The sequence below is a fragment of the Carica papaya genome, chromosome 7, assembly GCF_054855325.1.
Source record: "Carica papaya isolate Zhongbai chromosome 7, ASM5485532v1, whole genome shotgun sequence".
NCBI classification, from domain to species: Eukaryota; Viridiplantae; Streptophyta; class Magnoliopsida; order Brassicales; family Caricaceae; genus Carica; species Carica papaya.
This window is the reverse complement of record NC_142315.1, coordinates 19017347-19068377: the sequence shown is the minus strand read 5'-3', so window position 1 is coordinate 19068377 and position 51031 is coordinate 19017347. Positions and strand designations below refer to the sequence as shown.

Here is a 51031-nt window from a genome sequence, read left to right as displayed (position 1 = left end):
AATTCAAGATAGACAACCATACCTACATTAATTAATATTAAATATTATTTTCTTAATTATATAATTTATTATTTCCTAAAAAAGTAATTGTAATTAATTAGGAGATTTCTTTTTCTTGTATTTCACATAGCCTCCAACAATAAATAGGCATAAAAAATTGTATTCAAAGTTTAAGTATCAAATTAATAAAATAGAAAACTTTTAGCTTGACGGTTTGAGGGCTTTCTTCAACCTTCTTGTTGAGTGGTGATTGGTGTCTACTTATCAATATAACTTGTGATGTTTTTATCAAATTTTTTTTCTTAAATTGATTTTAACTTATCAACATTTTTCTTATGACGTTATAATAAATTTATTTATCCTTTCTATTTTAGTTCTAATCACATATTGATTGTGAATTAAGTAAAGAGAGTTTACCATAATTTAAATTTTTTATGCTTTATGAGTATTGTGTGAGTTTCTGATCATATTGTTGATCTTGAATTCTGCATTACATAAGTTCTAGTTTAATTCAAGAGATGAGAGAGATAGAGAGAGAGACTCAATTTGTAAATTTAAAGATTTATAAATTGTCACTAATCTTGGTAAAACAACACTAAACCCACATATTTTATGAGATGGATAAAAATTATTATGTTGGAAGTAAATTTTAGCATTTATCTTTTGGTAGTTATTGTATGTGATTACCTTAAAGATGTGCATCTACTTTGTGTAGTGATATGCATATTCTTGGGGAGCTTTTAATGCTTGGGTTTGAGTCTTATGTGTTATGAGTTCATATGAATGGACAATAAAAAATTATTTATTTTAATTAAGATAATCATATTTTAAAAAATTTTATTAACTGATATTTTCATCATCAAAAATAATCTAAATTATAATTTTGTATCTTCATTAAATAATAATGTTTTAAAAAAAAAGAAGAGACATAAAAACTTTGATATTATTTTGTGTTCCCAGTTGTAAATTAGAAAAAATTACGATTTTTTTTTCATACATAAAATGTATGTTTGTTTGTAACAAAATTACTTGCAAATGTTTTTAGTGTAGTTAAAATTCTAAATTTAATGCTAATTATATAAATTCCTATTTATAATCATATGGATGTTTGAATCAATGTGGATGAAAATATGTTTTGTTTTTAATGAAAGGTGAAGGTTGCTGTTTGGTGAGGGAATGAGAAACAGCTGTCTATTTATCTTAATTTTCTTGTTTGATTGAATGCATTTTAGTATCTAAATATTTTCTCTTCTTTTTTAAATAAAGTATTATGTATTTTTGTTACTTTTTTTTAACATTTTTAATAAATATTATGTATATAAATCAACAGTTGAAAATAAAAATATAATAATAACATCAATGTCTTAAAAAATAAGATCAGAGCTCAAAAATAATAATTTATTTTAAATAATAATTTTGTATATTTTTTGAAAAAATATTTTTATTACTATTTAAAAGTATAAATGTGGCTATATTTGTCACAAACATATAAAAATTTTAAAACACCATACTTGCTTATATCACTATACAGGTAATTTCCAGAAATTTCTCCAATTTTCTTCTTCTTTTCAGCCCCCCCCCCCTCCTCTCTCTCTCTCAACTTTTTTATTTCTTTTCTTGTTCAACTTTGGTTTTTATTTATGCATGAATTAAATAAAATTTTGTTTCTAATTTCAGGTTTTGCATTTTTTTTCCCACTTTCTGTCAAATGTGCATGGATGAATAAATCTAGTATTATAATATATACGTATATAAACATATTTGGAAGGTACATTCCAAAATGGCCTATCATAATAACCCAATTGAAAAATTAATGTAATTTTTCTTGCAAATTGAACTAAATCTTATATAAGTCAAATATTAATAAAATTATATAATAATTTGAGATTGAATTTAATGATAGTCAAATTAATAAGATTACAATTATGCTATGTTGGAAAGACAATAAACCGCTAACTTTGGGTAATAAGAGGGAAGGAAATTTACCGTGTGTCACAGACATTAACTAACGGGTATACACGGCCTCTGCATGTACGCCACGTGTCCAATTCAACCACCGGATAAGACGATTCTTAGTTTTGGCTTGACTTGGTCCTACCGTAAGCTTCGGCGACGCGTATGTACCGGATGCCCCCACCTCCCTATTTTTAAGCATCAACAAACAAAAATAAATAAATATAAAAAAATAAATTCCGGAAAATAAGTGATAATAATTTCTTTTTTCTTTTTTGTTGAAAACATTTTCTGTGTTTTCATTTGTTTCCACTTCCGATGTTGCTTTGGTTTTTTCATCTTCCTTGCGCTGCCCAACAAACCAAACCAAACATGAAACAGAATCGCCTTCGCTTTCTTCTTCTTCTTCTTCTCCTTTTCTAAATTCAAACGCTTCTTTATCTCTCACATGGCATTTCATTTCTCTTCTCTTCTCCTCAGGTGCTTCCTCTCTCTCTCTCTCTCTCTCTCTTTCAATCACAATTTCTGATATTTCTTTCTTTCTCTCCTTTATTTGATGCTGTCATTCTCTATTGCGCTTCATATGTTTATTGCTTTTCAGTTTTTTCTATCCTCTACTTCTAATTTTAGATTTTCTTTCTTTTTTTATATTTAATATGTGATGCATGTTTGTATAATTGCAAGATCTGTGCCTTTTGTATCAAATTCATGTTGTTGATTTTGGTTATTCTTTGTTTACTTGCAGGTTAAACTTAATTATTTAGGAATTTCAATTGATCCGATCAATGTAAAGATCATTGGCGACCGAGGATTTATTGTTTTTTCTTTGTAGAGTCATTAGTAAACTGCCAACACTGTTGCTGTTTCTCTATTTTCCTATTTTCATCAACGAAACAAGAGGAAAAGCTATGGGCTACCTTAATTCAGTCTTGCCGCACGGTGAGGATGCGCCAGTTAGCGGCGGAGGTCTCAGGTTAATACCGTATTTAATGTTCATCAATTCGTTAGACAGATCTAGAAATGCATTATTTCTCGCTTTTTTTTTCTTTTACCTTTTTCTTTGGTTGCCTGCTATATTATTCTTCTACTTTTCTTTGTCTTTGCACCATTTATTTGGCAAGTATGTTATTATCTTTTGTGTACTGCATGGACTCTCTTTTGACTATATGTTCACGATAGTTGATGCTCGATAGATCTTCTTCTTGTAGAAATAATATAATCTATGGGCTATAGATTTATGTAGACAGTTTCTATAGATTGATTCTTACGATAGTTTATTAACGTGGTTTCTTTAGGACTTCTTTTATTCTTTTTTATTTTATCATAGATTTTCAATTTAATCTAAACTGAGGACAGGATCCTTTACTTGATGGGTTTTACTATCAGTAATACCCATGAGGAGAAATTTCTAAATGAGGAATTGACACTGTGGAAGGATAGAGAGGAATGTAAAGCAAAAGAACTGGATTGATGGAAATACATACGTATATGTGTATCAAATTAATGCAAATAAAGTCTCCTTGAATTATGGAATAATCCGACATAATATCCTCAATATTCTGTTTCTTGTCAATTTCTTAGCCCTTTTAGGTATTAAAATCCTTGAGGATGTTTATTCATAATGGTTGGTGACATAGAGATGAATGGAGTCAATGACTACTTTAAGATTTGTCATATGGACACGTAAAAGGATCTGTCGACTTGGAAAAACTAGACAGTTATCCTTGTTTCTTTGTTTGTCGGATCTTGCTAGTGTCATTTGTCGTTGACGCTAGGCATGAATGCCAAAACGAAAATTAACTAATTTTGTGCGTGCTTTCATTTGTCCGATCTAGCGTAGTTTATTTTGTTGTTCACGCTAGACACTGATGTCAAAGCAAAGATGAAGTATATTTTTAATGCATTATTTCTTTTGTTTGATCTAGCTTAGTTTCATTTTGATAAATTCATGCTAGACACTGACATCAAATAAACTAGATCACCTATTCCTGTTGCATTCACATATGAAGTTGAGTACATAGTTTTTTTTTCTTTTCCTTTTTTCTAATTGAGAACTAATTTTAATCTGCAAATTCTTAGATGACATGCATGGTTCTAGTGAGATTTTTTGGACATATGATCTCTGAGAAGCAGAAGCCTAATTGGATTTGTTGAAGGAATAGAACTGCATGTAGTTAATTGTTTCAACCTGTCACTAAACATGAAGCTGTGAGATGTAAATAGTTTGAATTTGTTGTTCTTATGAAGGAAATGTTTTAATGGTGATCTGCATCCGTGGTTGCACTGTTGGTCTCTCAAATTTCTTTTGCTTTGCATTGCATCAGTTGTTGATGCCTTTGAAATGATTATTTTGTTGAGGATCATCATTCAACTTTCAAGTCCTTTTAGCATGTTCCGCATTTGTTATTACTCTTTAAGTTGGATCATGTTAATTTGGTCAGCAATATAGTAGGTTTAGTGCTCCAGCCTCAGGTATCATTGACCCAACAATTCTTCAAGCACAAAACACAGGCCTCCAAAATCTCAATTTTAAGTTGTTGACTATCATTGGTCCCATATTTTCTTTATGAGGGATAGAAATATTACAATATGCTACATTTAAATCCTTGATATGCTCATCTCTGCTATACTCACAACAACAATCAAAGGGTTCATGAAAAGGTGGTTTGTCTCGGCTTTTTTCTGCTTTATACCTTTTAGCTCAAATGAACTTTTTAGGCTGCTTTAATCTGAAAAAATATTTATAAGGCTAATAAGCTCTGTGTTTGGCCAAATTATAATTTCAAGCTAAAAAATTAGTAAAAATTGAGAAAAGAATAAAAAAAACTAGTCTAACTATGTGATTTTATATAGATAGCTTCATATATTTTATTTTAATAAAGGGTACTTCTGTCAAAATTGATGTTAAGAAACAAAGAAAGCTTTTATTTCCACCTAGAGCTCTGAAAAAAGTTGGTCTTAGGAACCCTTTTTTGGACTAAGAGTCATAGAGCTTTTAGTACCTCTAAGGGGTATCCTATGGATTTTTTTACCAAGTATTCTTTAAATATTTTTTATCAAGAAAATAAGTCCATCAAAACAACCTGTCCAAGAACATACCAGTATAGAATAACCAGGCTAGTTCATGTTTTGATGACATTATAATACTGCAATTCTTGCATGCTAAAACACTGTTGAAAAATCTTAAACTCAAGTTTTTGATATTAGTTGACTTGAATCTTTGCATAAAGTTTGTTAATCACATGAAAATGGGGGTAGGGTATCATGGTAGTTGACTAGTTTGGCAAAAGCAACTTACTGAATCCATCTGTGCATAAGTTCCTGTTGGAAAGAAGTGTTCGCTAAAAAACTTGAAACTTGATGTGCACAAACAGTTCATTGCATTTATTCTAAATCATAATTGACAATTTGTACACATTTGATCTGTCTAATTTGAAGTTTTATGTATTATTTTTCAGTCAAAATGGAAAATTCAGCTATGGATATGCAAGCTCTCCTGGGAAAAGATCTTCAATGGAAGATTTCTATGAGACAAGAATTGATGGTGTTGATGGAGAGATAGTTGGCCTATTTGGAGTTTTTGATGGTATCTCTCTCACTTTTAATGTGAATGTTTCAGAACTAATCCATTAAATATAACCTTGTCATTTTCAGCCTCTATTTGTTAAATACATTATGGGTGGAATCTAGCTATGAATAGACCAGCATGTTCGCTACTATGGTATACGTTAATTTGTAATAGGAGGATGTGGCTGAAATGCTTTTCTCAAGATTTAGTTATCTGTTGCTTTTTTAAGTACAATATAATATACAAGGCTAGACAAAAGTTGACATTGACTCTCCAACATGAAATAAAGCAATGATAACTGTCGAGCCAAAGCTTGTTAGTTAGTTATCTTAGTTAAATCTATTGTTCAACTGATTTTCAGTTTTTGATAATGGATTTAAGCCAGTACGTTTGATTCTTTCTGAAGGTAGCTTCGTGTCTCTGTATGCTTGAAGAGGACTAAGCTTGCTTACCAGGCGTCATAAATTTTTGTTAAACGCAGTGGAAAGTAGGATTCAAACTCAATTTGCAAACTCTATAATGAAAGCTTAATGTCATATGAGCTAGATGTCCTTGGTTACTAGGATCATAAATTGACTGTGTTTCTGTCAGGTTGCTTTTCTATGTATTTATGTATGTATTTATATAGTTCCTCCGTTACGGTACCACATACCTCTGAAGTAAGTTCTTTGCAAATGGTTCTTTCAGGTCATGGAGGTGCACGAGCTGCTGAGTATGTGAAACAAAATCTTTTCAGTAATCTGATCAAGCATCCAAAGTTCATTTCTGATACCAAATCAGCTATTGGTTATTATTCTCTTGCTGATTGTACCTGCATAGTTCAGTTAATAATGCCATATTAACTGCTTGGCCATCCAACTGACTTTGTTTTAATTTTTTAAATAAATTGCTTTCATCCTCCAGCTGATGCATATAATCACACAGACTCTGAATTTCTAAAATTAGAAAATAATCAGAATAGGGATGCTGGTTCAACAGCTTCTACAGCTGTACTCGTTGGTGATCGTTTGCTTGTTGCAAATGTTGGAGACTCTAGAGCTGTAATCTGCAGAGATGGCAATGGTAAGTCTCAGAAGCTTTGTTTTCTATTTCATTTTCTATTTTTGCGTTTCATTTCCATGGTCTCCTTTGCCTTTTCTTTTTTTGTTTGGGGTTATGTGGGAAGGGATAAGGGATATGATTCTTTTTTCTGTTCTTAATGGAAATGCCAATGAAATAACTCAAGTGACTCGGTCATGGCATCTATTAGAGATTGCATCCATTTGGGAACTGATAGATATACGACACATGATTATGCTAGCTGTTAAAAAAATGTAAGCTTCTATTTCTTTTGCTAATGGCGTTCAATGTTGTCATCTTTTACAATTATTGATACCTCACTTGTGTTGTGATATTCCTTGTGTTGTTATCTGTTAAATAAACACAAGAAAAAGAAAGATGAAATTGATTCCTTTTTAACATATTTGTTGGGTATTGCTTAGTAAATAAGATGGTATTGATAAATGCATTTGGCTACTTTCTGAATATATTTTAAAGCAATTTAAAAAGATTTTTTTTTAGGAGGATTGCTTCCTTGCTATGTTAAACTCTTTTGACATGATTCTCTTGTGCAATCAACTTGTTTGCAGCTATTGCTGTATCCCGAGATCACAAGCCTGATCAGACTGACGAGCGTCAACGGATTGAGGATGCTGGAGGATTTGTGATGTGGGCTGGTAGGACTCTAAACGATGTTCTGCATTCCCCCCCTTTAATCCTAATTTTGCTGTCCTCTCTTCTGCTGTGGTAAATTGTTCCTCTTTCGCCCTCTTTTAATTACTGGAACTTTACCAATAGGTACTTGGAGAGTTGGAGGGGTTCTTGCTGTCTCACGTGCATTTGGTGATCGACTCCTTAAGCAATATGTTGTTGCGGATCCAGAAATTCAGGTATGATTATTGTTATTAAATTTTTATTCTTTAACATCTAGAGGGGATGAGGCTTTTTCTCTGGTAATTAACATGAAAAAGTTTGCTGGAAAACATCTATCATGACTAAATTTTTCTATAACTATCACTTCTGTGTATCCCAAATTCTTTCCTTTATTTAGAGTTCCTTTATTTTTCTAGAGAATGAGAGATTGAAAAAGACCTAGGCTATTTTTGAAGCAAATGAATTTCATTTGTGCAGTTCATTTAAAAATCGAGTCTGAAGATTATGCAAATTCCTCAGAAAATGATAAAAACAACTAACATATTGGATTATTCCAAACAGAATTTAGAATTTTTACTAAAATATTTTGTTTCTGTTCCACTTAAAAAATTGATGAGATCATTATGTTATCATTGAAGGGATTTTTGTACTCATAGTCAAAATAGATGTCAATTTAATCCAGAAATGAAGTTAATTTGTTCCAAACATATTGTAGTCACTCAAAACATTTTGTGGAATTCATTGCAAATCTATCCTTGGTAGTTCATTTGATGGAATTTCATGAGATCAAATTCTGATTTGTTACATACCTCCAGTTATTTGGAAGTACCAATATCTCATAAAATTTGCTATGTCGCATTGCCATTTGGCTATGTTTTATTACTATTTTAATTACTTATTGGCTATGAATTAGTCCCCTTGTCAATTGGCAATGGAGTTCGATGGTAAAAGATAATAAGTTAAAATGGTAACAAGTGATAATCCAATTAGTAAAAAAATATAATCAGGTCTTTTAAGTACTTGGTACTCCGCATAAGAAGGGATACTGTAGACTTGCCCTAATTTATCATTTTATGAAAGTTCTTCACAATTTTCTTGCTGAATTAAGTATGAATTTATAAATGGATTCCAAAAAAGTTCTGGATCTGTTCCAAACGTAATCCTAATGTTTCTTGCACTACTGAAAGACAGTATAGAGTCTAACAATAGTTGGTCACTGACACTCTCTGTGGTAACTTTAGGAGGAAAAGATTGACAGCTCTCTGGAGTTTCTCATCCTTGCAAGTGATGGACTTTGGGATGTTGTCACAAATGAGGTTGCAGATTTTTTTCTTTCCCATTTTTTGCTCTTTTGTCCTTAAAAATATATCGTGGAGGTTGTGCTTAATAGAAACTGGATAATATTGTTATCCAATACTGCTCAGTTGTTTTATGGTTACTTATTTGGTACTTTGATCTTCATCTGATCTTTACTTGTTCTCAGGAAGCTGTTGCTATGACAAAACCAATTGAGGATCCTGAGGAGGCTGCAAAGAGGCTGATGATGGAGGCCTATCGAAGAGGCAGTGCGGATAATATAACCTGTGTTTTTGTTCGTTTCTTGACCCATCAAGGTGGTTCAACTCCCAGTGGATCTGCCAGCCAAGGAGGTTCCTCTCTTAGCAACTCTGCTAACTAAGGGGGTTCCTCTTATGCTGGCTCTTTGTAAGCGTCCTTACAGCACAGCACTAATCCTGAAGCTCTTAGTTGATGGGAGTTGTAGGCAGCGTAATGTTCAGCAGGTTCATCATAGCTAGTTCAGACAAAATCAAAAGAAAAAGAAAAAGGAACAGTAGCATTGTACTTTTTGCTAGAAAATTTGGACAGACTTATCAGGCTGCTAAATTGTATTACTTATTTTATCAGCCTATAGAATAGAAGTGTACCTGAGTTTAGCTTCTGTACTTTGGTGTCTTCATGTTTGGTGTTTGGTAGAAAGGCTTGTCTGAATTTGTAGTCTGAAGGCTGAAGTAGCAGTTATGTCTGTGTTGTAAATCTTCCTGTTTTGTGGCTGTTGTCGGATTTGTGTTTGTTGTTTTACAATTCAAAACAAGGTCTGCCTGGTGTCACTTGAATGAAGTGTTTGTTTGCTTGGCCATCAGGATCTTGTTCAATGACAAGATTAGATGTTAAGCTTCCTCCTTTGAAATGGTTTTTAGTTTGTTAAAAGATTTATTTTGTATAGACTGAGTTTGGCTCCTTAACTAAGCAGTGTACAGCATCTTACAATAAAATTGTTGTTCTCTTATTTACTCAATGCTTATTAATTAAACGTTATGAATTCAACACTGACATTTAATTTATATATTTTTCATTTAACTTTATTCAATTTTAGGTTTTAATTCTCATATTAATCAAAATGGTGCTTTTGTTTCCCGCTCATTTGGTATTCTTTGTTTTTTTTTTTTAGTTTTTAATATTATCGTCATATTCGCCCAAACAATAACTGAACTTTTACGATTAAGGAATTTAATATATGGAAATAATATTCATATTAGAACCGATGGAAAGTCAAAACTAAAAATTAATGGTGCACGCAGCATTGAATTTTTGCAGAAATCAAATGTTTATTAGCTGATAATATTGTAGCTAAAGTATGGATGTTTAGCCTTGTCTTGGTACATTTTCCACCTCAAAGTTGTCGTCTAAAAAGATCAGTCACCGAGGGTAGGTATATGTCAGCTTGACCATATATTAAAATAAATTACTTGAATTAGTAATATTTTTAACTATATGAAATTTTTTTTCGAATATGTATTCATTTTATATACATTGAATATAATATATTTTTTTACGAAATATTTAATAATAATTAAAATAAATTATTTTAGTTAATAATATTTTAATTTATAAAACATTCTTTTTTATTTTTACCGGATATATTCAAATTTTTAATTTTTAATTAGTTGTATTATTTTTGTTTATAATAAATTATAAAATAATTATAGTATGACTAATATAGATCACTGACTTATATTATTTATATTAACAATATATAATTTTTGTTATTTTCTACTAATTTTTATATAATTTATTTTTAAAAAATCTAACAAAGAGAAAAACATAATTAAATTAATTATATATTTTAATAAGTAAAAAAAAACATGTGAGTAGCATGCATTAAGAAACTAATAAATATATGTATTTTTAAAACTAAAAAGTTATTAGTATAATTTATCCCTTTAAAAAAGTACATATTAGTGCCTAATATATTGTAAAAGTCCAACCTTTATGGAAATGAGCATATATATTAAAATAGCGGAAACAAATAATAATTAGAGTTTACATTACTTACACAGTAATTTATAATGCCCAATAGAAATACGAGAATATCCAGTTTTGATAAGAGTTAAAATAACATAACAGAAATAAAGCTAAAATTTTATGGGGTTAACTTTCGCTGGCAACTTTGATGGGATCCGGGTAATAACCGTTACTCGCAACCCTTTTGCTATTAAGGATCTGGATCTTAATCTTCTTGATCTTAAATAGTTAAATAGGGGGATGAACTACACTAGTTCAGTAAGAATATTATACTAATCACTGATACGGAAAACCGAAAATTGATAAAAATTATAAAATAACTAATTGAGCCATTTATTTTCTTAAATAAATTCATTTAACATAAAACCGTTTATCTTATACTTACTGTTACAAGTTTTCAAAATTGACCTATAAGGACAATAACTTAAATAACGGTATGATTTCATATACAAGTGAGTAAGAACAACAATTTTTCTTTTTACATGTTTACTGGTACCTCTGGGGGTGCATAAGGATGTCCCCTTATGCATGAACCTAATATCCAAATTTGTCAATTAACCGGCTATCTCCATACCCCGTCCAGTAATGAGTGTCAAACATACCATCTTCTTGATACCTTATCCGGTATGAGGGTGAACTATGTCTTCTAAACCTTTCTGGTATGAGACTTCTTAGTCCCGTCTGACTGAGATAATATTACAGTAGGATTCTCTATGTACCGGGTCTGTCCATTCTTTTTCAAGGTACACAGTAAGCATTTTATACATAGATTCACATAATTAACCAATTACCAGTTACATACCAATATATCATATTTACATATAAACGGTGAATCATACAAATCGGCGATACATACAATAAGAAACATGATTGAGATATTTATTGCAAAACGAATCAATAAATGAAGGTCATATAATTAAGTAAACTAAATAACCGAGGAAGCAATTAAAACTAGCAATTTAATGCACACAGTGTAATAATAAGAACTTTGAGTAGTACAGGAGAAGATAAACAGTAAACTAGAAAAATATGTACTAGCCGGTTCCGGCTTCATTAGTGATATGTAATTATTTTTAGGGTTTTCTAATTTTAAGAAAACACAATATTATCGATTATTACAGTACTAGTCTGTAGGTGGACGTATCGATCTTGTTCAAGATTTCAAATGGTCTAATGAACCGGGAATTTAATTTTCCCCTCTTACCAAAGCTGTTGATTCCCTTGAAAGGGGTGACTTTAAGAAAGACTAGATCGCATTTCTCAAATTCTAAATCTCTCCTTCGGGTGTTTGCATAACTCTTTTACCTACTCTGAGCTGTCTGGATGTTTTTCTTGATTTTAATTATCTTCGTTGTGGTCTCCTCTACAAGATTTGGGTCGAACAATTTTTTATCACCCACCTCTTCCCAACAGATTGGCGACCTACAAGGTCAGTCATACAATGCCTCATACGGGGTCATGTTGATATTTGCTTGGTAACTGTTATTATAGGTGAACTCTATCAATGATAAGTGATTATCTCAATGGCCCCCGAAGTATATAACTCAAGCTCAGAGCATATCATTTAGTGTGCGAATTGTCTGTTCTGATTGTCCAACGGTTTGAGGGTGGAATGCGATGTTGATGGATAGTTTCATTCCCATCACTTGCTGTAAACTAGACCAAAAACGAGAAGTAAACCTGGGGTCTCTGTCGAATACCACTGTCATCGAAACTCCATGTAGCCTAACTATATCCCATATATAAATTCTTGTTAGCTTGTCTAAGGGGTCAATCATTTTGATAGCCAAGAAGTGAGAAGACTTGGTGAGTCGGTCGATAATTACATAGATAACATCATGTCTCGAGCGTGTCTTAGACACTCATATCATAAAATTCATGGTGATATGTTCCCATTTTCACTTTGAGATCAGTAATGGCTGAAGTAGTCTACCTGGGCGTTGATATTCTGCCTTAACTTGTTAACATATAAGGCACTTGGAGGCGAAATCGACAATATCTCTTTTCATCCCGCTCCACCAAAAACGGGATCGCATACTTTGATACATCTTAGTACTTTTGGAATGCATGGTGAACTTTGAGTTATGGGTCTCTGTCATAATATCCCTTTTCAGTTCACTGCCTTCTAGAACACACACTCTGTCTTGGAACCTGAGTAACCCATCGGCAGAGACTTGAAACTTTGGATTTACTCCCTGTTCTGTATCCTTTTCGAGAGCTGCTAGGGTGGAATCAGTCAATTGGACTTCATTTATTCTTCGAATCAGTTCAAGTTGGACAGTCAGATGGGTCAAACATGTAACCATCTTCAAGTCCTAAAGCCATATTTGTTGTACAACCCCTATTACCCTGCATTTAAAAACTATTAGGTTAGCCAACATACCTGTACTTTTTATGCTGAGTGTGTCAACTACCACATTACCCTTGCCTTGGGGATACAAAATCTTATAATTATAGTCACTGGGGAGCTCTATCCAACACCTTTTATGCATGTTGAGATCTTTCTAAGTGAATATATACTTCAAACTCTTATAGTCCGTATAAATCTCAAAAATCTCCCCATACAAGTAGTTGCATAAGGTCTTCAAGACGTGGATAATAGTGGTAAATTTCAAATCGTGGGTAGGGTAATTCTTTTCATGACTCTTCAGCTGACTGGACCCATAGGTTATAACATTCTCATGCTGTATCAGAACACAACCTAATCCTAGATAGGAGGCATCACTACACACTGTTTATCTACCCGTTCCACTCGATAGAGCCAACACAGGTGCGGTAGTCAACCACTTCTTGAGTTCTGTAAAACTCCTTTTGCAATCCTCATTCTATTCAAACTTGACGTTCTTTTGTGTAAGTCAGGTCAATAGAGCGGCTAGGCTAGAAAACCATTCTACGAACCCGCGGTAACATCCTGTCATTCCTAGAAAGCTACGGATCTCCTTAACCGAAGTTAATTTTCTACAATTAAGTACTATCTCAACCTTTTCGGGGTTCACTGACACCATATCTTTTGATATTATGTGCTCCAGAAAGATAGTCTACTCAAGTCAGAACCTACACTTGCTCAATTTTGCATATAACTTATTTTTTCTGAGAAATTGTAAAACCTGAGTCACGCGACGAGCGTGTTCCTCTCTGCTCTTTTAACAGACTAAGATATCATCAATGAACAAAATGACGAACGGATCCAAAAATTTCATAAAAATCCTGTTCATCAAATGCATAAAAATTGTTGACGCATTAATTAGCCCAAATGGCATGACTAGGAACTCATAATTTTTGTACCTAGTTCTAAAAGCTGTCTTGGGAATGTCCTCTGCACTGATATTTACCTGATAGTAATCTGAACGCAAGTCTATCTTGAAGAAAACCTGAGCACCCTGTAACTGATGGAAAAAATCATTAATCCGCGAGAAGGGGTACTTATTCTTGATTGTGACTCTATTCAATCCCCTGTAGTAAATACATAACCTCATAGACCCATTCCCATTCCTTGCAAACGTGACTCCAGCATCCCAAGAAGATATATTGTGTCAGATGAATCCACTATCCTACAATTCTTCTATATGTTTCTTCAGCTCTTCCATCTCTATCCGACTCATGCGGTAAGGGACAACTGAGATACACTGGGTGCTAGGTTGAAGATCTATGATAAATTCGACTTCCCTATCCACTGGCAGTCCAGATAGTTCATCAGGAAATACATCTGAGAATTCTTGGACCACAAGGATCTCTTGTGTGCAAATTTCTTTCTTATCTTTGCCTAATATAGAAAAGACAATCGAGTTAAAGTATCATATAACGATGCAATTGCTATGAGGGAAAAAATATCTAACACTTTTATTAATTTGTGAATGACTCTTCATTAGAAAGATTGAATACAAGTTTCTTGTAAAAATAATCTACGGTGGCGTGATACGTCGTTAACCAATTCATTCCCAAAATTACATCAAAATTCCCTGTGTCTACTTCTATCAGGTCTACACTCAATTCTCTATCAGCTATCTCTACGATACAAGCTTTGTATATGACATCTCCTAGTAGTGTCTCATGCCTAAGAGTAGACACAAACAACATAGAATCAAGATTTTCAGGTTATATATTCAAATATTTTGTAAAAATATGTTATATAAAAGAATGTGAAGCACAAGTATCAATCAAAATATGTGCAAGGTAGTTACAAATAATGTACATACCCTGTATTACGTCTGAGTTGGCTTCAGCATCTTACTGGGTGAGGGTGTAAGCTCTACCCTATATGAGAGGCCTGACCTGATTTTGACTTCGTGGGCACTTTCTCGCGTAGTGTTGAGCACTTCCACATATACGACAAGTATTGTTGAGGCGAAAGCAGGTTCATTCCCCATGATTCTTGACATAGGACTGACAAGTCCTGCCGTGTCTTGTTGTCAAGGCCTGAAAAGGAGCTTGAGTCACAAGCCTATGTCTCTTATTCTGTTGAACTGATATAGTAGGTGATGTCTGCGGTGTGGGACCAGAGGTCTGAAATTGCCTACTGCTTAAGGAAAAGTACGAAAGTTCCTCTCTACTAGCTGTGTCTTGACCAGAATTACTGAGTAGGTGCTGAGCTCAAACACATACAACTGTTGTCTGATCTCAGAATGAAGGCTCCACTCAAACTTTCTTACCTTTCTGCCTTCATCTATCATACTCTAAGGGGAATACTAGTCCAACTCTAGGAACCTTCGGGCATACTCTGACACTATCATATCACCTTAGATTAGGTGTGCAAACTTTATTTCCTTTAAATGTCAAAAATGCTCTAGAAGGTACTCTAAATTGAAGGTTACGAGGAACTGTTACCAAGTGACTGGAATGGGTAGGGTCGCCTACGTCAACTGCCACCAGTGGCCTGCCTCACCCACAAGCATGTAGGTGGCAAATACAACCTTTTAGTCAGGGACCACTCCAAGTGTTGCGAAGGCCTTTTCTGTCTCTGCTAATTAATACTTGGCCTCTTCGAAGGAGGATGTCCTTGCAAAGTTATATGAGTTTAGTCTCTTGTACCTCTCAATATAGTCAGGGTCCATCATAGGTGGAGCTGAGTCTCGTGGAAGAGGGACTGGATTATGTTAGTGAGAGACTGAGTGACCCTATGGCGGTTTAATCGGCGATAGTTCCCCTTAGTCTAGCTAGTTTTAAACAGTTTTGGCCATTTTTTTTTGTCTTACTCGTAAACCTACGAAAAAATGAGTTAGGAGGCCTTGGTTGGCCGATTTTACCCGTAAATTGAAATTTATTGGTGGAGGGGTCTCTGGGTGCGGCGGCTCCACTGGTCCTCCTTAGTCTAGCTAGTTTTAAACAGTTTTGGCCATTTTTTTTGGTCTTACTCGTAAACCTACGAAAAAATGAGTTAGGAGGCCTTGGTTGGCCGATTTTACCCGTAAATTGAAACTTACTGGTGGAGGGGTCTCTGGGTGCGGCGGCTCCACTGGTCCTCCTTAGTCTAGCTAGTTTTAAACAGTTTTGGCCATTTTTTTTTTGGTCTTACTCGTAAACCTACGAAAAAATGAGTTAGGAGGCCTTGGTTGGCCGATTTTACCCATAAATTGAAACTTATTGGTGGAGGGGTCTCTGGGTGCGGCGGCTCCACTGGTCCTCCTTCGCGGGTGGGGTCCCTCTATGGCTAACCTACACTAGAAAGGGATGGTGAACACGGTGGTAAAATAATCATGCGAAACGAGAAACGAGAAGGGGGTCATCGGAGAGGATTTTTTATTTTGACCGCGGTGGCTCGGCCGAGCTTTCCCTGCAGTTTTTGGCTCACTTGTCGACCATTTGGCTCCGATATGGGCATGGGGAGACTTGGGATCGAATTCTGAGCGGGAACGAGGAAAAAGTTACCTTTTTCGGCATCAGCAGTGACTCCAATAAGGTAGCAACGACGGTCAATTTCTTTTCTGGCCGCCCTTCTTCTTCTTCTTCGGCGAGGACTGGTGCGGCTAGGATTAGGGTTCCTTGGAACACGATGTTTAAATAACCTCTTCGAGTCGATCTAGGTCGTCCGCGCAGAGACACGTGGCCATTTCCTAGCCGTTGGATCCTTCTTATTCGGGGAATGAATCTGAGCCGTACAATCGGATTGAATCTGACCATTCGATTGCGCCTGAAGGGGAAACATCTCTGAGCCATCCGTGTGCGCGAGATGTGATCTGGACCGTCAGATCGTCCAGACATGCGGATAGCCCGCGTGGAGCCGATGTCAGCATCTCCACCACACAGCGTGTTCTGGTTCATCATGGTTGCTGACATGGCCGTCCCACGTGGTTATATTTTCCCTTTTTGCGATTTCACCTCATCTTTTCAAATTTTCTTTTAAAAACATTCCCCTTATTCATAATTTCACCCATTTTTTTCAGAATTTTTTTCAATTTCATCTCTAATTCATTTTTTCTCAAAAAGTTAATAAAAATTAAATTAAAATAAAATTTAATTAAATTTATATATATTATATAAGTTGGAAAAATTTATCCCGGGCCAAATTCCAGGCCCGGGTGTTACATATATGAGCATAAAAATTTATTAGTTTAATTTTTTAAAGAAAAAAATGAATAGCTCACCTATGTTCTATACATGAGAAGTTATACATTTGAATTCATTTTAGTGGAAGGACAACATATTTTAATAGTATTCAAATGACTTTTTTAATAAATTAAAATTCAGGTTGGACATTAATTTTTTAATATATTAATAAAAATATATTAAAAAAAATTTAACTCGATCACTGTTATTTTATTAAAATATTAATAAATTAAAATTTGAAAATATTAAATAAAATATTATAATTCACTTTCAAAATAGTAAGTTGTATAAAAAATGTAAAAAGAAAATTACAATAAACTTATCACTCCACCAGAAAAATCATTTCTCAGAAATTATAATACAAGTTTTAGTGGGTAAGACAATTGCTTTTCTTTTCTTTGGAAAAAAAAAAAAAAAACTTAGTGTTAATTAATAGAAAAAACTAAATCATAATTAAAAACCAGAGCGTGCTTCTCTCTTGGGTCTTCAGGTAGTAGCTTTATCTGCCAACGGTAAACATATACACAAATTTTATGCTAATGTTATGTGTGCGTGTGTATATATTTATAAGTATATTAACTATCAGGAAAGAACTAGGTATAAAATTGGGGTTACACAATGTGTGTATATATACGTGCATTCACATAAACCAACTATTAACTAACGATATGGATATATAGAAAACCAACATTGACCCTGAATATTTCTCCTCTTATAACTTGCACTATGTTTAAGATAAGTATTATGTTAATTAGTTCGCTTTAGTTATTAATTTATTAAATTAGTTAGTGATTAGTTTGTTAATTAGTTATTAATTTGTTAATCAATTTTTTTGTGTACAAATACTTCCTATTCAGCTTAATAAAGTACGTAACTTTATTCTATACTTGTCTTTTTTATTTCATCCACATCTCTCATCTTTTATCGACTTCACATTTTGTTATGATATTCGAGCTTTAATCTCTCTTGTCGTGCGGCAGCAGCTTCTTCAATAGTCATAAAAATCATACGTAAAAGAGAATTTAGAGTTGGGAGATTGTTATTACGTTCTCCAAGTTTTCAACGAATGGTATGAAAGGCTAAGAGAAGAAAAAGAAGAAACAATCTGATTTCCTGTTTGATCTCTGCACTAATTTCTCATTATGAATATTATCTCAATTGTCATAGATTCTTCAAAAATTGAAGAGATTCTTAAGAATCCATTTTATCGACATCCTAATGAAAATCCATCAGTTCATCTAACTTGATTGTTTACTGAAAACAACTTTCACTTATGGTCCAGATCTATGAAAATGAAGGTTGATTTCAAAAGATAAGCTTAAAGTTTATAGACGGTTCTATCCAAGTTCTAAGCAAAGATGACCCAACGTTTGGAGTTTGGGAATGGTGAAACAAAATTGTTCTGTCTTGGATCAATTGGGGAAGGAGGCTTCGATGAACCCATTGTTGATGCAAAGTTGCTACAACTACAAGAAAATACAACAGACAACAAATGAAGGCTGCAGAAAAATAAAAAAGTAATTTAATCGCCAACATTTTAATAAACATGAGTTTTATGCGTGTAGTAGCTTATTTATTTGACAACTAAAAATGCATTTAAATAGGCTTTACAAAAGAAATAAGATAGCAGAATAATTTAACACTGAATCAAAGCGTTATCAAATAACAAAATTTAGAGGATAAAATATCTCAACAAATTAAGACTCAGTCAAAAATATCTAGTTTTCAATTTTGAATCAATCTTTAATACTCCCAATTGATTCAAAGTTGCAAATGCTTGATTTTTTTTATCAACAAGTGGGTTTAATATAAATTTTAGTGTGATTAGTTTATTGAATCTGTTTAAAAGTGACCAATTATAGTTAAACAATTATGAGACTTAATACATCGGGATTAAATATGAGCTTATAATATGAATAGATACTATATTTATAAATTTTTATTTTATGATAGACAAAATAAAAAATAACAAAAATCGAGAATATAAAAAGTAGTTTTGATCCTCAAATCACACGTGCGTTTTGTTTATTTCCTGTTATCCTTTTAGTAGTAAAAATCAGTAATTTACAGTTACATGTTGATTTGAAAGATCTACCGCAAAACGCTAATATCTCTTTCGTTATGAATTTAGGTATACTTTCGTGTTCATGTTTTTCGATTCAGTAGAGTTTGCTTATTATTTTTCAAATCTATTTTGATTTGATCTCTAACAAGTCACCTGGTATTGAATCTTTGAGATTGCAAAGGCTTTTTTTTTTTTTTTTCTGGATTCGGGTATATACGATTTTTAGTTTTGATTTTTGAATTTATTTTAAATCAAAATTATGAATTTTTTAGATCCGGTTTCAAATTTAAACAATTATTTTTTTGAATTTTGGTTTCAGCCACATAATCGCACGGCCTTTTGGGCGCATGATCACATGGCATCGCAATTGTAGGCCGTTTGGCCTCACAACCAATCGACTTCGATAGACTGATTGTTTTTCATATCTAGTTTGATTTGATTTCTAACAACAAATACCGAGTAGATTTCTGAATTTGACATGATTGTCAAGTGGGAGAGATTTTGTGAGAATGTCTGTCATATGTTCATTTGAAGTACAGTACTTCAATTTAACTAAACCATCACCACAAGATCATTAATAAAATGAACTCGAATATCTGCTGTTTTCTTCTTCTATGGTACATCGGATTTTATGTCATAGCAATTGTAGCCTGGTTATTGACAAAAGTTAAGTTAATATAAATTGTTCTTGACGAAAATCAACAATAATTCTTCTTAGTCACACTCCTTAACATGTTGATGATGTAGTAGGATTGAAAACATAACTTGATGTACTCTTCTGATCTTCTAAACATCCAACCCAATCACCATCAGTATAACTAGTCAATTTGAACTCTAAAACACGACCATAGCATAAGCCAAAATCAATTATTCCAGCAACATCTCGTAGTATTCATTTCGTAGATTCAAAGTGATGTTTTGATGGACAATGCATAAATATGTAAATAACTCCAACTAAGAAAGCAATATCATGTCATGTATGAGTTAAATAAATTACACTATCAACCAGAATTCTGAAATCTCTTGCATTTGCTTGCTCAGTACCATCATCAACTTGTAACTTCTCATTCAATTTCATTAGTGTAGCTACAGCTTTACAATTCAGCATGTTAAATTTTTTAAATAAATCAGCAGCATATTTTATGTGATATAAAGATGCCATCTTCAACTTGCTTCACTTCCAGCCCAAGAAAATAGTTTTGCTCTCCTAAGTCTGACATTTCAAAATTTTCTTTCATGTAAGCTTTAAATTCATTGATGAGAGAGGAAAAACTCTATAAATCATATCATCCACTGAAAAGCAAATAATTAAAATATCATTTTTCCTCACTTCTTCACATAAAGATTGAGTTTATTCTTACTTCTTTCAAAGCCATTATCAAGAAAGTAAGAGTATATTTTGTTGTACCACACCACAAAGCTTGCTTCAATCCATAAAGCACTTTTTGTAGTTTATACACTTTTTCTTCTTTACCTTCAGCTATGAATCCTTCGAGCTGGGTGACATACACCTCTTCATGCAGGTCACCATTTAAAAATGTAGATTTGACATCAAATTGGAATACTAATCATTATAATTATGTAGCAAATGCTAGGTTGGTTCCTACCGTCTAAAATCGTGCTACTGGAGAAAATGTGTCATTATAATCTACATCTTATTGTTATGAATAGCCTTTCACCACAAGTCGTGTTTTGTGTCTTTGTATACTGTCATCTGCTTGATATTTTATTCTAAAGACCCATTTAACTCCAATAGTTTCCTAGTCTTTAGAAAGATCCACTAATTCCCAAGTATCATTCTTCCATATTGCTGCAAGTTCTTCTTTCATTGTATTTCACTGTTCTTCCTTTGTCTACTACTTCTTCAAAGGTTATTGGATCAGCAACAAGTAAAGCTTGTATGGAATCATAAATTTCAGCTAATGACCTGAATTTTTATCTTCAGATGAGCTCTTATTTCTAAAATTTGACAAGGTGGAGCTTCGTGAAGTTGATGAAAATGAGCCAAGTGTATTTAGAGGAATTGGGTGCTGCCCAACAGTTGGTGGAGCTTCATTTTCTGTTGGTAATTTGAACTGAATGTCATCTAATTTCTCATGGCAACTACAACTTGCTTCTTCATCAAATACAACATTCCTGTTAATAATCATCTTGGCACTCATAGGATTGTAAAGCCTATATGCTTTAAATTGAGTATTGTAACCAAGGAAAATACATTTCATAGATTTTTCATCTGAGTTTGCTATGATTATATGAATCTACTAAAGAATAAGCAATGCAACCAAATATTTTCAAATGGCTCAGCCAAGGTCTTCTACCACTATAAGCTTTAAATGGTGTTTGGTTTTAAATTGCCTTTGTTGGAGATAAATTTAACAAATACGTAATAGTGATAAAACATTCAACCCAAAAATAATCTGGCAGTCTTTTTGGTTTCGACAAGCTTTTCACCATTTTGACTATGATGTGATTTTTTTGCTCAGCTACTCTATTTTGCTCTAGTGTATATGGTGTTGCTAATTATCTATACAAGCCTTGTCCTTCACAAAATTAATTAAATCATGAGACACAATCTCTCCTCCTCTATTAGTGCAAACTACCTTTATACTTTTTCTATATAGCTTCTCAAAGAGTGTCTTAAACTTAAACTTCTTAAAGGTTTTAAAAGTTTTTGAGTTGAATTGAAGAAAGTGTACCCAACTCATGCGAATATGATCATCTATAAACAATAAGAAATAATGATTCCCACCCAATGATTATGTTTTCATGGGATTGCATAAATCAACATGCATAAGCTTAAGACACTCATATGCCTTTTCTAGATTTTTCCACAGGAAATAATTTTTTACATATTTTCCATATATACACCCTTCACAGAAATCTAACAACTCAATTCTAGGCAGCTCAAATACCATTTTTTTTTTTACTTAACAATCTCAAACCTTTTACATGTCTATACCGTAAATGCTACATTTTAGACTCATTACTTTCACTAAAAATAAGGGTATGATTTTCAATTCAACTCAAAAGTTTATTCACTATCCATAAATTGCCTAACACTCGATAAGTTATGTGATAAATTATATAAAAAAAATATATATCGTAAAGGATTTTTACATTATCGATGCCTTTATTTATTGTCATTATGCCTTTACCTTCAATTTATACTTATTTGTCATCACTAAATCTTACTTTTATCTTGTGTGACTCATCAAACTCCTTAAATAAAGATTTTATTCAAATCATATGATTGAAATATCCATTGTTTAAAAACTATATATCACTTAAGCTGCAATGTTATCTTTATAGATTATGAATAACTTAATATCTTTATAATTTTTTACATAATTAATAACTATTTCTTTTCTTTAACATTCTGCCTTTACATATCCATACCTCTTGCAATTATAACATTGAATATTGTTGTTATGATTTTTTTACTTGCAAGTCGTTTGTCCTTATTCATCTCATCCACCATTTTTTCTTTTGCCTCTACCACCTCTATCACGACGTCCTCCTCTACCGCATCCTCTATTTGATGTCTTTCTCAAATCATCTAGCTGATTAAATGAATAATCCATCACATAAAAGGCCTTTTCGTCACTCTTTTCATTTCTATGTTCAATCTTGCCTCATGGATTTGCAATGATCCCATTAGTTCATCAAATGAGTAGATAGTCAAGTCTTTGAACTTCTCTATAGCTACAATTACATGTCAAATTTTAGAGTCAAACTTTATAATACCTTCGCAACAATTGTCCATCAGTTATAACTTCTGCAATAAAACCTCATCTAATTAATAATTGAAGTTATTCTAGATAAAAAAATCTTGCACTGATTCTCCACCTTTCATTTGCAAAATTTTGAAATCACGGTGAAGAGATTGAAGTTTCACTGGGATCACCTTCGAGGAGCTTTTATACGTTGTCTGCAAGGTCTTCCATACTTCTTTAGTCGTATTTATTGCTACAATTTTGAAAAAAAATTATGCATGCACTGCTTGCTGGATGAAAAATAGTATTTTGGGATCATTTTTTTATTTTCTTTTAATCATGATAGTCATTATCAACCGAGTCCCACAAATCTTAAAATTTGAATAAGGTCTTTATTTTAATGCTCCAAAATTTATAGCATTCACCTTTGAAAATTAGAATGGTTGGGTAATGTTCATTGCATTATTGTTGGTTGCCATGAGTTATATGTCCAATCACGAATGAACCTCGCTCTTATACAATTTTTTTTAGGGAAGGAGGCAGAGATGAGCTTGTTGTTATTGCAGAGTTGCTACAACTATAAGGAAAATACAACACAAGTGAAGACAACTAAAAAATAAAAAATTAATCTAAAATAATTTTGATTAAACATATATTGAACATAAAATGCAGCTACTGGAATTTTATGCATGCAGTGGCTAATTTATTCAGTAACTAAAAATGTTTTTAAATAAGTTTCACAAAACAACTGAGAAAATATCTCACCAAATTAAGACTCAGTAAAAAATAATCAGCTAAAGATTTTGAATCAATTTTTAATAGGATCATTTGTTCTCTATCACCAGTTATTACTTAAAGTGCGATATGGATTGATTATGTTAAAAATTCATGGAAAAAATCTCCATGATTGCTTTGCACACGGTGATGTGTTTAGAATATATAACCTGTAGGAAAAGATTTATTTTCTAAAATAAGGTATTCGATTTGTAATTGAATATTACACATAAATGAAAATACTATATGATGAACTGATGAATCTACAAGTTGTCTCTACTTGCACTTGTCAACCATAATGTACTTGTAATATTGTCACTGCTATATATTTGTAATATTTTTGCAATTTTCCTCTTGATATTTTAATGTACCATGTTACTTCAAAGTATGTATTTACTTTTGTAGGGGGGGCTGAATCATGGCAGTAAAAATATGTTGCTTTATTTATAACTGATGTAGAGTACATAGTTTTGATTGAAGTAGTAAATAAATGTTTTAGATGAAAAAATTTCTCAAAGAGTTAGGTTTAAAATAAGATAAGTATGTGATAACTTGTGATAGTCAAAATGCTCTACACTTGAATAAGAATGTCATATATTATTGTTGAACGAAACATATTGATCTTAGATATCATTAGATTCATGAAGTGGTGCATAATAAAGAAATGTTATTGAAAAAGATTCATACTGATAAAAATCTAGCTGACAAGTTGATCAAAATAATGACTCGTGACAAGCATCAGTTTTACACCATGAATGTGGGATTGATTGGAAATTGAGCAATGAATGGTGGACATATCTCCATAGGCCGGAGTGGGAGATTGTTGGTTTTTTTGTATACAGCTCACGTGGCAAATAAATTATAAAAAAAAAAAAAAGAAAAAAGAAAAAGAGTTACAGTAGTTTTAGGGAACCATCATAAAGGTTTGTTTCTAGTTTTTCTTTTACGCACAGAATTGGAAGAAGAAAAACACAACATCAATTTATTTGGCTCTCATGCACGCAGGCCGAGAAGGGGAGAAAGATCATAAAAGCAAGCAATTTTTTCAGAATTTATTATTCTTTTTACTTCACGTGAGAACCAAGGAATGAGAGAAATTAATTATTTTCTGTAGGTTCATATTTGTTTTTCCTTTGTGCATGGTTACCGAGGAAGGTAGAAAAGGAAGAGTTTCTTTTGCTTCATACACATAAACCGAGACAGGAAAAATTGTTGACAAAAATTGGTAAATTTCTTTAATATTTTTTAATAAATTTTTTTTTAGAGAATTATTATTTCTAATTATTCTAATATAATCATTCAAAAAAAAATTGAGTTTGGTTAGAAAAAAATTTATATACTTAAATTTTGTGATAGTAAATTTGATTCGTGATTTTTTTCTTTACACTGAATGGTTTTCTACGTAAATCATGTGCCTTTTTATCTGTGTAGTTATTTCTTTGTTTGCATTGAAATTGATTTACTAATTGATTGGCTTGGAAGTGTTAATTGGATAATCTGAATTAAGTTTGTTGTTGCCTTAATTTACACAAAAAATGTTAGACTTTTTTAAATACCCAACAAAACCGACTTGCACATTTTGTGGTTTTGTGGACCATACAGTTGATAGTTGTTATACAAAACATGGAAATCCACTTAGTTATAAGCCTAAGCCGAGAAATGTTCCAAACATCAATCAATCAAATGCTCATGCGGTTGAAACAAAGGTTGATAGAGATTGTGATGTTGTTGATTATCATTTGCGATTCAATAATAAATGTAATGTTTTAGAAGTGTCACCTCTCTCTTTTACTAGGATCAATATAACAAGCTCTTGGCCTTGATTTAACCATCAACAACTTTGGCCAACTCAACTAATATATAATATTGCTACATACCAAAGATTAACACTCTTTCAACAAACTTTTAACCATTAACTGAACCAGGTAACATTTTTTCTTCAATTTCTCATTTGACCATGACTAAAATAGATTATTAGTAGTTTATTCAGGGGCAATGAATCATATAGTGAGTTCACTTGAGTTGTTTTCTTTTTAGAGACCTATAAGTGGCATGTTCATTAAACTTGCTAATTTTAAAACGATATACCTAACACATATAGGTGATGTACATTTTTCACCCACTTTTATTCTTCATGATGCTTTATGTGCTTAATATTCAATGTTGATTGTTATTTTATCCAAAAGCTAGAAGCCGATTGGTTAGTTAAAGAAAAACATGGCTTATATCATCTTGTGAAACCAATAATTAATGTTGTTTTTACTGTTAATTATGTTATTAAATCAAAGTCTCATGTTTATTCCTATGATGTTAATAAGAAACCTTGTGACACTTTCGTCATGGGCATCCTTCTTTACTTAGACTGCAAGTGCTTCATCAATTAAATAATTATATTAGTCCTCATTCCTCTTTTTTATGTGATATATATCAATTTGCTAAGTAAAAATGTTTGTCTTTTCCTATAGGTAGCTTAATGAGTGAGCAATGTTTTGATCTTCTACATCTTGATATTTGGGTCCTGTGTCTATTGCTTCTTGGCGTGGTCACCACTATCTTTGGTCTATTATTGATGACGAGAGTAAGTACACATGGCTTTTTCCCATGAAAGTTAAAAGAAAAGTGTTCTAACTTATTATTAATTTTTTTTACATATGTTGAGACTTAATTCAATAAAAGAATAAAGTGTACTCATCTTGATAATAGTAAAACATATAGTATGCCAAAATTTTATGTTAAAAAATGAATCATACATCAAACTTATTGTCCATATACACCATAATAAAGTAGTTTGGTTAAACAAAAATATCAACATCTTATGAACGCAGCTCAATCTTTATAATTCCAAACTCATTTATCAATGAAGGTTTGGGTAGATTGTGTACTTAATGCCACTTTCTGATTAATATACTATCTCCTATCATCCACAATAAGACATCTTTAGAGATCTTGTTGGATACTCCTCTATGTGTTAATATATGTGTCCATCAATACTCTCATCATTCAAAGTTTGATTCTCGTGCTACAAAATATGTTTTTCTTGAATATCCGGCTTTTATCAAGGATTTCATGTATATGATCTTACATCTCATAAAGTTTTTGTTTTCAAAGTGTAAGAATATAAATATTTATTACTAAATCACACCGTATAAATATTTACAAACAAAATAATGTGAAATAAATACACTTTCCTTCTTTTTAACACTAATTTAGTTTTTCTGATTTTTAATTCAATCAAATATATGATATGAATCCATAGCGTATTCAACCCTATTATATATAGATATAAGAAACACAAGTTTGACTTGTTTTCACTCTCTCTTTAAATTTGAGAGATAAAGATTTACTCTTTCAAAAACTAAAATTAGTTTAAAATTGAATATATATGAAATGGAGGAAAGAAACCCCAAAACAAAAACTAAATATTTGCCGGCAGCATATATATATTATAAACACACACATATATGAACACAGAACAGATCTGTAACCTGCATATGAAAAATGAATAGATGGCGGATTTAGAGAGAGAGAGAGAGAGAGATCAGAAATTGGAGGACTCAGAATATCAAAAAGAAAAAGGTCGGCAAGGCAAAATCTTTTGCCATTACGCACGACGAGCGAACTTTGGTATCTTCTTCATCGTCCCCAGATTTTTTTTTTTACAAAATTAATTATTAATTACGTACATAAATATATATACATACATACCTTGATCCAACACACAGGTGATGCCTCACTACCTCCTATATATAATGGCTTAATCAAGTGCATAATCAATTTGATTTTAAAATACTACGAGTTGTAATATATATATAGGAACACACAATTGTTTTTCTTGCTGACCAAGCCATGAATAATTTAATGGATAATTCTAATTTTTCAATTTAGTGGACCTACTAACTAACTTTGTCTCAAAATTGATTGGATGATGACTAGAAATATTATTTTATCTGCACAACGCATGATTTAATATTTTCTTGCTTGCCATGATGTGACACAAAGTTTATAGCAATACCAATTTGACCAATTTTTTTTTGTTTGTCTTTTTTACCATTTTAACACTTATCACTTGCAAAATGATTACTCAAATTAGTATTTATATAATAGTAAATGACTATCGGTAATTAAAAAAATATTTGAACATTAAAATTTTAATTTCAACAGTTGTGATAGTCTCGCTCCTTATTGAAAGTTACATTAAAATTACCGTCCAATTTAAGTAGATAAAGATTTAATAATCCCACCAAACCAATTTATTGCCTTAAAAAAAAAATAGTACTTGTATATCATAAAGGTCATAATGCTTTACTTTTTTAAATTGCCCAGACCAGAAATTTAAATATAATAGAATGCAGTAACATACAACCAACACACCAGACTCTGACACAGAGAATAAAAAGATTCCTATATATATATATATTATATTTTTATATATGTGTGCACTTTTTTTTTCTTTTTTAATTAGGGGCAAATCCTTTCCGTAATATTTGAATCCTAGCACTCTCTATGTGTATGTAACTTAGATAAGTTGTATACATAAAGACATGTATAAAAAAATTTTGATTAAGATAAAGTAGTGTTTTAAATTTTGTTTATGCAGTTCCAAAATAATAATAATAATAATAAAACAAACATGGGGTATGGGACAACTAGACCAAGATTAGATCCAACTCAAAAATAATTTATATCAAAAATTGGATTATATGGGGTAATCAGTATGATTCTATTCTAATTTGATCTTTGATAAAAATTTAAAACCAATAACATGTGATCACACTTGGTTTATTTTTTATGTATTCTCTTGCTACCCTTCACCTCTAATTGGAATTTAAAATTCGTAAAATATTTGTCAATGATTTTGCTCTTCCCTTCTCTCCCTCTCTTTTGCTGCTTACTAAAAAGAGAAAAAGAATAAGCCACCATTACCACAAAGTTTCCTACATCCAAAGTCTCTCGACCTCTATTTTTACATGTATTCGTACAGACTCCCCATCGCTTTCTAGCTGCTATGGATATGCCCAAAGTACTTGCATCTTTACCGCACATCATTTTTCTAATTTGGGTATGCAAATGTATTCTTCTTTATCTCTTATCCCCCTTATTCAACCAATCATGGTGAGCTTTCTTTTCCTCGTGTTTGTCTTTTGCTCAAATGGGCTTTATTCGCCACATGATCCATTTGCCTCTAGCTTTGTTGCTCTTTTTTTTTTTTACTTTTATCATTTCTTTGTTGGTGAAGAGGTCATGCAGTCGAATGAAGTGAATCTGGGTTTGTTATGGGTCGTAGGTGCTTGATTGGGGTTAAAAAAGATTAAAGTTTTCTACTAGCTTTTGTTGATGATATATAGATATGTGTAAATATACACACACACACACACGTATATTATTAATTTCTTTTTGTTCTAATATGGACTGATACCGAGCTAGAATAAATTCTCTTCAGTCTAAGGCTCTAGAACTAATAATTAGACCATACGTTAGCTAATCTGGTCTAATCCTAATCGAATAATTTAGTCCAACCACCTTTTTTGGCCAAACGTTAACATGATTTTGTGAAAATGTATGATGAAGTTGATCTAGTTATATTTATAGCCTTCAAAAATAAAAATATAAGCTTTTATCGACCAAGTTGGGGTCTTAGGATACAATGTTTGTAACGGCCCCGGAATTTAAATGAAAATGTATGTATTAAAAATCTTAAATTCGGAACCATAATAAAAATTTTGATTAACATCTCTTACATAATAACCAAAAATGTATTCAAAACATAAAAGAATAAGGTAATTAAAAGAGATACTCGAAATAAAAACTATAAATAGGACTATAAAGTCTTTAAGCGTCTAACTCGCCGTCTTCCTGTGGAACGGGTTCGGGAACCCCGTCTTCCTGATCTGAAATGGTTAAGTAAGGAATGAGCTACACTAGTCTAGTAAAGACATCACACTATCTCACTGCCACATGAGTAAAGGTCAGTAGAAAACAAAAACAATCAATGGAGCATAATTTATAACAAACTCATTTATTAACATAAAAACCTTTACTGTCCACTTACCTCGGTGAGATTCATGAAAATAACATATGAAAACGATAACATTATAACCATCATCAAATCATACCGACTTTGTAACAGAACACATGTCATACTTTTACACTTCAATAATCAGACAATAAATTTCCTCTTTTACCAGCCTACTAGTATCTATGGGGATCCATAGAGGGTCTCCGCTACACGTGAACCATTAACCTTAATAACATGATTCCAGGGCCGTCCCCATGCCCCGTCCGGTATGGGTGCCAAAACCATAAACCTCAATACCCCGTCTGGTATGAGGGTGAAACGGGCCGTCCCCATTCCCCGTTCGGTATGGGCACCAAAACACATAAGGTCTTCATACCCCGTCCGGTATGAGAGACCACGTTCTTGCTAGGATTCCCTATGGACCCGGTCCGTCCATCATCTCCCAGGATATCTAGTCAGACTGTCCACATTATCCATTTATCAATTCACATAACATTTTTGCCTTTTCTTTGGTCTCAATCATCCAATCATATACAAACATGTAAACCAGTAATTGACACCAAATAAGACAACATAGTATCGGGTTCACCATAACACAAACCATAATAAAAGAAACCATAATTCATGCATACGAGACCATAAAATAAATACATCAAATATCATCCTGCATTTAATACTGAAAAATAGATCAAACAACAACTGACCAACAATGTATCAGATTCAGGCTCAATCAATTATACATATCTATAAAGTCACAAAATACCGTTTAATTATTTATTAAGCTTTAATGCCGTGATAGGGGGGTAGGGTGAGAGATCCTTACTTGTTTCTGGATCTGAAATCGGCTCTACAGTGTGCCTACGGGCTGTCTTTAAATTCCCTATATTTTTTTCAAGAAACTGAAATGCACTACCGGTACCTGCACGTGTCCCAAAAAAAAATCCCAAATCAGACCTAGGGTCCCTTTCGGCCAATATCAGAATTCTGGCACAGCGGCGCCCCACCGTGCTCTAGCGACGGCGCCGCCGCCTGCGGTGGTGATCCACCTCGGGTTAGCCGTTTTCGACTGAATTTGGTCAAACTTGCATTGGTCCTTGTGATAAAACAACCCTAGGGCCCTCGGTGGGCAAAAAAATCACGAAAAACTGAGACTTACCGACGGCGATGCCCTCGGGTGCGGCGGCTTCTCCGGCGCGAGTCGCGTTTTGATGTTTTGCTCCTGTCAACCTGTAGAGAAAAGGACGGTGATCACAGTGGTATAAAAATTGCATCGAACAGAGACCGGGAAGGGCCTCATCGGAGGCAAAAACAGAGGGAAGTCACGGCAGCGCCGCTGGACTTCAACGATGTTTTTCGGCTGATTGGCCGGTGGTTTGGCTCCGATTTGACCATAGGCGGATTCAACATCGAAAAACGAGCCAAAGGGAGGAAATTTACCACGTTTGGCGGTCGAAAAAATTTTCAATGCAGCGGCGGGTGGCGGCGGCCGGCTCCTCCGGTGTCTGGTTCTTCTTCTCCGGCTAGGTACTGGCGGCTAGGGTTTTGTGGTCGAGTGTAGGTGAGGTTATTTATACCATTCCCCTTTTAATATCAACCGTCCATCAAGATTTAATCTGTACTGTCCGATCACAATTTATTTGGGATTAAATCTGGGCCGTCTATTGCGATGAGATCTGGGTCGTCCGTACGCGTGAGATCTGGGCCGTTTGAGCGTGCGGGAACGGATCTGGGTCGTCTGATCGCGCGCACGCCGATCGCTCGCGTGGCTCTGTCGCATGGTCTTCCGCGTCAGCTTCCTTGCCACGCGGCATGTTCTGGTTGGCCGGGGCCGCTGACTGGGCTGCTGACATGGCGCAACTTTCCTAAAATGCGTTTTGACCTCCGGTTTTCGATTTTCTTTTTAAAAATACCTCCAGAATCCAAATTTTTACCCCTTTTTTCCAAAATCAATTTCAATTAAATCCCAAAAATAATTTTACCCTATTTTATCATTATTATTAATTTTATTTCTATTAAATTAAATTAAATTAAGTTAAACACATTATTATTGCAAAATAAATTAACCATAAAATAGAATAAAATACAAAAAAAAAGGTTCCAATATTCAAAAATAAAAAATTTATGTTTGAGGTGTTACAACTCTCCTCCCCTTAAAGAAATTTGGTTCCCCAAATTTGCTTCTTGCTCTTGATCGAACAAATGGGGATACTGGGCTCTAAAGTCTGATTCTAGCTCCCAGGTAGCCTCTCTTGGCGTGTGGTTCTGCCACACGACCTTTACAAATGATATTTCTCGGTTGCGGAGTATCCTGCTCTTTCGGTCCGTGATAACGACTGATACTTCCTCATAAGACAAGTTCTCTTGGAGTGGAAGCGGTTCATGAGCCAAGACATGAGAGGGGTCCAGGTTGTACTTACATAGCATGGATACATGGAACACATTGTGGACTCTGGAGAGCTCTGGAGGCAGTGGTAGTCTGTAGGCAGCAGTACCAATCCTGTCTAAGATTTCAAAAGGTCCAATAAATCGAGGGTTTAATTTTCCCCTCCTGCTGAACCTACTAATTCCCATGAAATGAGTGATCTTAAGAAACACCCGATCGCCTATCTTAAACACTAGGTCTCTCCTCTGGGTATCTGCATAACTCTTCTGCCTACTCTGAGCTATCAGAATATTCTTTCTGATTTTAACTATTTTGGACGTAGTCTCCTCTACCAACTCCGGGCCGAACAATCTTCTATCGCCCACTTCTTCCCAACAAATTGGTGATCTGCACGGGTGCCCATATAACGCCTCATATGGAGCCATGCCGTGCTTGCTTGGTAGCTGTTGTTGTAGGCAAACTCTATCAGGGGTAGATGGTCATCCCAATGGCCCCCAGAGTCAAGGACACAAGCTTGGAGCATATCTTCAAGTGTACGAATTGTCCTTTCTGATTGTCTATCAGTCTGGGGTGGAAGGCAGTACTAAGAGACAGCTTTGTTCCCATAGCTTGCTGAAAGCTACTCCAAAATCAAAAAGTGAACTTGGGATCCCTGTCGGATACTACTGTCACTGGAACTCCATGCAATCTGACTATTTCCCGAATGTATATTCTTGCCAACCTGTCCAAGGGATCGGTCGTCCTAATGGCTAAGAAGTGGGAAGACTTGGTAAGTCAGTCAACAATTACCCATATGACATCATGTCCTGAACGTGCTTTGGGTAGCCCCGATACGAAGTCCATTGTGATATGTTCCCACTTCCACTCCGGGATCAGTAAAGGCTGAAGTAACCCACCTGGGCGCTGATGCTCTACCTTGACCTGCTGACATACCAAGCATTTAGATATAAAGTCGGCTATGTCTCTCTTCATCCCATTCCACCAAAACCGGGATCGCATGCTTTGGTACATTTTAGTGCTTCCTGGATGCATGGTAAACTTCGAGCTATGGGACTCCGTCATGATGTCTCTTTTTAACTTACGGTCATCTGGGACACACACCCTGTCTTGGAAATGAAGTAATCCATCGGCAGAGATTCGGAATTCTGAGCTCACTCCTTGTTCTGCATCCTTCTTGCGAGCTACGAGGGCGAGGTCGACTGACTGGGCTTCCCTTATTCTCTGGATTAACTCGGGCTGGACTGTCAGGCGGCCCAAACATGTGACTCTCTTCAGATCCTAAAGTCAAACCTGTTGCGTGGCCCCAATTGGTCTGCATTCTGAAACCATCAAATGGGCTAAGATACCTGCACTTTTCCTGCTGAGAGCATCTGCTACCACGTTGCCCTTACTCGGATGGTATAAAATATCACAATCATAGTTCTTAAGGAGTTCCATCCACATTCTCTGACCCATGTTGAGATCCTTCTGAGTGAATATGTATTTCAAACTCTTATGATCGGTATAGATCTGAAAGGTCTCTCCGTACAAATAATGGCGCTAGGTCTTCAAGACGTGTATGATTGCGGTAAGCTCCAAGTCATGGGTGGGATAGTTCTTCTCATGATTATTTAACTGTCTGGACCCATATGCTATAACTTTTCCATGCTGCATCAGAACACAACCCAAGCCTAGGTAGGAGACATCACTATAAACTGTATATCCTACCGATCCACTCGGTAAAGCTAGCACGGGTGCAGTAGTCAGCCGCTTCTTTAATTCTGAAAAACTTCTTTCGCAGTCATCATTCAACTCAAACTTGGCATTCTTCTTTGTGAGTCGGGTTAGAGGAGCTGCTAGACTGGAGAATCTTTCAACGAACCTGCAGTAATAACCTGCCATCCCCAGGAAGCTACGGATTTCCTTAACTGATGTCAGCTTCTCCCAGCCAAGCACTGTTTCAACCTTTTCGGAATTCACTGATACCCCTTCCTTCGATATGATATGTCCTAGGAAGGCGGTCTTCTCAAGCCAGAATCCACACTTGCTCAACTTTGCATATAACATTTTTTTTTTCTGAGGACCTACAGAACTTGGGCAAGATGGTGAGCATGTTCTTCTCTGCTTTTTGAGTAGACTAAGATATCATCGATGAACATGATGACAAATTGATCCAAGAACTCTTTGAAGACCCTGTTCATTAGATCCATAAAGATTGCTGGGGCATTGGATAGCCCAAATGGCATGACCAGGAACTCATAGTATCCGTACTTGGTTCGGAAGGCCGTCTTGGGGATGTCTTCTGTTCTTATCTTCACCTGATCGTAGGTCTACTTTAGAGAAGACCTGTGCACCCTGCAGCTAATCGAAGAGGTCATCAATCCGGGGAAGGGTATACTTGTTCTTAATTGTAACCTTGTTCAATCCTCTGTAATCAATACACAGTCTCAACGTTCCATCTCCCTTCCTTGCAAAAGTGACTCCGGCACCCCAAGGGGACACACTGTGTCTAATAAAATCACTATCTTGCAATTCATTGATCTGTTTCCTCAGCTCTTCCATCTCAATGCAGCTCATGCGGTAAGGAGCAACCGAAATGGGCTGGGTACCTGACTGTAGGTCTATAGTGAACTCGACTTCCCTGTCAGCTGGCAGACCGGGCAGTTCGTCCGAAAACACATCTGGGAAGTCTCGGACTACCGGAATTTCTTGAATACAAATTTTCTTCTTGGGCTTGCCTAGTCAGAGAAAATAACAAGATTAAGGCACTAGAAGTTAAGAAAACTTGCCATCAAGGAATAAGTACTAAATGATTTTATTAATTTGTAAATGGCTCCTCGTTAGGAGGATTGAATACAACCTTCTTGTTAAAGCAATCTATGGTGGCGTGATACGCCGCTAGCCAATTCATTCATAATATTACATCAAAATCCCTCATGTCTAACCGTATCAGGTCTACACTAAGTTTTCTATTTGCTATCTCGACGGCACAAGCCCTGTAGATAACTTCTCGTAGTAGTGTTTCACCCCCAGCAGTAGACACAAAAAATAATGAATCAAGTTTATCCGGTGATACATTAATTTTGTAACCAAAAATAGGTGAAACAAAATAGTGCGATACACCAGTGTCAAATAAAACATGATCAATATGGTCAGAGATAATATACATACCCTGTACCACATCCGGGTCGGCGTCGGCATCCTGCTGGGTAAGGTTGTAAGCTTTGCCCTAGATAGGAGGCCTTCCTTGATTCTGGTTCCTCAGGCATTCTCTTGCATAATGCTGGGCACTGCCACATATGCGACAGGTGTTGTTGAGGCGGTAGCATGGTCGGTCCCCATGATCTCTGTCGTAGTGCTGACAGATCTTCCCACGTGCTGCCCCTGGAGCCTGAGGAGGGGCCTGGATGGCTGGTGTGGGCCTCTTATTTGGTTGGGCAGGCGCAGTAGGTGCTGGCCTGCGGAACGGAGCTGAGGGTCGGGAACTCCCCGCTGGCTGAGGATGGGTGTTGAAGCTCCTTTCCACGATCTGTGCCTTTGCTAGAACTGCTGAATATGTCTTGAGCTCCAGCACCAACAAGTGTTGCCTGATCTCCGAGCGGAGGCCCTACTGGAATCTCTTGGCCTTTCGGCCCTCATCCATCAATGTCTCCGAGGAGTATCGGCTCAGCTTTAGGAACTTATGAGCATATTCCGATACTGTCATATTTCTCTGGACCAGTTGAACAAACTCCATCTCCTTTAGGTGTCGGATGTGCTCAGGAAGATACTCTGCATGGAAGGCCGCTAAGTGCTCCCAAGTTACTGGTGTAGGCAGGGTCGTCTGCTTGAGCTCCCACCAACGACCTGCTTCTCCTACCAGCATGTAGGAAGCAAGGGCAGCTCTCTGCTCAGGAACCACTCCCAAGGTCTTGAAAGCTCTCTCCATCTCCGCCAGCCAGTATTAAGCATCTTCAAAAGAGGATATTCCTGCAAAAGTGGAAGGGTTTAGTCTCCTGTACCTCTCTATGTAGCCCGGGTCGATCAAGGAAGGAGCTAGGTCCCGTGGAAGAGGGACTGGGCCCAGTTGGGGATAGATTGGGGGGCCCTTTGGTTGCACCTGCTGATATGGTGGGGGCACCGGATTGTATTGTGGCAGTGCCAGGCAGTACAGTGGCTGGGGCACTAGTTCATACTGTGGCGGTGGTGCCGGGTGGTACTGTGGTGGAGCAGGCTCGTGCCGGGGTAGCTCAAGATCCGCTTGCTGTAGCGGTGGCTCAACCCGTGGTAGTGGGGGAGGTTTGGGTAACTCCCTTCTCTCCTCTCGACCTTGCTGGGCGGCCATGATCCTTTCCAACATCTCGAATATTCTGTTCACATCTTCCCGGAGCGAATCATCCCGGGCTGCTCGGTTTATGGGGGGTCTTCCTCTCCTCATTTCTTTGCACCTACATTTCACATGGAAGAGTTGAGTAACGATTTATCGGTGGGTATTTCTCTAAGCATTATTGTGTAAGGGATGAGTCCGAAGAACGTGGCTCTGATACCAACTGTAACGGCTCCGGAATTTAAATAAAGATGTATGTATTAAAAATCTTAAATGCGGAAGCGTAATAAAAATTTTGATTAACATCCCTTACACAATAACCAAAAATGTACTCAAAACATAAAAGAATAAGCTAATTAAAAGAGATACTCGAAATAAAAACTATAAATAGAACTATAAAGTCTTTAGGCATCTAACTCACCGTCTTCCTGCGGAACTGGCTCGAGAACCCCGTCTTCCTGATTTGAAATGGTTAAGTAAGGAATGAGCTACACTAGCCCAATAAAGACATCACACTATCTTACTGCCACAGGAGTAAAGGTCGGTAGAAAATAAAAACAATTAATGGAGCATAATTTATAACAAACTCATTTATTAACATAAAAACTTTTACTGTCCACTTACCTCGGTGAGATTCATGAAAATAACATATGAAAACGATAACATTATAACCATCATCAAATCATACCGACTTTGTAACAGAACACATGTCATACTTTTATACTTCAATAATCAGACAATAAATTTCCTCTTTTACCAGCCTACTAGTATCCATGGGGATCTATAGGAGGTCCCTGTTACACGTGAACCATTAACCTTAATAACATGATTCCAGGGCTGTCCCCATACCCCGTCCGGTATGGGTGCCAAAACCATAAACCTCAATACCCCGTCTGGTATGAGGGTGAAACGAGCCATCCCCATACCCCGTCCAGTATGGGCACTAAAACACATAAGGTCTCCATACCCCGTCTGGTATGAGAGACCACGTTCCCGGTAGGATTTCCTATGGAACCGGTCCGTCCACCATCTCCCAGGATATCTAGTCAAGCTGTCTACATTATCCATTTATCAATTCACATAACCTTTTTGCGCTATTTCTTGGTCTCAATCATTCAATCATACGCAAACATGTAAACTAGTAATTGACACCAAACAAGACAACACAGTATCGGGTTCACCATAATACAAACCATAATAAAAGAAACCATAATTCATGCATACGAGACCATAAAATAAATACATCAAATATCATTCTGCATTTAATACTGAAAAATAGATCAAACAACAACTGACCAACAATGTATCATATTCGGGCTCCATTGGCAACCTCAATCAATTATATATATCTATAAAGTCACAAAATATCATTTAATTATTTATTAAGCTTTAATGCCGTGATAGGGGATAAGGTGAGAGATCCTTACTTGTTTTGAGGTCTGAAATTAGCTTTACAGTGCGCCTACGGGCTGTCCCTAAATTCCCTAGATTTTTTCCGAAAAACTGAAACGCACTACCAGTACCTGCACGTGTGCCAAAAAAATTCCAAATCAGACCTAAGGCCCCTTTCGGCCAATATCAGAATTCCGGCACGGCAGCCCCGCCGTGCTCCAATGACGGCGCCGCCGCCTGCGGGGGCGATCCACCTCGGGTTGGCCGTTTTCGGCCGAATTCAGCCAAACTTGCATTGGTCCCTGTGATAAAACAACTCTAGGGCCCTCGGTGGGCCAAAAAATCAAGAAAAATCGAGACTTACCAACGGCGGTGCTCTCGGGTGCGACAGTTTCTTCGGGGCGAGTCGTGTTTTGATGTTTTACTCCGATCAACCTGTAGAGAAAAGGACAGTGATCACATTGGTATAAAAATTGCATCGAACGGAGACCGGGAAGGGCCTTATCAGAGGCAAAAATAGAGGGAAGTCGCGACGGCGCCGCTGGACTTCGGCGGTGTTTTTCGGGCGATTGGCCGGTGGTTTGGCTCCAATTTGGCCATAGGCGGATTTAGCATTGAAAAACGAGCCAAGGGGAGGAATTTACCTCGTTTGGCGTTCAAAAACTTTTCCGGTGCGACGGCGGGTGGCGGCGACCGGCTCCTCCGGCTTCTGGTTCTTCTTCTCCGGCTAGGCATTGGTGGCTAGGGTTTTGTGGTTGGGTGTCGGTGGGGTTATTTATACCATTCCCCTTTTAATCTCAACCGTCCATCAAGATTTAATCTGGACCGTCCGATCGTAATTTATTTGTGATTAAATCTGGGCCGTCCGTGCGCACATTTGATCTGGTCCGTCCGTGCGTGCGGGAACGGATCTGGGCTGTCCGATCGCGCGTACGCGGATCGCTCACTTGGCTCCGTCCGCATGGTCTTCTGCGTCAACTTCCTTGCCACGCGGCGTGTTCTGGTTGGCCAGGGCCGCTGACTGGGCTGCTAACGTGGTGCAACTTTCCTAAATTATGTTTTAACCCCCGATTTCTGATTTTCTTTTTAAAAACACCCATATAATCCAAATTTTTACCCCTTTTTTCCAAAATTAATTTCAATTAAATCCCAAAAATAATTTTACCCTATTTTATCATTATTATTAATTTTATTTCTATTAAATTAAATTAAATTAAATTAAGTTAAACACATAATTATTACAAAATAAATTAATCATTAAATAAAATAAAATAAAAAAAAAGGTTCCAATATTCAAAAATAAAAAATTTATTTTTGGGGTGTTACAATGTTTGGATTATATCTACGATAATAAAAATGGAAAATCCATAGAAGAAAGAATATATACTTAGTGTTCAAGTTATGCTGAATAAGTATGAACAGAATAAAATGCCATTAAAATTTTTAAAAGTCCTTGCTATTTAAGAAAATGTTTACTTAAAAACAGTAGCTAACTCCGGATAGATCTTAAGGTAAGAAAATAACAATTTGTAACACCCAATAATTTCTTGATTTTTATTATTATTATTAATTTTATTTAGTTTATTTTATAATGTTATTATTTTAATTGATTTATTTAATTTAATTTAAATTTTTCTTAATAAAAATAAAAATAATAATAATGATAAAATGGGGTAAAAATATTATTTAGATTTAATTGAAATTGATTATGGAAAAAAGGGGTGAAAATTAGGATTTTGGGGGTATTTTTGAAAAGAAAATCGGAAACCGGGGGTCAAAACGCAATTTAAAAAAATTGCGCCCCGTCAGCGCCCCGTCAGCAGCCACGTCAGCGGCCCAGTCAACAGCCCTGGCCAACCAGGACCTGCCGCGTGGCAAGACCACGTCGACTCAGGAACGGGCCACGTGGACGATCCGCGTGCGCGCGATCGGACGGCCCAGATGCGTCCCCGCGCGTACGGACGGCCCAGATCAAGCGTGCGCACGGATGGCTCAGATGCAAGCGCACGGACGGTCCAGATGCACGCGCACGGACGGCCCAGATTCAATCAAGCACAGACGGCCCAGATTTAATCAAAATGGACGGCTGTGATCAAAAGGCAAAAGGGTAAATAAAACCCCCACACCTGACCACAAAAACCCTAGCCGCCTGCCCTCGCCGGAGAAGACAAACCAGACGCCGGAGGAGTCGGCCGCCGCCACCCGCCGCCACACCGGGGAGTTTTTCGACCGCCGATCGAGGTAAATTTCATACTCCCGGCTCGTTTTTCAATGCGGAGTTCCCCTATGGCCAAATTGGAGCTAAAATCCCGGCCAAACGGCCGGAAAACACGACCAAAACCCAGCGGCGTCGCCGCGCCCCTCCTCGGTTTTTGCCTCCAATGAGGCCCTTCCTGGCCTCTGTTTGATACAATTTTTAGATCACCGTGATCACCATTCTTTTCTCTACAGGTTGATCGGAGCCAAATCACCAAAACACAAACCTCGCCGGAGAGCCGCCGCACCCGAGAGCACCGCCGCCGGTAAGCTTCAGTTTTTTTAATTTTTTTGCCCCTCGAGGGCCCTAGGGTTGTTTTATCGCAGGGACCGATGCAAGCGTCGCCGAAGCACGGCGGAGCCGCCGTGCTGGAATTGCGATATTGGCCGAAAGGGGCCCTGGGTCTAATTTGGGATTTTTGGGACACGTGCAGGTACCAGTAGTGCGTTTCAGTTCCCCAGGAAAAATTCAGAAAAAATTAGGGACAGCCTGTAGGCGCACTGTAGAGCCGTATTCGGACCTCGAAATAAGTAAGGATTCCTCACCCTATTTCCTATCACGGTATTAAAGTTCAATAAATGATAAAATGGTATTTCATGAATCAATAGATGTGTGAAATTGTTTAAGGTTGCTAATGGAGCCCGAGTCTGGTGTATTTGTCGGTCAATTGTTGTTTGTTCTATTTTATAGTTTTAAATGCAGTATGATGTCTGATGTTTTCATTTCATAGTTTCGTGTGCAAATATCACTGTTTTATTGATTACGGGTTGAATGACTGAGAACCCGATGTTGTGTGTTGTCTTGTTTGGCATAAATTACTGGTTTGCTGGTTTGTGTGTGATTTGATGATGCTGACTGAGGAAAAAGGGAATAAAAGGTAATGTAAATTGATAATTGTATAATGTGGTCAGCCTGACTAGATATCTTGGGAGATGGTGGACGGACCGGGTCCGTAGGGAACCCTACCGGGATTGTGGTCTCTCATACCGGACGGGGTATGGAGACCTTATATGTTTTGGCACCCATACTGGACGGGGTATGGGGACGGCCCGTTTCACCCTCATACTTGACGGGGTATTGAGGTTCATGGTTTTGGCGCCCATACCAGACGGGGTATGGGGATGGCCCTGGAATCAGGTTATAAATGTTAAGGGTTCACGGGTAGCGGGACCCCTATGGATCCCCGTGGATACTAGTAGGCTGGTAAATGAGGAAAAATATGTTGTGTAATGATTGAATTGCAAAAGGCATGATAAGTATTATGTTATACAGTTCATATGATTTCGTGATGATGATAATGTTATTGCTTTCGTATATTGTTTTATGAATTTCATCGAGGTAAGTGGATAGTAAAGACTTTTATTATTGATAAAAAAATTTGTGGTAAATTATGCTCCATTGGTCTTTTTGTGTTTTCTACCCACATTTACCTCCGTGACAGTGAGATAGTGCGATGTCTTTACTGGGCTGGTGTAGCTCATTCCTTATTTAATCATTTCATATCAGGAAGACATTGTTCCTGAGCCCGTTCCGCAGGAAGACGGCGAAGGAGACGCCTGAAGACTCCGTAGTTATATTTATAGTTTTTATTTTCGAGTTTCTCTTTTAGTTAGTTGTTCTTTTATACTTTGAGCATGTTTTTGGTTTTAGTATAAGGGATGTTAATCAAAATTTTTATTACGCTTCCGCATTTGACCTTTTTAATACACATATTTCATTTAAGAATTCCGGGGCCGTTACACAATTAATCATGGAAGAAATTATTTATAAAAAAAAATGATTGGTTGATTAATCTAAACTCTTGGCTTGATTTTTTATTATTATTATTATTTTTTTATTTTTTTGAAGATTTTATGATGCTTTTGAATTTTCAAAACTTTTATATATATATATTTTATTTTTAAATTTTTAATTTTTATGATGAGCATAAAATGAACTTTCTCTAAAATCTTAAAAAATAAAATGTATGGTAACTAAAAGTAAACTTTATTGTTCCAACTAAAATTTGGTGAATTGGTTAGGTCACTCCCTTTCCTTTTTCAAGAGAGTTGATATTTAAACTTTTTGGGTCTTATTTGACTGGCCATTAAAAAAAAGAAAAAACTTGTATGTACTCATCATGGACAAATTATACTGTAAAATATCTCTTCTTTCAGGTGATCATCTCTCGACTACATCTTCTATTAGGATTGGACCAAATGTGAAAGATCAATGAGCTGAAATTTTACAAAATAAAATTACTGTTTGTTTTATTAATTTCATTAATTATGAATTTAATAAATAAGTACAATTTATAAATTTCTTGTTATTTTAATTTTTTTATTAAGTTAATTTTCAATCAAAAAATAACATTTTAATTCGATTTCAACCAAATCACTTTTAAATCGAAGAATGTCTATATCTTCATTTGTAAAAAGTCAAGTACTCATTATCAACCAATATGGGATGAATACCAATGAACAACCTCGGCTACGTTTCTCACAATTTTTTCTAGAATAGAAAAATAAAAATAGCAAAAAACTCTTTCTTGTTGAAGGAGTTTTAGTAAGGAAAAAATATTTTTTTAAAAAAGCACTATTATAAGAATTTATAAGTTTTTCGACTTATAATTTTTTATTATTTATTAAAGACAATAATAACTTATTATATTTGTTATAAACTTTAGTTCTTTAAAAAGTTAGTCAAGTTAAATACAGTATAAATACATGCAATTTTGAAGATTCTATGTAACGGCTCCAAAATTTAAATGAAGATGTATGTATTAAAAATCTTAAAAACGAAAGTGTAATAAAAATTTTGATTAACATCCCTTATACAATAACAAAAAACGTAATCAAAATATGAAAAAAAATAAGCTAATTAAAAGGGATACTCGAAATAAAAACTATAAATAAAACTATAAACTCTTTAGGCGTCTAACTCGCCGTCTTTCTACGGAACGGGCTCGGGAACCCCGCCTTCCTGATCTGAAATGGTTAAGTAAGGAATGAGATACACTAACCCAATAAAGACATCACACTATCTCACTGCCACAGGAGTAAAGGTCGGTAGAAAACAAAAACAACCAATGGAGCATAATTTATAACAAACTCATTTATTAACATAAAAACCTTTACTGTCCACTTATCTCGGTGAGATTCATGAAAATAACTTATTAAAATAATTACATCATAAATATCATAAAATCATGTACACTTTGTAACAGAACACATGTCATACTTTTGCGCTTCAATAATCAGACAATAAATTTTCTCTTTTACCAGCCTACTAGTATCCATGGGGATCCATAGAGGGTCCCCGCTACACGTGAACCATTGACATTAATAACCTGATTCCAGGGTCGTCCCCATACCCCGTCCTGTATGGGCGCCAAAATCATAAACCTCAATACCCCGTCTGGTATGAGGGTGAAACAGGCCGTCTCCATACCCCGTCCGGTATGGGCGCCAAAACACATAAGGTCTCCATACCCCGTCCGGTATGAGAGACCACCTTCCCGGTAGGGTTCTTTACGGACCCGATCCGTCCACCATCTCCCAGGATATCTAGTCAGGCTGTCCACATTATCTATTTATCAATTCACATAACCTTTTTGCCCTTTTCCTTGGTCTCAATCATCCAATCATACACAAACATGTAAACTAGTAATTGACACCAAAAAAGACAACACAGTATCGAGTTCACCATAATACAAACCATAATAAAAGAAACCATAATTCATGCATACGAGACCATAAAATAAATACATTAAATATCATACTGAATTTAATACTGAAAAATGGATCAAACAACAACTGACCAAAAATACAAAAGATTCGAGCTCCATTAGTAACCTTAATTAATTATACACATGTATTAATTCATGAAATGCCGTTTTATTATTTATTGAGCTTTAATACCGTGATAGGAAACAGGGTGAGAAATCCTTACTTGTTTCGGAGTCTAAAATCAGCTCTACAGTGCGCCTACGGACTGTCCCTAAATTTTTTGAATTTTTTTCGGGAAACTGAAACGCACTACCAGTACCTACACGTGTCCCAAAAATCCCAAATCAGACCTAGGGCCCATTTCGGCCAATATCAAAATTCTGGCACGGTGGCTCCGCCGTGCTCCGGCGACAGCGCCGCCGCCTACGGCGGCGATCCGCCTCGGGTTGGCCGTTTTCGGCCAAACTTGCATTGGTCCATGCGATAAAACAACCCTAGAGCCCTCGGTGGGCCAAAAAATCACAAAAAACTAAGACTTACCGGCGGCGATGCTCTCGAGTACGGCGGCTTCCCCGGCGCGAGTCGCGTTTTGATGTTTTACTCCGATCAACCTGTAGAGAAAAGGACGGTGATCACAGTGATATAAAAATTGCATCGAACGGAGACCAGGAAGGGCCTCATCGGAGGCAAAAATAGAGGGAAGTCGCGGTAGCACCCCTGAACTTCGGCAGTATTTTTCGGCTGATTGGCCAGTGGTTTGGCTCCGATTTGGCCATAGGCGGATTCAGCATCGAAAAACAAGCCAAGGAGAGAAAATTTACCTTGTTTGGCGGTCGAAAATTTTTTCGGTTTGGCGGCGTGTGGCGGCGTCTAGTTCTTCTTCTCCGGCGAGGCATTGGCGGCTAGGGTTTTGTGGTCGGGTGTGGGTGAGGTTATTTATACCCTTCCCCTTTTAATCTCAACCGTTCATCAAGATTTAATCTGAACTGTCTGATCGCGATTTATTTAGGATTAAATCTGGGCCGTCCGATCGTGCGCACGTGGATCGCCCACGTGGCCCCGTCCCTCGTCAGCATTCCTTGCCACACGTCGTGTCCTGGTTGGCCGGGGTTCCTGACTAGGCTGCTGACGTGGCTCAATTTTTTTAAATTGCGTTTTGACCGCTAGTTTCTGATTTTTTTTTTCAAAAACACCCCCATAATCTAAATTTTCACTTTTTTTTTTTAAAATCAATTTCAATTAAATTCAAAAATAATTTTACCATATTTTATCATTATTATTATTTTTATTTTCATTAAATTAAATTAAATTAATTTAAATTAAATTAAAACCTTATAAATTAAATATATACAAAATTAAACTAAAATTCTAATATAATTTAAAATAAATAAAAATAAAATAAAAATAATAATTTTTTTCTTTTGGTGTTACAACTCTCCCCCCTTAAAGACATTTGGTCTCCCAAATTTGCCTCTTACTCTTGGTCGAACAAATGGGGATACTGGGCTCTAAAATCTGATTCTAGCTCCCAAGTAGTCTCCCTGGGCGTGTGGTTCTGCCACACGATCTTTACAAATGATATTTTCCTGTTGCGGAGTATCCTGCTCTTTCGATCCGTGATACCAACTGGTACTTCTTTATAAGACAGGTCCTCTTGGAGTGGAAGCGGTTCATGAGCCAAGACATGAGAGGAGTACGGGTTGTACTTACGTAGCATGGATACGTGGAACACTTTGTGGACCCTAGAGAGCTCTAGAGGCAGTGCTAGTCTGTATGCAGCAGTACCAATCCTGTCTAAGATTTCAAAAGGTCCAATAAATCGGGAGTTTAATTTTCTCCTCCTGTCGAACCTACTAATTCCCTTGAAATGAGTGACCTTAAGAAACACCCGGTCGCCTTTCTCAAACGCTAGGTCTCTCCTCCGAGTATCTGCATAACTCTTATGCCTATTCTAAGATGTCTGAATGTTCTTTCTGATTTTAACTATTTTGAACGTGGTCTCCTCTATCAACTTTGGGCCGAACAATCTTCTATCACCCACTTCTTCCCAACAAATCGGTGATATGTATGGTCGGCCATATAACACCTCATACGGAGTCATGCCAATGCTCGCTTGGTAGCTGTTGTTGTAGGCAAACTCTATCAGGAGTAGATGGTCGTCTCAATGGCCCCCAAAGTCAAGGACACAAGCTCGGAGCATATCCTCAAGTGTACAAATTATCCTTTCTGATTGTCCATCAGTCTGGGGATGGAAGGCAGTACTAAGAGACAGCTTTGTTCCCATAACTTGTTGAAAGCTACTTCAAAACCGAGAAGTGAACCTAGGATCCCTGTCGGATACTACTGTCACTGGAACTCCATGCAATCTGACTGTTTTCCGGATGTACATTCTTGCCAACTTGTCCAAGAGATCGGTCATCTTGATGGTTAAGAAGTGGGAAGACTTGGTAAGTCGGTCAACAATTACCCATATGGCATCATGTCCTGAACGTGCCTTGGATAACCCCGATACGAAGTCCATGGTGATATGTTTCCACTTCCACTCCGGGATCGGTAAAGGCTGAAGTAACCCACCTGGGCGCTGATGCTCTGCCTTGACCTGCTGACATACCAAGCATTTAGATACAAAGTCCGCTATGTCTCTCTTCATCCCATTCCATCAAAACCGGGGTCGCATGCTTTGGTACATTTTGGTGCTTCCTAGATGCATGGCAAACTTCGAGCTATGGGACTCCGTCATGATGTCTCTTTTTAACTCACTGTTATCTGGGACACACACCCTGTCTTGGAAACGAATTAATCCATCGGCAAAGATTCAGAATTCTGAGCTCACTCCCTGTTCTGCATCCTTCTTGCGGGCTACCAGAGCGGGGTCGACTGACTGGGCTTCCTTTATTCTCTGGATTAACTCGAACTGGACTGTCAGGCGGCCCAAACATGTGACTCTCTTCAGATCTTGAAGTCGAACCTGTTGCGTGGCCCCAATTGGCCTGCATTCTGAAACCATCAAATGGGCTAAGATACCTGCACATTTTCTGCTGAGAGCATCTGTTACCACGTTACCCTTACCCGAATGGTATAAGATATCACAATCATTGTCCTTAAGGAGTTCCATCCACCTTCTCTGACGCATGTTGAGATCATTCTGAGTGAATATGTGTTTCAAACTCTTATGATCAGTATACATCTGAAAGGTCTCTCCGTACAAATAATGGCGCCAGGTTTTCAAGGCGTGTATGATTGCGGCAAGCTCTAAGTCATAGGTGGGATAGTTCTTCTCATGATTCTTTAACTGTCTGGACCCATATGCTATAACCATTCCATACTGCATCAGAACACAACCCAAGCCTAGATAGGAGACATTATTATAAACTGTATATCCTCCCGATCCACTCGGTAAAGCCATCACAAGTGCAGTAGTCAGCTGCTTTTTTAATTCTGAAAAACTTCTTTCGCAGTCCTCATTCCACTCAAACTTGACATTCTTCTTTGTGAGTCGGGTTAGAGGAGCTGTTAGACTGGAGAATCCTTCAACGAACCTGCGGTAATAACCTGTCATCCCTAGGAAGCAACGAATTTTCTTAACTGATGTCAGTTTCTCCCAGCCAAGTACCTCTTCAACCTTTTCAGGATTCACTGATACCCCATCCTTCGATATGATATGTTATAGGAAGGCGGTCTGCTCAAGCCAGAATCCACATTTGCTCAACTTTGCATATAACTTTTTTTTTCTGAGGACCTGCAGAACTTGGGCAAGATGGTGAACATGTTCTTCTCTGCTTTTTGAGTATACTAAGATATCATCGATGAACACGATGATAAATTGATCCAAGAACTCTCTGAAGACTCTGTTCATCAGATCCATAAAGATTGCCGGGGCGTTGGTTAGCCCAAATGGCATGACTAAGAACTCATAGTGTTCGTACCTGGTTCGAAAGGCCGTCTTGGGGATGTCTTCTGTTCTTATCTTCACCTGATGGTAACCTGATCGCAGATCTATTTTAGAGAAGACATGTGCACCCTGCAGCTGATCGAAGAGGTCATCAATTCTGGGAAGGAGATATTTATTTTTTATCGTAACCTTGTTAAATCCTCTGTAATAAATGCACAGTCTCAACGTTCCATCTCCCTTCCTTACAAAAGTGATTCCGGCACCCCAAGGGGATACACTATGTCTAATAAAACCACTATCTTACAATTCAGTGATCTGTTTCCTCAGCTCTTCCATCTCAATGCGGCTAATGCGGTAAGGAGCAACCGAAATGGGCTGGGTGCCTGGCTGTAAGTCTATAGTGAACTCGACTTTCCTGTCCACTAGCAGTCCGAGTAGTTCATCTGGAAACACATCTGGGAAGTTTTGGACTATCGGGATCTCTTGAATACAAATTTCCTTATTGGGCTTGCCTAGTCAAAGAAAATAGCAAGATTAAGGCACTAGAAGTTAAGAAAACTTGCCATCAAGGAATAAGTACTAAATGATTTTATTAATTTGTAAATGGCTCCTCGTTAGGAGGATTAAATACAACTTTCTTGTTAAAGCAATCTATGGTGGCGTGATACGCCACTAGCTAATCCATTCCTAAGATTACATCAAAATCCCCCGTGTCTAACCCTATCAGCTCTATACTCAGTTTTCTATTTGCTATCTCTACAGCACCAGCCTTGTAGATAACTTCCCCTAGTAGTGTTTCACACCCAGCAGTAGACACAAACAATAATGAATCAAGTTTATCAGGTGATACATTAATTTTGGAAGCAAAAACATGTGAAACAAATGAATGCGATGCACTAGTGTCAAATAAAACATGAATAATATGGTCACAGATAATATACATACCCTGTACCATATCCGGGTCGGCGTCGGCATCCTGCTAGGTAAGGTTGTAAGCTTTGCCATAGATAGGAGGCCTCCCTTGATTCTGGTTTCTCGGGCATTCTCTTGCATAATGTTGGGCACTGCCACATATGCAACAAGTGTTGTTGAGGCGGTAGCATGGTTGGTCCCCGTGATCTCTGCCGCAGTGCTGACAGATCTTCCCACGTGCTTCCCCTGGAGCCTGAGGAGGGGCCTAGATGGCTGGTCTGGGCCTCTTATTTAGTTGGGCAGGCGCAGTAGGTGCTGGCCTGCGGAACGGAGCTGAGGGTCAGGAACTCCCCGCTAGCTGAGGACGGGTGTTGAAGCTCCTTTCCACAAGCTGTGCCTTTGCTAGAACTGCTAAATATGTCTTGAGTTCTAGCACCAACAAGTGTTGCCTGATCTCCGGGCGGAGGCCCCACTGGAATCTCTTGGCCTTTCGGCCCTCATCAATCAATGTCTCCAGGGAGTATCGGCCCAGCTCTAGGAACTTACGAGCATATTCCGATACTGTCATGTTTCCCTGGACCAGTTGAACAAACTCCATCTCTTTTAGGTGTCGGATGTGCTCAGGGAGATACTCCGCATGGAAGGCCGCTAAGAACTGCTCCCAAGTGACTGGTGTAGGCAGGGTGGTCTGTTTGAGCTCCCACCAATGACCTGCGTCCCCTACCAACATGTTGAAAGCAAGGGCAGCTCACTGCTCAGGAACCACTCCCAAGGTCTTGAAAGCTCTCTCAGTCTCCGCCAGCCAGTACTGAGCATCTTCAAAAGAGGATCCCCCTGCAAAAGTGGAAGAGTTTAGTCTCCTGTACCTCTCTATGTAGCCCGGGTCGATCAAGGAAGGAGCTGGGTCCCGTGGAAGAGGGACTGGGCCCGGTTGGGGATAGAGTGGGGGCCCTGTGGTGGCACCTGCTGATATGGTGGGGGCACCAGATTGTACTATGGCGGTGTCAGGCAGTACGGTGGCTGGGGCACTGGTTCATACTGCAGCGGTGGTGCCGAGTGGTACTGTGGTGGAGCAGGCTCGTGCCGGGGTGGCTCGGGATCCGCTTACTGTAGCGGTGGCTCGACCTGTGGTAGTGGGGGAGGTTCGGGTAACTTCCTTCTCTCCTCTCGACCTTGTTGGGCGGCCATGATCCTTTCCAGCATCTCGAATATTTTGTCCACATCTTCCCGGAGCGAATCATCCCGGGCTGCTCGGTTTAGTGGGGGTCTTTCTCTCCTCATTTCTTTGCACCTGCATTTCACACGGAAGAGTTGAGTAACGATTTATCAGTGGGTATTTCTCTAAGCATTATTGTGTAGGGATGAGTCCTAGGAACGCGGCTCTGATACCAACTGTAACGGCCGCGAAATTTAAATGAAGATGTATGTATTAAAAATCTTAACTACGGAAGCGTAATAAAAATTTTGATTAACATCTCTTACACAATAACCAAAAACGTACTCAAAACATGAAAGAATAAGCTAATTAAAAGGGATACTCGAAATAAAAACTATAAATAGAACTATAAACTCTTTAGGCGTCTAACTCGCCGTCTTCCTACGAAACGGGCTCGGGAATCCCGTCTTCCTGATCTGAAATGGTTAAGTAAGGAATGAGCTACACTAGCCCAGTAAAGACATCACACTATCTCACTGCTACAGGAGTAAAGGTCGGTAGAAAACAAAAACAACAAGTGGAGCATAATTTATAACAAATTCATTTATTAACATAAAAACCTTTACTGTCCACTTACCTCGGTGAGATTCATGAAAATAACTTATTAAAATAATTATATCATAAAATCATGTACACTTTGTAACAGAACACATGTCATACTTTTGCACTTCAATAATCAGATAATAAATTTTCTCTTTTACCAGCCTACTAGTATCCATGGGGATCTATAGGGGGTCCCTGCTACACGTGAACCATTGACATTAATAACCTGATTCCAGGGCCGTCCCCATACCACGTCTGGTATGGGCGCCAAAATCATAAACCTCAATACCCCGTTCGGTATGAGGGTGAAACGGGCCGTCCCCATAACCCGTTCGGTATGGGCGCCAAAACACATAAGGTCTCCACACCCCGTCCGGTATGAGAGACCACGTTCCCAGTGGGGTTCCCTATGGACCCGGTCCGTCCACCATCTCCCAGGATATCTAGTCAGGCTGTCCACATTATCCATTTATCAGTTCACATAACCTTTTTGCCCTTTTCCTTGTTCTCAATCATCCAATCATACACAAACATGTAAACTAGTAATTGACACCAAAAGAGACAACACAGTATCGGGTTCACCATAATACAAACCATAATAAAAGAAACCACGATTCATGCATACGAGACCATAAAATAAATACATTAAATATCATACTGCATTTAATACTGAAAAATGGATCAAACAACAACTGACCGAAAATACATCAGATTCGGGCTCCATTAGTAACCTTAATTAATTATACATATGTATTAACTCATGAAATGCCGTTTTATTATTTATTGAGCTTTAATAAATAATACCATGATAGGAAAT

At 36.7% G+C, this 51031-nt stretch overlaps 1 protein-coding gene and 1 non-coding gene across 4 annotated transcripts; one reads left to right on the top strand and one right to left on the bottom strand.

The window, feature by feature from the left end:
* The first annotated feature begins 2240 nt into the window (after positions 1–2240).
* On the top strand, positions 2241–9401 carry LOC110816289 (putative protein phosphatase 2C 59). Of its 3 annotated transcripts, none has more exons than XM_022044421.2 (9): positions 2243–2433; positions 2786–2926; positions 5412–5539; positions 6209–6307; positions 6425–6583; positions 7150–7236; positions 7358–7449; positions 8455–8529; positions 8697–9401. In XM_022044421.2, the coding sequence occupies exons 1-9, from the start codon at positions 2402–2404 to the stop codon at positions 8889–8891; spliced, it is 1008 nt and encodes a 335-aa protein (XP_021900113.1). In that variant the 5' UTR covers positions 2243–2401; the 3' UTR covers positions 8892–9401. The 3 variants fall into 3 exon arrangements, with proteins under 3 accessions (XP_021900114.1, XP_021900113.1, XP_021900115.1); XM_022044423.2 differs by having other exon boundaries at positions 2245–2433; positions 2699–2926; XM_022044422.2 differs by lacking the exon at positions 8455–8529 and having other exon boundaries at positions 2241–2433.
* Positions 9402–27161: 17760 nt separating this feature from the next.
* LOC148253035 (small nucleolar RNA Z43) lies at positions 27162–27253 on the bottom strand. Its single transcript, XR_015813774.1, has one exon. It is a non-coding gene; the product is annotated as a small nucleolar RNA Z43 (small nucleolar RNA).
* Between the last annotated feature and the right edge of the window lie 23778 nt (positions 27254–51031).

Excerpts from the sequence above, each read along its gene's own strand:
- LOC110816289 (XM_022044421.2), top strand. The coding sequence starts at position 2,402 with ATGGCATTTCATTTCTCTTCTCTTCTCCTCAG. Across the intron at positions 7,237-7,357 it reads AGGATTTGTGATGTGGGCTG|GTACTTGGAGAGTTGGAGGG; the intron begins GTAGGACTCTAA and ends CTTTACCAATAG. Across the intron at positions 8,530-8,696 it reads GGGATGTTGTCACAAATGAG|GAAGCTGTTGCTATGACAAA; the intron begins GTTGCAGATTTT and ends ACTTGTTCTCAG.